This window comes from Zingiber officinale, chromosome 5A (genome assembly GCF_018446385.1).
Source record: "Zingiber officinale cultivar Zhangliang chromosome 5A, Zo_v1.1, whole genome shotgun sequence".
Lineage (NCBI taxonomy): Eukaryota > Viridiplantae > Streptophyta > Magnoliopsida > Zingiberales > Zingiberaceae > Zingiber > Zingiber officinale.
Window position 1 is genome coordinate 127,457,758 of NC_055994.1, and position 70,705 is coordinate 127,528,462.

Sequence of the window (70,705 nt, forward strand, 5' to 3'; positions counted from 1 at the left end):
TTTCCGGGGTGGCTTCTACTTCTAAACCTTCTTCAACCGCCGGGAAAAAGGGGAGTTTGTTCCAACTTAATTTTCTTTTACATTTTAATTCATGTTTAATGTTTAGTCTTTTCTTTAATAAATTCTTTTAGTGTAAAGGTTGATTTTCTTATGGCATTTAGTTATGTTTACAATTGGTAGTTTTCTTATTGCATATGATTTCGATTTTGAATAAGAAATGGCACCCCTAGCAATTTTTCTATAACATGTTAGAAGTAGGGAATGTGAGCTAGATTTGAGAATCTATTTTGGAGCTTAATGTCAATAATGGATTTTTAATTTTCTCAAGGTTTCTACTTAATGATGGACAATTGATTGATAAATTGAATTGATACTTTTTCATGCCTAGTGAGGATGAGCCTTAATTGAGTGATGCTCTTGTGTTATTGCACTCTAGAACTTGCTTTGATTCTTTCAAAACCACAATCTAATGGATTAAATCATGTTATGAAGATAATCTATTTGTTACTCTTACTTCCACACAATGTCTTGCTAATCTTCTTGTTAATCATCATATCATTTCAATTTCTCTTATTTCTTAATCTTTTGGATGTGGATACTTTGTTTGTTATATGATGAATTATTTGGCCAAGTTGGACAAAGAATTAAGTGTGGGGGAGGAGTGAAATGTTTTTGAATGTTTGGATGAAGTTTTTTAAAGACTAGAATTCATATTAAAATTGATGGAGAGTTGAAATGATTCTTGAGCCAATTTTTGAGCTTTGTTCTCAATAGTATTGTTTTCAATGGATGGTTCTTAAGATTGTAGTGCTAAACTTAATCATTTCTTGGGCTTAATCATGTATGAAGCAAACTTAAACAGCTTTGACTGAGAGATGTTGTCTGTTATCATTTCAGCAATTTGGTTTGTAGAATTTTGCTTGTTCGGGATAGTTACAAGGGTCTGAAATCTGAAGTGGAAGAGGTTTATTGAGAAAGGCAGCAATTGTAGATGCAGAAACAAGAATCTGCAGGAAATTGAAGGCTACAGTAACATGGAAATGAAGAGTTTAGTATCAATGTTGTGCCTGAAATCTGGAGTAGCTTTTAAGTCAATGTGAAACTCAAGTTAGAGTTCTGTTTAGTGTTGTAACAAGTGGTATTCTTGCTTCCATGACCTCTACAAATTTTATAACAAAATTTTAGAGGTAGGAATTACTGAAACAATGGAACAAATTCAAAATCGGAATTGAAACAGTGAGCAAATGTAGCTACTGGAATATGATAAAAATAAACCAGAATTCGGAATTCAATTGGTGGGTGTCATTCCACTAATGAAGCACTTCAAGATGGCATCATAAATTCTGATAAGTTGAAGAAAAGGTGGCAATAATTGATACTCAAAACTATGAGGTGAAAAGTTGGAAGACATAATTCAGTTTTGAAGTTTGTATCAAGTTTTTATCAAACTCTTTAGAGCAGTACTTAAATAAATTAGAAGCTTAAGTAAAGATCTGACACCTTCAGAAATAAATGGTGTTTCAATACTATATTGTCTCCTACAATCAGATGAAATTGATTTGTGATTTCTGGAACTCTCAAGTTGTTAAAATGTAGCTGCTGAAATTGTTTGGAGGAAGCTGCTGTTTGGAAATTAAAGTCGATGAATTCTGAACCACACAAATTAAGATCATTTCCCATGTTATATGAAATCAAGTCATTTCTATCTAGTAATTTTAAAATGAAAAATCTTGGTGAAGCAACTTTTATTTTAGGCATACAAATTTGTCGTGATCGTTCAAGAGGGATTTTAGGATTTTCATAATAGATCTATATTAAAAAGATGTTTATTAGATATGGCATGCTGAATTATACACCTGGTGATACACCTATGTCAAGAGGTGACAAGTTTAGCTTGCAACAGTGTGCACGACTTGAACTTGAAATAAAGAATATGGAACAATTCCCATATGCATCAACAATGGGAAATCTCATGTATACACAAGTTTGTATTCGACCAAAGATTGCATTTATAGTGGAGATGTTAGGCAGATATGTTAGTAACCTAGGACTGTCGTATTAGAAAGCGATTAAGAGAGTGATGCGGTATTTATAAAGAACTAAAGAACATATGTTCACATATCGAAGGTTAGATCACTTGGAGGTGATTGGATATTCAAACTTCGATTTTGTTGGATGCTTAGATAGCATGAGGTCCACTTCAAACTATATTTTCATACTTACTGGAGGGGCTATATCTTAGAAGAGTATCAAGTAGATGCTAGTAGAGATGTTAGGCAGATATGTTAGTAACCTAAGACCATCGTACTAGAAAACGGTTAAGAGAGGGATGCAGTATTTGTAAAAAACTAATTAAAGGGCATATGCTCACATATCAAAGGTTAGATCACTTGGAAGTGATTGGATATTCAAACTTCGATTTTGTTGGATGCTTAAATAGCATGAGGTCCACTTCAAACTATATTTTCATACTTGCTGAGGGATTATATCTTGGAAGAGTATCAAGTAGATGCTAGTGGCCACTTTTACTATGGAAATAGAGTTGGTAGCATGTTACAAAGTATCTAATAACTGGATTTGACTAGGAACTTCATCATGATCATTGATGGCATTGATAAGCCAATGAGGATCTAATGTGATAATAAAGTTGTAGAACTTTATATAAAAAATAACCGCAGTTCATCGAAGTCTAAGCACATCGACATCAAATTTCTAGCGGTTAAAGAATGAGTTCATAGTCATTAGATCATGGTAGAGCACATCAGCATGGAGTCCATGTTGGACGATTCACTCACCAAAGGCTTGGTACTTAAAGTGTTTCATGCTCATGTTATGGATATGAGAATCCTTCTTATGGAAGAAGGATCCATCTAATGAGAGTCTGTATTTATTTTATTACTCTATATTTGATAATAAAAATAAACATTTTGTTTTGATATAATACATACTTAAAGTTTAAAATATTCATAAGATTTTATTTGTTTATTGGACACTCTGAAATATAATATCATGATTTACTATTATTGTTTAGCATTTGTTGTTTGTAAATGTAATATAGATTCCTTTTAAAATCATAAAATTTGGATCATAATTTTCTCTTACAATTTAGCATAAGATATTTGTAAATATGAGTCGACCACTTTTGAGATTACCTTAGTATTAGTTGAAAATTGATATGTACTGATCATATTTCATATAATTTCCATCCACACATCCACATCTTGATATATGTCATTAATGAAATTAGAATTATGATCTTGTTATGATCATATACAGTAACTATGACCTCTTTAGTCCTATAGCAATGAAGTTAATGAACTAGATTATTTACAGGAGTATTCTGTATCCATAAAGTATAATATCAACTAAAGTTACATTCGTGTGTTGTCTATAATCATATATAGCCCAAGTAAGAGATTGTTGGATCTAATATCCCTTAAAGTGGGCTCACATGTGATTTAAGACTTGCGATAACCCTTTAAGTGATCTAATTCAAGGTTATTAGATATCTGGTTATTGGATGTGGATCTCATATGTGTAGAACCGCACCCATTATCCGCATCTATTATCATCTATGTGTTAATAATGGATGTGCATATATAATGGGTTGGTTACCAGAGGATTAGGGTAATCTTGACAGATTCCTTGTTCCCCATTGACAAGAGAGTTTTCGGCATCAACTCTAACTCCTCCGAAAGACCTTTCTTCTTTCCACTGCACCTTCTTTCCACTACATCTTCTTCTATAGGGATCAACCCGATGACACTATAGAATAATGATGACTTTGCAATTAGGTTCCTTATCTTTTAGTTTATGTATTACTATGTTATGCCATATTTGATTAATGAAACTAGATCTTCTTGTTCTTGTATTATCTATATGTGAGTTTTGTTGATTATATATATTATTTGTTTATTGCTTTTAGAGTATTTGATCTTTTTCCCTTTTATATTTAGGATTTATGTTTCTTAACTTAACTATATAAGGCTTTATATCATGTATTTCTAATATTCATTTTTTTGGATTCAATAATATGGCTAGCTTTTTTCTCTTCTTAATTTTTACATGGTATCAAAGCAATTCTCTTTCTTTGGCCTAATTTTTCTATCACTCCCTATTATTGCTTCCTGTTGTCACTGTTGCCTCCTACTGCTATTGTCGATTTTGGCGCTGACATCCTTTTCTGTCAATTTTAGTCCTGACATCCTTTTCTACTGATTTTGACTCCAATGCTTTTTTCGGTCGATTTCAGCGCTGACGCCTTATACTGCTAATTTTGATACCGACACTCTTTTCTATCAATTTCAGTGTTGATGTCTTGTGCTGTCGATTTTAGTACCGACATCTTTTCTGTTAATTTCAGTATTTATACCTTATGCTGTCGATTTCTAAGCCGACATCCTTTTCTACCTTGGATTCTTCATGTGACCACGGGTCATCCCGACACCAGTTTTTATGGATCATACAGATGTGTATTTGTATAGTTTGGTTATTCTGAGCATTATTCATTCTGTCATCATGCTGATTATACATGCTTCATGGAAATCTGATACATATATGTTGGAGCAATTTCAACAGTTCCTTGCTTATCAACCTTCTGTCATGTCAGTTTCCTTTCATATAGGTTTGGCGTTGTCTGGTATTTCAGGTATATCTTCATTCTTATGAATTTTGGACTATAGTATTTCCCATCATGTCTTCTAATTTATCATTTTTTTCTCCCAGTTCATATATATCCATTGTGATTGTTGATGATACTCTTATGTCATTAGTAGATGTTAGTTCAATTGTTACATCTTGTTTATATTTTACTAATGTTTATTATATTTTGAGTTTTATTTTAAATCTTATTTCTGTTAGTCAATTATGTGATTTTGGGTACCTCATCTCTTTTTCTTCATCTAATTGTTATGTTTAGGGTCTGCAATCTCAGAGGCTAATTGGAGGACTCTATGTTTTAGATCAACTCAAAATATCAGAAGTTATAGCTTTAAGTGTGGATTTATCATCTTTTCATCTGAGTCATTCATTTTCTGATTTTTATTTGTGGCAATCTTATTTAGGTCATATTTCAGCATTTGGTTTGTAGTTTTTAGCTTATACAGGAGTATTAGGACATTTAAAAGTTTTGATATTTCTGATTCTAGTAGTTGTAAGCTGGCTCGATTTTCTACCTTATCATTTTCTAAAATTTTTTATTTTCCTTTTGCTCTATTTAATCTTATTATTTCTAATGTGTGGCAACCCTCTCCTATTCCTACAAGAAATTATGTTTCATTTATTGATGATTACACTTGTTACTCTTATGTCTATCTTTTGAAATACAGGTATGTTATCTTACCATTTTCAACAACTTTAGAGCTCTCGTGAAAACTCAACATTCTAGTATCATAAAGTATTTTTATTGTGATTTGGGGGGTGAATACACTTTGAATCATTTTTCACATTTACTTGTTTCTAATACTACTATTCATCAAACGTCGTATACAGATACTCCTGAACAGAATGATGTGGTTGAACAAAAACATATGCATCTTGTTGAAACAACCCGTTCATTTGATTGTCTGCCAATATTCCTAGTACTTTTGGGGGGGGGGGGGGGGGGGAAGCAATCCTTACTGTTGCTCACGTAATTAATAGAATTCCAACCTCACATGATTCAGGTTTGTCTTCTTTTGAAAAATTGTATGAGCATGCTCCTATCTATTTTTGTTTGTATCTTTTCGGTTGTACTTGCTTCATCCTTCGTCTACATGTCGAATGTAATAAGTTAGCCTCTCGATATGTTTTTTGTGTCTTTTTGGGCTATGATGTTAGTAAAAAAGAATAACGTTGTTTTGATCCCGTTAGTCAAAAATTGTATGTCTCTTGTCATATTTTGTTTCTTGAGAATATTTTATTCTTTTCTATTCCGACTAGTTCACATAATATGACAAAGTTAGATCTGTTTTATATTGATCCTCTCAATACCGACACTGAGGAAGTTTCATCCATAACTCCTACTGGTAGTTCAACTAAATCTGATACTTTGGTTCTTGAGATATCTGCTCCATATGTTCGTCCTTCTGCCACAACCTAATCATCTCCTGAGGTTGCAGATGATCTTTCTATCCACCGTCGACAATCCACTAGTGTTCGTAAATCTACTAAACTACCTAATTTTGTATATTCTTGTTATTCTCATTCTTTTGCTTCATTTGCTGCATATGTTCATTGTCTTTCTGAGCTTATATCCTATAGAGAAGTTGTTCATAACTCACTTTGGCAGAGTGCTATGACTGAGGAACTAACTACTTTGCATCAGACTCATACATAAGATTTGGTACCTTTTGTTGGGGCAATTTCCCTAGGTCAAGGTTGACCAGTTTGACTAAGCTTGAGTTGAGTCAAGCTTGAGTCGGGATTTGAGTTTTGATGTTTGACAATATATGGAGATTGCTAGGACAATCGTCCGGTTGTGGAGATGGTCAAAGGGTTGACAAGGTTGATGAGAATATAAGTCAAGTAGGTCAGGGATAACAGGAAACTTGACTGGGTAAGTTCTAACTGGAGGTTAGGCGTTTGTAAGTCCTAACTGGAGGTTAGGCGTCTGTAAGTCCTAATTGGAGGTTAGGCGTCTGTAAGTCCTAATTGGAGGTTAGGTGTCTGGAAGTCCTAACTGAAGGTTAGACAGTGGTGAAGTCCTAACTGGAGTTTAGACAGTGGTGGAAGTCCTAACTGGAGGTTAGGCAAAGGAGAAAGTCTTGGTGAGGAGTCAGGCATTTGGAAAGTCCAAGTGTGATCTTGGTAAGGGAGAAAGTCCTGGTGAGGAGCCAGGCAATTGGGAAGTCCAAGTGTGGTCTTGACACAGGTTGTAAGTCCAAGTGTGATCTTGGCAAAGGAGAAAATCCTAGTGACGAGTCAGGCAATTGGAAAATCCAAGTGTGATCTTGGCAAAGGTTGTAAGTCCAAGCATGTGGTCTTGGCAAAATAAGTCCTAGTGTGACTTGGCAAGGAGAACTCGATAACTAGGATGAGGCCGAAGGAAGCTCTTGAAGGTAAGACGTGAAGGATGGAAGATATCCGAGGGGTGCAAGGCTGATGGAGGAGGCTAGAAGGCTAGTTCGAGGTTGGTCGAGTGTGGTGATATAATCCGACAACTAGGATGAGGCCGAAGGAAGCTCCTGAAGGCAAGACGTGAAGGATGGGAGATATCTGAGAGACGCAAGGCTGATGGAGGAGGCTAAAAGTCTAGTTCGAGGTTGGTCGGGTGTGGCCAATTGCTAGGCATGGAGACCCAACAGGTCACGACTGACCAGGAGTTGGGTTTGGGAATTTAGACTTGAGTTTAAGTCAAGTCCAGGCTGGTCAATCGATCGGGCAATCAATTGAACCAGAGTCCAATCGATCAGTGGATCGATTGGAGTGTGCTGCGATTGTGGGAAGGCTCAATCGATCAGTCGATCAATTAGGATGTGAAATCGCGAGCACAAAAGCTTTCGGTCGATCGATTGGGCAGGGGAGTTCTCGCGCGATCGCAATAACACAGAAAGCTTCTGAATCAATCCACCGATCGATTCAGATGTTCCCGATCAATCGGTCAATCGATTGAGATTTGACCGTTGGGCAGGATGCAGGTGATGGACGGCTGCGATGGAGCGGTGCTGACGTGGCAATCAATTGGGGATGGATTGGATCGATTGGGAGCACTGTTTAAAGCCTTGGCGGAGCGTTTTCTTCACAGAACTTTGTGTTCTTCTCCTGCGAGCTCACAGCGATTTTTCAGCGATCTTCTCCGAGCTTCTCCGCTAGTTCTTGAAGGCTCTTGGGGTGCATCTCCAAGGTTCAAGAGGCAACAACAATCAACAGTAAGCAAGAAGAAGAGTGTATTTCAGTTGTATTTTTGTATCTTCTTCTTGTGTGAGTGTTGTTGTGTTGTGTGTGTTTGTATGAGGCTTCTCCGCCTCCGGCTGCGACCGAGAAGGAGTATTTCATAGTGGAGGAGTGAGTCGGTGTGTGGATCCTTGGATTAGTCACCTCTTCTTGAGGTGGATACCAAGTAAACCCTAGGTGTTAGCGTGTTGGTTTGTTGTGCGTTTGTCTTCGAGTGTTCTGCTACATATCAAGACGAAGCAAATCAACACAAGCGCGAAGAAACGCTATTCACCCCCCTCTAGCGGGCACATCGGTCCCAATACCTTTGCCACTAGAAAAATACACTATTAGTTCTCGTTGGATATATAAGATCAAAACCAAATACAATGGATCTATCGAATGATACAAAGCTTATCTTATTGCTAAAGGTTTTTCTCAGGAGTATGCCATGGATTACGAGGAAACATTTACTCCTGTTGTAAAATGATGACTGTTTGTACTCTAATTGTTGTTGCTACTGTTTGTCGATGGAGAATATCTCAAATGGTTGTCAAGAATATATTTTTAAATGGTGATTTTCATGAAGAAGTTTATATGGAACCTCCTCCTAGATTTCACACTAACCTGGTAAAATTTGCAGGCTTCATAAAGCGTTTTATGATCTCAAACAAGCACCACATGGTTAGTTTGAGAAGTTTTCTACTATGATTACTTCGCTTGGTTTTTATCCTAGTAATCATGATTTAAAATTTTTTTGTCAGATGTACGAGTACAAATAGTATTTATTATTATATGTTAATGACATGATTATTACTGGTGATGATTATGATGGAATTGCTTCCTTGAAGTCTGGGTAGACTTATTATTTTGCTATAAATGACTTGAGTATACTACGCTACTTTCTGGGCATTAAGATTGCTTATTCCCCGAAAAGTTATCTTTTATCCCAGTCAAAGTTATATCTGATCTATTTAAGCGTGCTTGTCTTACTGATAATATAGTCATTAATACTCCTATTGAGACTGATGCTTGATATTCTCTATTTGATGATTCACCTTTATTGGATCCTAGTTTGTATAGAATTGTTGTTGGAAGTTTGATTTATCTCACCGTGACTCATTCAGATATTGCATATGTTGTTCATGTGGTTAGTCAATTTATTACTGCACCAACTACAGTTCATTAGGTTGTTGTTCTTCATATTCTTAGGTATCTTCAGGGCACTCAATTTTAAAGTATTTTATTTCCTTCTACTTGATCTCATGAGCTATGTGCATATTTTGATGCTGATTGGACTGGTGATCCTACGGATCGCAAATCTACCACTGACTTTTGAGTTTTTCTTAGTGATTCCCTCATTTTTGGAATAAGAAATAAGATATTATTTCTAGATCTTCCACAGAAGCTGAGTATCATGTCATAACCTCAACTACTTATGAGATAGTTTGGTTGTGTTGGTTGATTGCGAATATATGTATCTCTATTCATCAATCTACTCTGTTATATTGTGATAATCAGAATGCTATTCAAATTATGCGTAATTCAGTTTTTCATGAGCGGGTGAAACATATTAAAATTGATTATCACATTACTCGTCATCATTTTCAGATTGACATCATCACATTACCTTTAGTTCCTTCAAATTTTCAGATTGTTGATATGTTTATCAATGCACATTCCGCTTCACATTTACATTTCTTGTTTGACAAATTCTTAATATTTCTAGCTGTAGCATCGTGAGTTATATATTTTATTTATTTATAGTTTTTAGGACAATTTGATTTTTTTTTCTTTTTTATATTTAAGGTTTAGATTTTTTTAACTTAACTATATACAATTTTATATTCTGTATTTCTAATATTTATTTTTTTTAAATTTAATAATATTACTCATTTTTTTCTCTTCTTAATTTTTGAGTTCTTCTTGTTTTTAGAATGCGGCTATGATTTTCCAAGAACTAACATGGCACACGTGACCTTGGGCGAAGTCGGCTCGTCGATGATCACCTCCGTGCACATGCTCTTGTTCTTGGTCTTGAATAGGCCGCGAGTGGCATGATGCCCAGCCATATCTGCTGGCCGAGAGGGGCTACATATTGGCTTGGCATCATGGCCAAGTGTGCTCGGGATGGGAAGCAGACAGGGAGATTAGCTGAAACTCCGGCATTGCCTTTTCCTCCTCTTCCTTTCATCTCTCTCCCAAGATCACTCAATCTAAGCTTTGCGTGCATTTGGACTAATCCACTGCGGCATGTGCTCATGTGAGAGGAAGACCTAAAAGGGTAAGGAAGGATCTAGGAATGTAAATGAACCAAACGATTCGCGAGTTATTCGGAGCTCGATTCGATAAAAAACTCGTTCGAGTTCGTTCGTTTATCTTATCGAGCCGAGCTCGACAATTTTATCGAGCCGAGCTTGAGCTTAAAGATATTCGGCTCGTGAGCTCGCGAACATATTCGTTTATAGGCTCGAGAGCCAAAAAAATGAGCCTTAAACCGAGTCAAAAAACGAGCTCTAAAACGAGCCAAAAAAATGAACTCTAAAACAAGCCTTAAAATGAGCTTTAAAATGAACAAAAAAAAAAAAAAAAGAGCCAAAAACGAGCTCTAAACGAGTCCGAGCTCGCTTAACGAGTTAGGCTCGTTAACTTTGATAATCGAGCTAATAATGAGCCGAGCTCGAACTGTTCGCGAGCTTGATAATTATAAAACGAGCCAAACTCGAGCTTTGTGATAAAAGCTCGATTCGAGCTCGAGCCGAGCTCGAGTCCGAATATAACTTAAACGAGCCGAGCTCGAGCCTAATACTGTTCAGCTCGGTTCGGCTTATTTACATCCCTAGAAGGATCCAGCTTTGGCCTATTGCTTTACCACATATTTTAGTCTCTTTTAATCTCTTTATGGAAAATGGTTAATCAGGCTGGGTAACGTTGAATCTGGGATGATCAATCCGGTTCCACGGAAAATTTCCACCGGCCCCTAGGATAAATCGGGAAGCGCTCACAGCGGACAGTTCAAGAGTCTAACATCTTTTAATTGTGTGTCTTGTTTAGAAGAAAAAATTTCTACAAATTCATTATAGCTGTCGCTCGAATCGTGATATCTGGATGACATTTATCCCTCTTTTTTTTGGTTGGCCAGCACACGGTTAATGTGGCAAAAGATGATTCGCTCACCCCTCACGCCCCCGCCAACCCGTCCTTAGGCCAATACGGAGGAGGTAAATCACAGGTGGCTACTAGCCATTAGTGCAAATGGCCAAGACATGGAGGAGGTTATGCTCGGTCACGTCGAGTTTCGACTCCAAGTCCTCATATGACAACACCTCATGTATTAATCATCGCACCGTTCCGAGGTGACGACCAGCACGCGGTTAATGCACATTATCTCTCTGAAACTTCTCTAGATTCATGATGTGATGTGCACTAAATACTCTACTTAAGCCCAGCCTCTTCACTGCTCGTGGGTATTTGATTAACTCTGAATTTGGTCCCACATCAACTTATCTTAATACCTCACTTAATATTACAAATAATAACGAATTAAAACTCTAATTAATAATGATATGTTTAATATCTCCATTAGCCCATGTTTGATTGTTAATATATATCACATTTTTAAAAAGTAGGTTTTAACATTTCCCTTTTATTAACATACTTGTATTCATTTTAATAATAATTCTCATCTGTCTGGTTATGCATCTTTTTTTTCTTTATATTCAAATTTTTGTTTTTTTATAAAATCTGCTAATTAACAACATTTAAATAATTGAACGCGGTTAATATATATAGATATTATAATATCTATCCATATTAGTTGTAATACTATTTGAATGTTATAATACTCATATATTATCATTAATTTGGATGCCCTTATATATTTTAATCATAAAGGTGGGTGATTAGAGAATAAGTGTAATTATGAAAGAAGCAATGTACTCGAGAGAGTGGCCCTCTCTCACCATTGTTTTTCCTGGTGTTGATTGATAGATAGCAAGCAGCCAAGCAGGCAGCTTTGTTAAGGAAACTTCTCAGTAGATCCCTTTTTGCACGGAGTTGTTATTGGCTTCCTCTTTCCAGTTCCATAGATCTTCATGTATATTTGAAGCATGAGATTTCTTTCATAAATTAACCTGCCATCTCTGTCTGTATCTGTATCTGTATCAATATGAAAATAATCTTAAGTGCTATAATGAAGCGATTTTATAAAATATATATTAAGGAATAAGGATGTTAGAGCCTGAGTGTGTTGTCACACATTGGGCCTTAGTATGGATTTTTATCTGATATCAAGCCCTAAATTGTTTGCGTCTGCATTTGAATTAATGAGCTCGGAGTCTGCAATCAAATCATTAACAGTTAAATAACTGCTCGATCCACTATCACTTTCAGTTTCTTGGTGACCTGTTTATTAATGGTTTTTCTTTCTTGGTAGCATGCACTTTTGTTGGATCTATGATCGGCTGTTGCTGGGTCGCTTCAATGTGTTGGGAGAAACTGTGTTGGCCACCAATTATGGACCCAAACCGAGGCTTTGTTTATCAGGGTTTTGGCACCAATCATCAGGAGCTTCATGCAGTGGGCAGCCCCTTTACACGCAGGAAATGATCCAAGCATGTTACTGACCCCATGCACTCAGTATCAAGGAGTGCACAGGGCTCGAGTGGACTCCAACTCCTCGACCAACCATACTTTGATTCCCTTTAAGCCTTAGTTGGTGCCTCCCTTTTCTGACCTACCCCAATGGCTCGAGTGCACAAGCCATGCTTTGCTAGTGCTGAGATTCTCCTTCCTTGATCGATGTCTGAGGAGGTACTCACTACAGACTGAGATCTAAAGTGGCCTAACTAACCATGGGCGTGTGTGTCTCTTGGTTCTAAAGCAAGGGCTCAAATCCATCCTCTGAATGACTAAACAATCATCTGTTAAAGCAGCATTGCTTTTCCTGGCATTAATAATTCAACAGCCAGTTCTGTTTTATCTCTTAGAACAAAGCTCCTCAATGAGTCAATCTGTTGGTGGATGCTTTATAATGTCTACTTCATTAGATTATGTGACCATGTGTCTCCTGCAACTGGTCAGGAAGAGGAGAGTATCAATGCTCAAGTGCAACAAAGCTTTAACTATGGAGAAAAATATCTTTGTGCAAATTATGGATCGTGAAGTGGAGACACGCCGTTCATCCATTTAAGGTTTGTTTAGAGTCGGAATCCGTAGCTTTGTAAAATAAGTCCTCTGTTTCGCTATCTTTGATGTTGAAACAATAGAAGTTGATGGACCACTCGAAGACTACTGGAATTCAATAATTGGATCCGTGTTTGAGTGGAGTGGAGTGGAGTGGATCCAATCATGACAATTCTGGTTTAGAACCATTAAGCTTAAAATATATATTAGAAATATGTAAATTAATCGACACGGGGACATTTTAATTAGTATCATCTGGATCTGGTGGATTTTATTGATTCAGCAAGGAACATTATGACAGTAAAACTTTGAAGGGAATTGCACGGAGAGTACTTTGTTTAACCAGACTGTGATTGCGAATCATGTCTTTTGTAATTATTTGGACTTGTTTTTTTTTTACAGTCCAACGGAGCAACCAGCGTAGGATACTTGATGCATATTTTCTATTCTAACGTGATGTTTTAGAAAGCGTAGATTTGTTATAATGGACAAGAGATCATTTTTCAGTCGCGCATGTTTTCGGAAAAAAACTTCTCCCACCTCCTAGTCAATTTGGCACTCCGTTATAAGCTGATCCCGTAATTTCCTTTTTTCTTATAACATGGGATAGACTGTGAGAGATGCAGAGTAATCATCTTTTACTACAATTCATGCATATTTTCCAAATCATGAATTCTAAAACCGTACTAATTCAATTGCAGAAAACATGAGTATTGTCAAAATTACAATAGAAAGTACTTCAATACAGTGAAATCGCCATCGTCTTTGTGTCGCCCTATTAATCTGGTGATCTTCAAAGAAATAGTAGGTGTGAATCTTTTGTAGGGATTTGGACGACTTTCCTCATCAATATATAACAAAGAGATTTTGAATTACCCATTCTTATAAGGACCACACCTTATATATATATATATAGCAATGAACCGCCCCCGCGGGCTGGATCAACCGGTTAAGGCGTGGCATCCTTGCACAATGAGTTGTAGGGTCGAAGGTCCACGGACGCGCACTGGATTTACCCGGGCCAGCATTCACCGCTGATTTACCTCCTCTTAGGATCCCTGTGGGGCCAGGCCTAGGGGGCCGCTGGGCGGCGGGACCCGCCTTTTTTGCACAATATATAGCAATGAACCCAATTTTATTATTAGTCCATCATTAATAGCAGAACTGATTAATGCATTTTACACATGTAAACTCATATTCAATAACACAAAATCCACAATTAACATTAATTAGATGACAATGTATTTGTTCGTAATGAACACAACTTCACATATTACAAATAACATATAAGCTCACCGCGAAATAAAATCTAACAACACTCTTCATTCTCGTAAAAATCAAGATAACAATTGTGATGCGGGAATAACATTTTTATTACTACTTTTAATAGTTTTTGGTTTTAGAGTTCAAGGGTATTTCCATCTTTTGCAATTAAGTAGGATTTTTGGATCTATTAAACACCGATTTAGTTGTTTTGAGTTCGTCGTCTTTTTTGGGAACGACCATTTGTTTTCCTATTTCCCGTCTTCCCGATGGTATTCTTTCTATCTAATTAATAGATTTTAGGAGATTACTTTAGTATTAATGTATGTGTCAATCAATGATTCAATAGCTTTCGCTAGGTCGAATTGTTATTTCATCTTTCAGAATTATACATTTATCTGCTTGCGCGGTGGGAAGAAAGCTGGAGTTGCAGAGCTTTCGAACCCAATAAAAATGGCGAGAAAAGGGAAGAACAAGAGGAGGAATACAGAAAAGGTGGACCTCTTTATGAGGTGCACCTGATCCTAAAAACAAAGATATCATGGAATTGCTGTCTCATTCAGCCCCATCAAGCACATCTTGTAAAAATTTCACAGAGGTGGTGGGTGGGGCAGCTTGTGTCCAATCTCTCTACACCTTCGATCGAGCCTTCGTCTGTCGGCGTTTCCCCTCCACAAGCCGAACCAAGAAGTCCTTAACCTGGAGAAAAAACACATCAAGAATCAGGTTAGCCAATTGAAAGGAAGATATCTCTGTGGCCATCAAGTGGTCCTTGAGCTGTAGTGGACCCTGATGGCAACACCAGGAAGGCAAAGAGAAGGTTCGTCAGCCATGGCACTTGCCTCAGATGGCTCCTGGAGGTAATAAGTGGCATTCGTCTCCTTTGGAAACTTTGAGACAAGGATGCCAATGCCTTGTCCGCTGTCTCTCAGAACCTTGAAGAAGATGAAGATGATAAGTATCAGCTTCATTCGTTATACATCTCATCTACCTTGGTAAAGGGCATAAGGGTTAAATTACCTTGAATGCGTCTTCGTCGGTGCGATCATCGCCGATGTAGATCGGCATTACATCCCTGCAGTTGGCGAATCCTGTAGATCCAAAGAAGAGATTATTCATTAAATGGGCGGCTAGAAATGAAAAGATAATGTCGAACAAACGTTGATGACTTGGCAAAGAATGCCATCGGCCAATCAGAGTGCTGAAAATGACATGATGTGACGCATGTTTGGGCGTTTTCTCAGCTTACCCAGTGACTCTAACAGGAACTCCAATGCCTTCCCCTTATCCCATTTGATAGTTGGACGAATCTCCAGCACCTAAATGTCCAGGCAACAAGTCGCAATCAAGCTCGCTGTAATCAAACAGCAAGTGGTTGTTGGCCAAAAGAAATAAAACAAAGTTTCACCTTTCTTCCCTGCGTGAGCCGCAATTTTGGGTACTCCTTCAACACAGATCGCACCTGCTCGAACAATGCGCCCCAGTTCTGCATGAATTGACACGGAGTGAATCTAACTTAGTTTTCTTCGCAGGATTTTCTTGCCATTTATGGTATAAACCAAGAAGTGAGTTGGTGGTCAATCAATCTGAAGTGAAATCTAACCTTCTCATCCACACATCTGAAGTGGACTGACACGCAAAACTTGTTGTTCTCCACTTTGGCTCCGGGAGTGGACTTGGTTCTGTCTAGTAGTGTTTTATACACCTGAAGAAAGCATGGAAGATCTTTGTTTAGCGACGAGGGGAAGCTTTAGGATTGAGAGAGAGAGAGGAGCTATGAAGAGGAACCAACCGTGCCTATCATGGGCAGGAACTCACTGGCTGGTTGAAAAGAAACTCCGTTGGCAGCCTGAACCACACAAAATAAAGAGAACAGGATAAGCATGCGATTAAGAGGAGAAAAACCGAGGAGGAAAAGGATATATGTCGGAGATGGATTCTGGTCGGGAATCTTCAGAAGGGGAAGGAGTGCCTACTTTGGACTTGGCGTGGCGGGATTTCTCAGGACCTTTGATGTCCATGCCATGGCTTCCAGCGTAGTACAGCTCGGCCAATCGGACGAAGTCAATTACCTGTTCGCCATCAGAACCTCTTGAGTAATGGAAGAAACAGGGGAGGCGGCCGTGGTATCATCGATAAATTAAATATAATGTACCTTGTCGAGGCATCGCCCGCTCACGATCGCCGTGGGGAAGTCCCTCGCCACTTCCCTCACTGCCTTCCTCATCTGGCGACGAGAAACCGATCAAAATCGCATCTTTTGAAGCAGGGGACGAATCGAACGGGGGAGGGGAAAGGCGAGATAAGGGGGAAGGATGACTCACCGCGTTGGTCATGAAGGCCGAGTCGGGGTCGTCCACGATGGGGGAAAGAGTTCCGTCGTAGTCCAGGAACATCACGATCTGCTTTCCATTGGAAGAGCTCACGATTTGATCGAACTTGCTCAAAGCCGACGGACGCCGCATCTGCTCGATAAGGCCGAAGAGGGGAAAATAAACAAAATTAAAACCAAAAGGAAGCGAACTTTACACGAGCCGAAACAGAACTTACAGTCAAATCGGAAAGATCGTCGAGGACAGCGTCGACGATAGGTCCGGCGGCGGTGGCGGCGGCAGTCGCCTTGGCATGGGTGGGCGAGGAGGCCCTCATGGAGTCGAGCCACCAAGAGCCCGCCTTCCCGCCTTCGAGCTCAATTTGGGGAAGGAACTTTTTTCGGAGCGCGAGCGGTGGCGTGTAGGGGAACAAGGGGGAAGATCTCGCCACAGTGATGGCGGCGACGGCCTCGACCGGCGCGACATTCTGCTTCGTCATGGGAAGAGGGATTTGGAAGAATCCTCGGAGAAAGGACGAGACGGGAATGGACCCTGACGAGAAGATGATGCTGAGTGCTGCCACGGTGGTGACAACGACGGTGGACGGTGGAGGTGGCGAGGAGAAGAGTCGGAGGGAGTGGTGGCTTTATAGGTTGGAAGAGAGAGGCGGAACCACCCGCCGTCGATTCCACACGTGCAGTCAGTCGCACGGGACCCACTGACACGTGTAGCCAGCACGGTGCAGTAAAAAACCAAACCGCCAATGGCCCATCTAGACCGTTAGCGCCGTAGATTTAGATCTTTGTCAATAGACTAAAAAATAGTGGCTCTAAAAATATTTTTATTTTAAAAAAATAAAAATAGTAAATATCTAGAAATCTTAGTCCAGTGGATTCGAGTTTGCTTTAAATACTAAATAATTTAAAGAGATTCAGTTAGCATCTAAAAGAATCTAAATTTGACTTGGTGTTGGTGCTATCTATCCATAAATACTGATTCACAAAAAATCAATGTTCGATTACTTTGTTTTCAAAATAAATATATTAAAAAAATGGGAAAACAGATTAATTAATAGCATTTTTAGGTGTTTTCATTTTCTCTAAATGATTGTAGGATGCATAATTTGTAAACTCATTGAATTATAATTAGTTTTTTTATTCAAAATATGTGAATTATAAATGAATACTCATCCATTCATTCACGTATTGCTTGCTTCTCGATTGCCTTTCAAGAGAATTGGTTGGTTCATCCATCTAATTCAATTAGTAATCATATCCGTGATGAATAATTAATTAGCTTAGCTATGCGTTCCGTTGATCACACGCAACATACTCCTCTTTATGAGTCCAACGGTTGATTAATATTGTTGGGAAATTTGACTTTTTCAACTCTCTATCTATGTCAACGATATTATACAACGGTGGCAAATATTTTAGGAGAAATATATCAAGAAATATCATTTTCCATTTTCAAGTTAATTGCACACACAATCAATTAACATATTAATTATACATAAACTTTGTTTATTATCATAAAGATATGCACCTTTTGACTTGAGTACTTCAACTCTCCAATTAGATAGTCAGCAGTTGAATCTTGCACCTGTCAAAATTTTCGACCCAGCAATAAAATAAATTTATTTCATCGACAACTTTTATGAAATTTTAACTTGTGCCGTAATTATAAGTCAACGCAAGGTCAAAACTCAGTCAACTCCTGTTCTTTCCATGCACTATGTAATTAGTAGGTCAGCGGTCGTCGCGTGCCGGGTTCTTAGACCAATAATATGTATTTTTCATCGAAATACATTTAATAAATTATATAATTGGGTCGGTTTATATTTTATAGATATTGATATTAATGGGGACTGTTTTGTTTTCAATTAACAGTCTAAATCTTAGAATTGGGGACCAGGTTTGGATTGGTAATGTGGTCCAATTTGCGTCGACGACCTTATGGTTTGATCATAGTTCATGGCCCGATTTGTCTCGGTTTCAATTAGTTTCAATCAACAAGTGGGGGTCGATATCAACTGGTTCATTCACGTATCCCTGTCATCCGATTCATTCACGTATGTCTCTTGCTAAATTTCGAATCTCCAGAGTTTTTTCGATATAAATAATTCACCAATTGATTTATATTATGATAAATCGATCCGACCAAATCGGGTGTAACAAAATGATGAGGAAAGTTAAGGAAATGAACATGACATCGATCGTGTCTCTTTCATTCAACACCTTGCTCTACTTCTCGTCTCATCCCACTCTATTAAATATAAAACTATTCTCTATTTGATCATAAGCAATAATATAATATTAACTTTTTTAAAAAAAAAAAGAAATTGAGCTTCTAAAGTGGACATCCGATCGACGAAAATAAAGATGCGAATATGAATGATAAGTCACTTGCATTCGATCGATCGAGTTTATGCCTCAAGAAAAGATCTCGAGTGAGGGATAATCTTAACTGTATATATTTCACCTCAAGAAAACTATAAAGATGCAAAGATAAAATTGTCTGAGTCACAAACATGTGGAATAGCACAAGAACAACTTGGACTTCCACTTTGAACCCCAAGCAAACCAAATCTATATATCTCTTCAATGGATGAACTGTACTCATCATCTTTTCTATCTTCCACTTTGCTATATTTTAATTGGATAAGTTAAAAAAATATCAGTTTTATTGAGATAATAAAAGGGATATTATTCATCCGTTATTACAGGAATATATGTACAGTGAAGGTAGCCAATTAATATCTTGGTCCTTTTTTAATAAAAAAGGTACATGTAAAGCATGATATCTTTGTGTATTTTAAATGAGCAATTAGCTAATTATTTATTAATACTGATCCTGTCCGAACCAAGAGTCAGCGGACGCTGGGCACGTGGCGCTCTCTGCTAGATCCTCGAGTACTCCGTCGAACCTGCAACAAAACCGAGCCGGGAGGGGTGTCCCGGCGACGGTCCTCCGACGCTCAAGTCAGGCGAGGAATGACAAGAAGGTAGCCTCAAGATGAAGACGTGCATACCTCCGGTGAAGAAATGGAGGCCTTATATAGACCCCTCGAAGAAGCCTGGGCGCGCCAATCAAAGCAGCCACCTGCATTTGACCATGCCCAGGCATGGGTCTGTCAGAAGGGCCATGCCCAGATATGGACCCGTCAGAAAAGGCGTCCATGAGGCCATACTGCTACTGTATCAACCTTTCCATGATGTGACGGCAAGATCCTCCATCGTGCGATCTTATGTACGGCCTAATCATCAGACATGCTTCTGCCGATATTCCATATCCCGAGCCGAGCGCATAGGCCGCTCGGCCACCTTCTTCTCCCCTCGCCCTTATTTTGTCCGGGCGGGTTGCCCGCTCGGCTCTTTGGCCCCTGACGTTCGGGCTCCCGGTCGGCCCTTCGATCCTCCTGCCTTGGCGTCGGAAACCCAAACCCATGGATGGGTTATCTAACTCCGCTCGGACATACCCGGATGATCGGCTCGGCCATTAACCGCTTAGTCAGCCCTTCATCGGTTCTCAAGCTGAGACCCTTCAGGAAGTGGGTTCCCCATTCTTACTGCCGGATCACTTGCCTTCCCTTCAAGTCTAGTCGAAGGAGGCCATGAGTCCGACTGACTGGACTATATGTGTCCGAGCGGGCGGTCATCGCCTTACCGTCGCCTATAATATTCTTTGAGCCGTTCGGCCCTTATGGCGGATTCAGCCGCTCGGCTCTTCGTTTTGAATGCCTCGTCGGTCAATGTGGATGCTTGCTTGTCTAAATCTTCTCGAAAATTGCGCAAATCCTTCCCATTAAGTCGCAACACGCGCGGTATGACGGGCATTAATTGCGCCTAGTGGCAAGGCGCCACGTGGCTCTTCCCACGTGGCGGCGATGCTTAGTACGATGGGACGCGATTGCTTTGAAATGGACGGGCGGATGTTGGCCTCGCCTTTCGTGACCTGCATCCGACGGCGGAGGCCGACCAGCCTCGGCAGTATAAAATCTTCTTCTCCTCCCTTCGCCGCATGCTTGCTTGCGCGTTGCCTTCTGCTTCGTTCTGTTGCTGCGGCCTCCGGCGATCTAGCGTCTGTTTTTAGGCGGCGATCACCTCATTGGTGATTCTTTTCACCCGTTTCCTTCCCAGTGAGTCTTCTTCCTTCACTTACTAGGTCTTCTCTGCTCATTTCGCCCCTTTCGTTTCCCTGCCTTTGATTTCTTGCTATTCTCTTGCCTCTCTGAGATGGCAAGTTCCTCTGAACCCGTCACTCACGTTCACGGTCCCTGGTATATGACCATGGAGAGTCGGTTTGATGAGGAGGGTGCCCGGCGCCTCGTTCGGACGTATGAGATCCCTGATGACCACGAAATAATTATAGCCAGCCCGTCCGATCGGCCCCATAACCCGCCGATCGGCACCATTTGCTTTTTTCTAGACCAATTCCAGGGCGGCCTTAGATTTCCTACCCATCCATTCATTTTGGAGGTTTGTAATTATTTCCGCATCCCGCTCGGCCAGCTTGTACCGAACTCCTTTAGGTTGCTGAGCGGGGTGGTTGTCCTCTTTAAGCTGCATAGTATCCCACTTGACCCCAAAATATTCCACTTCTTCTTCTACCCCAAACAATCCGAGTTGGGCACTTTCATTTTCCAGAGTAGAATAGGCTTTAAATTTTTTGATAATATGCCGACCTCCAACAAGCACTGGAAGGAATTTTTCTTCTACATCCGACTTCCCGAGCGGCCGGCATTTCGAACCAAATGGCAGACCGCTGTGCCGACTCAGCCGGAGCTCGGCAAGTTCAGAAGCAATCCAGCCTATCTTCATGCAGCGAACTGGTTGTCTGGTCAGCGATACAAGATCGACCAGTTGCTGCTCAAGGGGGTGTTATATATTTTTGGGTTATCTCCCGTTCGGGCCAATCTTCCCTACCGTATGGGTAAGAGACTCTTTACTCCCTTTACCTTTTTTATCTAATTGATTTTAATTTCTCCTATTGCAGCTGAAGTCATGTGGCGCTCCAAAGCTACCGCTCATCTGAAACTGAAGGCCGTGGAGATCGAGGCGGCCACCAAAAAGGAGCTCGCCGAGCGGGGTCTCATCCCCAGCCGCCCGGCAGATGCGGGAGAGGGGGGGGCGCAGTCCGCCCCTGAAACAGATGCTGCCCCATCCGCTTCAACGGAGGTTGAGGCGGATCCTGTTTCCTCGGCTCCCGCCGAGCTGGGAATTCCCCCGTCCGGGGATCCACCGCTAGAACTTCGGCGAAAACGTCGAAGAGACTCCGGTCCTCCGCCACCCCAAGAGGGGGAACCACACGAGCCGATCGGCGTTACTTCGTCCGATCGCACGCCGTCGCAGATCGGGACTCCTGTGACATCGCCTCCTGCGCAGCCCACCGACTCTCCTCCCCGGACTCGTCGCCGCTTACATCGGTTGGGCGAAACTTCCACCATAGGGGAGTCCTCTGGCCAGGCGACTGCAACTGAAGAAGCGCCGACCGGCCACCCAACCATCAAGACCACCCTCCGATTCCCATCGGAGGAATATTTACTGTCCGCCGATCGGCCCTCAAGTCCCGTTCACGAAATAACCTTGACGGGTCCGCTTGCCAAGCTTTTTGAGGACGCGCAGATTCAAGCGGCCCTCATGACGCCCAAGCAGCTCGGCGACAACAACATGCAACAGGCCACTCAGGTATTCATTTTTCTTCCTGTTCCATGCCACTATTTGATTCCTGATTTCGTTATTTCCTTTACAGCGCTGGGCTGAGCAAATCGCCACTAGCCGTCGGCTAGCCGAGCTGGAGGGTCTCCTGGAAAAACTTCAATTGTCGGGGGGTCCGTCGGCCGAGCGGGGGAAACAAACCCTCGAGGCCGAACAGAAGAAGGCTGCCGATCTGGCTGCGGAGGTGGCCCGACTCGAAGACTTGGTGAAGAAACGGGACGGGGACGTGAAGCGCGCCAGTGGCCGGAAGAGGCGAGCGATTGCTGATCTGGATAAAATGAAAGTCGAAGTCCGGGCCCTAGATCAGCAATCTAAGAAACTAGAGGCCGAGCTGAATGCCGAGCGGGAGATCCGTTCGGCAGAGCGCACAAAGGCCGAGGTGGACTTGAAGGCTGTACAAGACACCTTAACCGCTTCCCGAGCGGCCCTCAGAAAATATAAAGAGGGAGAGCCGAGTCGCCTAGCTGCAGCGCGCCAAGAATACCTCCACTCGGAGAGGTTCGGCGTAAAATTCGGTGACAACGTCTCTTCCACCTTCGCCGAAGCGGTCAAAGTCACGATGACATACTTGAAGAAAGGGGGCCACCTTCCCGAGGGAATGCATATTCCCGCCTCCGACCTGGCGGCCATGATTGATGATATTCCGGACGCCTTCTTCAACTTTGAAGACCCTGAGTGAGGCGGGTTATTTCAAGTACCTTCTGTATTTCATCCGCTCGGCGGATGTAAAATTTTTGTACCTGCCGTTCGGCATAATTCTTCTAATGAAACTGTTCCTTTGCTTGTTTTCCTACTAATCGTCCCTGATGCTCTTTGGTTTACTTATCGTTGATACTTAGAGTCAGTCCTGCTCGTAAGAGTTCTCCTTCACGCGTCCGATCGGCTTGGCATATTGCATAGAGCCCGAGCGAGGTGGCCTACTCTCTTTGCATGCATCCTGCCTTTGTGAAGTCCACAAACGCCGAGTATCGAAGGACTAACTCCCAATCGGGCCTGAACGTTTTAATATTTGTAGTTTCCACGATTTCTTACTCTGGCATTCATTATTCCGCTCGGGATGTTTATAGCCGATCGGCGCGGCTCTCGATTTTTGACGGTGCTCGTCGGCACGGATATTTATAGCCGGTCGGCGCGGCTCTCGATCTTTAACGACGGTGCTCGTCGGCGCGGATATTTATAGCCGGTCGGCGCGGCTCTCGATCTTTAACGACGGTGCTCGTCGGCGCGGATATTTATAGCCGGTCGGCGCGGCTCTCGATCTTTAACGACGGTGCTCGTCGGCACGGATATTTATAGCCGGTCGGCGCGGCTCTCGATCTTTAACGACGGTGCTCGTCGGTCTTCCGCTCGGAGGGTTTATAGATGCCGGCTCGTCTCTTGATCTTTAACGACGGAGCTCGTCGGCGCGGATATTTATAGCCGGTCGGCGCGGATCTTTAACGACGGTGCTCGTCGCGCCGGCGGCCGGTCGGCACGGCTCTCGATCTTTAACGACGGTGCTCGTCGGTCTTCCGCTCGGAGGGTTTATAGACGCCGGCTCGTCTCTTGATCTTTAACGACGGTGCTCGTCGGCGCGGATATTTATAGCCGGTCGGCGCGGCTCTCGATCTTTAACGACGGTGCTCGTCGGCGCGGATATTTATAGCCGGTCGGCGCGGCTCTCGATCTTTAACGACGGTGCTCGTCGGTCTTCCGACCGGGGGGTTGATGTTCGGCGGCACGCCTCTTGATCTTTAACGACGGAGCTCGTCGGCGCGGATATTTATAGCCGGTCGGCGCGGCTCTCGATCTTTAACGACGGTGCTCGTCGGCGCGGATATTTATAGCCGGTCGGCGCGGCTCTCGATCTTTAACGACGGTGCTCGTCGGCGCGGATATTTATAGCCGGTCGGGGCGGCTCTCGATCTTTAACGACGGTGCTCGTCGGTCTTCCGCTCGGAGGGTTTATAGACGCCGGCTCGTCTCTTGATCTTTAACGACGGAGCTCGTCGGCGCGGATATTTATAGCCGGTCGGCGCGGCTCTACGGTTTAACGTCTGGGCTAGACGGCCGTTAAGGCTAATTTTGACACTTCCGTTCGGCGTAGCTCTTTGCCTTTCACCCAGCTTGGATAATGCCCTCCTGGCCGAACGGCTCAGGATCTACTTCGTCGAGTATTTTGGCTCGGATAATATACCTCCGTCCGAATGGTACGGGGCCTTCGATTCTCGAGCGCTTGGCTCGACCCATTTACCTCCGACCGAACGGCGCGGGGCCTTCGTTCCTCGAGCGCTTGGCTAGACCAATTTACTTCCGGCCGAACGGCACGGGTTATTTGCTTACAAGTCTTAACCATATAAACCTCCCGACCGATCGGCTCGGGGGCCTTCGCGCTACGATGATACTGCCTTATATTCGCTCCTTTGACTTTTCATCTCTGCATTTCAAGTATTTAGTCGAAAAATGGAATACACAGGGTGATTTACAGTGATACACCTTTCACCCCGCCTGGTAAGGCTGGAGGTGGTTCGCCCCGCCGCCGTCCGTCCGTCCTCATCCTCCGATAATACGCGCCCGAGCGGAGCTTTTCGATGATTTTGAAAGGGCCCGCCCATGGCGCTTCAAGCTTGCCGACGTCGACCGGCTTGACTTTCTTCCGCAAGATCGCCGACTTGGAACGATCTGGGAATACGTCGGTTGTAGTTTTGCTTCATCCACGACGGTATGCCATCAACCGAACGGACGCCTTTGCCCTCTCCTCTTCTACCAAGTCCAGCTCCATGTTTCTTCGTTCGGTGTTGTCATCATCATAGCTCGGATCCCGGCCGACTCAACGCCGACTTCGACCGGTATGACAACCTCACCGCCATATACCAAATGGAACGGTGTGACTCCGTCCCTTCTTTTGGCGCCGTTTGGATAGCCCACAAGACGCTCGGCACTTCATCCGGCCAACTCCTCCCAAATGGTCGAGCCGAGTGCGAAGAATCTCAGCTTGACCGTTGCTTCGAGGATAGGCTACGGACGTGAAATGTTGCTCAATGCCGTAGCTTTGCACCAATCCTCTAACATCTTCCCTCAGAACTGCCGCCCGTTGTCGGACACTAGTCGGCGAGGGATGCCGAACCGACAAATGATGTGTTGCCAAATGAATTTTTAACCATCTGTTCAGCTTGCGACTCGGCCTCCACCCACTTGGAGAAATAATCTACCGCCACTAGTAAAATTTCCTCCCCTGTCGCCATCGGAAATGGACCCACAATATCCATTCCCATTGATCGAACGGACATGAGATGGTTGATGCCTTCATCTCCTCTCACGGTGGGAGAAGTTGTGATACTTCGCATGAAAGGCATGTAGATACTGTCTGAGCGGCATCTGTTTGTAAAGTCGGCCAAAAGTATCCGGCCAAGAGGATCTTCTTGGCCAATGAGCGTCCGCCCGGATGACCCCCGCATGATCCTTGATGTACTTCCTGGAGGATGTAAGCTGAGTCCTCCGAGCTTACACATTTCAGCAAAGGGCGCGAGAAAGCTTTCTTGTAAAGCTGATCTCCGATGAGTGTGAACCGACCGGCTCTTCTTCTGAGGAGCCGGGCTGCATATTCATCGGATGGTGTGGTGCCCGAACGGAGGAATTCTATAATGGGTGTCCTCCAGTCACTTGGAAATGTGAGGCCTTGCATCCGATCGACATGCGCCACCGGTAGCGTTTTTTCAATTGGTTGCTGAACGGCGACCGACGTTATTGAGCTCGCTAGTTTGGCTAACTCATCGGCTGCCTGGTTCTCCGTTCGGGGGATCTTCTGAATAAGCACCTCTTGGAAAGTAGCTTTGAGTTTTTCACAGGCCTCAGCGTAGAGTTTGAGCCGAACACAGTTGATTTCAAAGGTGCCGGAAAGTTGCTGAGCGGCCAACTGTGAATCAGAATAGAGTGTCACCCGAGCTGCTCCCACATGCCGTGCTGCCTGCAATCCGGCTATGAGGGCCTCATACTCTGCTTCGTTGTTAGTAGCTTTGTAATCTAGCCGGACGGATAGGTGCATCTTTTCTTCCTGAGGTGAGAGTAGTAATATTCCGATCTCACTTCCAAGCCGAGTGGAGGATCCATCCACATATATTCTCCACATAGCTTCAGGCTCTGGCCTTTGCACTTCGGTCACAAAATCAGCCAAGGATTGGGCTTTAATCGCCGAGCGGGGCTGATATTGGATGTCAAATTCACTCAATTCTGTCGTCCACTTGATAAGCCGTCCAGACGCTTCCGGATTCAACAGCACTCTTCCAAGTGGACTGTTCGTCCGGACAATAATGGTATGGGCCAAGAAATACGGTCGCAGGCGCCGAGCGACAAGAACCAAAGCGAAAGCCAACTTCTCGAGCCCGGTGTAACGAGATTCGGCGTCTTTTAAAATATGGCTTAGAAAATACACCGGCTGCTCTTCGCCGTTCGCCCTCACAAGTGCTGAGCCAACAGCATGCTCAGTTGACGACAGATACATATAAAGTGACTCACCTCCGATCGGCTTGGCTAACACTGGCAGAGAATTAAGATATATCTTCAACTCTTCAAATGCTCGGTCACATTCTTCATCCCACTGGAACTTAGCAGCCTTGCGCAGAACCTTGAAGAATGGAAGGCTCCGGTCGGTGGTTCTGGAGATGAATCTGGATAAAGCAGTTATCCGACCGGTCAACCTCTGCACTTCTCTAGTATTTCTAGGGGACGGCATGTCTTGCAGTGCTTTCACCTTGCTGGGATTTGCTTCGATTCCCCGCTCGGTCACTATGTACCCCAAGAAACGCCCTCCTTTAGCTCCGAACAGGCACTTCTGTGGATTTAGCTTGACTCCATATTTGCGCAGTGTTCGGAAGGTTTCTTCCATATCCTTGAAAAGATCGGCCGCTCGGACGGATTTGATAAGAATGTCGTCAACATAAACTTCCAGATTCCGCCCGATCTGCTCCTTGAAAACCTTGTTCATCAAGCGTTGATAGGTGGCTCCGGCATTCTTCAATCCGAACGGCATCACATTGTAACAATATGTGCCGTCAGCCGTTACGAAGCTTACTTTTTCTTGGTCTTCCCGGGCGAGCGGTACTTGATGATATCCTTGGTAAGCATCAAGCATGCAAATTAGTTCGCAGCCGGCTGTGGAGTCCACCAACTGATCTATCCGGGGCAGAGGATAAAAATCCTTGGGGCATGCCTTGTTTAAATCTCGAAAGTCGATGCAGACCCTCCACTTGCCGCCCGGCTTGGAGACCAAGACTACGTTGGCCAGCCAGCTCGGGAACTGCACCTCGCGTATGTGGCCGGCCTTCAGAAGTTTTTCTACTTCCGTCCGGATGATGGCATTCTGCTCGGCGCTGAAGTCCCTTTTTCTCTGCTTCACTGGCCGAGCGTCCGGTCGGACATGCAATTCATGTTGCGCTAGGCTCGGCGAAATCCCAGGTAACTCATGTGTCGACCAGACGAAGACATCATGATTTCGTTGGAGGCATTGGATCAGCTTCTCCTTCTGTTCTTCCGCCAGATCAGAGGCGATAAAAGTCGTGGCCTCCGATCGGGTCGGATGGATCTGGACTTCCTCCTTTTCATCATAAATTAAAGCAGGAGGTTTCTCGGTTATGGCATGTACCTCAATTCGGGGAGCCTTCCGAGCGGAACAAGCCTCTGCTCGGATCATCTCTATATAGCACCGCCGAGCTGCTAGCTGATCTCCCCGCACTTCTCCTACTTTGTCCTCCACGGGGAACTTTATCTTCTGATGGAAGGTTGAGACAACTGCTCGAAATTCTCCGAGCGCCGGTCGTCCCAAAATGACGTTGTAGGATGAGGGAGAGTCGACCACCACGAAGTTAACTGTCCTGGTCCTCCCGAGATGTGGCCAGCCGGATTTGTCCGACCGGCTGAACTTCGTTACCCGTAAACCCGTAGAGCGGGGTTGTCATGGGCAGCAGCTCGGCTCGATCAATTTGTAACTGATCGAACGCCTTCTTGAATATGATGTTGACCGAACTTCCTGTGTCAACAAATACGCGGTGAATGGTGTAATTTGCTATTACCGCTTTAATGAGCAGCGCGTCGTCGTGGGGCACTTCTACTCCTTCTAAGTCCTCGGGTCCGAAAGTGATTTCCGGTCCACTCGCCCGCTCCTGGCTGCAACCGACCGCGTGGATCTGAAGTTGCCGGACGCCCGCCTTTCTGGCTCGGTTGGAGTCTCCTCCGGTCGGCCCGCCAGCAATAACGTTGATCTCGCCCCGGGAAGTATTGCTCCTATTTTCCTCCTCCCGAGCGGACGGTCGTGACCGTTCTCTGGACGCCCGGCGATTCTCCTGCCTCGGGGATCGGTGCCGATCGGGTGTCTGCTGATGTCGCCTCTCGGTGCGGGTTCGGTCAGCTTCATGAGTCCTAAGTCTCCTGTCGGTGGGAGGAGACCGTCGCTCGGCTTTCCTGGGAACAGGATTGGACACAAAGGGAAGGCTTCGGCAATCCCTCGTGTTATGCGTATCCGTCTGGTGGTAGGAGCAGAACATAGGGGTCCACCTCTTCTTTGGCTTGGGCCGAGTGGCAGCCACCTCTTGTACGTGAGATCTGGCGTGTGGGGATCGGATTGCTTCGGCCCTCGGTCCTCTAGGCGGCTGCTGAGCGGCTTGCTGTTTCCGCTCGGCATGAATAGGTGCCCGCTCGGCTGGAGCTTCCTTTTTCCGAGCGGCTTGCGCTTCTTCCACATTTATGTATTCGTTGGCCCGATGCAGCATGTGATCATAATCTCGGGGCGGCTTTCGGATGAGCGATCGGAAGAAGTCCCCATCCACAAGGCCTTGCGTGAAGGCATTCATCATTGTCTCCGATGTGGCCGTTGGGATATCCATCGCCACTTGGTTGAACCGCTGAATGTAAGCTCGAAGCGATTCTCTCGGCTCTTGCTTGATGGCAAACAAGCTGACACTTGTCTTCTGGTAACGCCGACTGCTGGCGAAGTGGTGGAGGAAGGCCGTTCGGAATTCCTTGAAGCTCGTGATGGATCCGTCCGGCAACCTTCGAAACCACCGTTGAGCCGATCCAGAGAGGGTGGTAAGGAAAACTCTACACTTTACTCCATCGTGTATTGATGGAGGGTGGCATGTTATCGAACTTACCCGGATGATCATCCGGGTCCGTTGTTCCATTGTATTCGCCGATCGTCGGAGGCACGTAGTGCTTGGGCAGAGGGTCTCGTAGGATAACCTCCGAAAATTGACGATTGATCCGCTCGGGGGAGGAGTCCGCTCGGGGAGCTTTTCCCTTCCTGTCATCCCGCCTTGGCATTTCATCTGAGGAAGATCCTCTATCTCTTCGGGCTGGTATGGCTTCAGGGGTGCGAAACAAGGCCCGATGGAATGCGACGGTGGTTGGAGGTGCTTCCGCTCGGCCATGAGACGCAGATGTTGCTTGCTGCTCCGCCCGCTCGGCGGATGCTTTTTGTTTTTGCTCCATGAGTTTGGCGGCCCTTATCTCGACCAGGGCGTCGAGTTCCTCTGTTGAAAGCGCCACCGTGTGTTGTCGCCCAGCCGTCCATTGTCTCCGATCGGATGCAGGGTGCCCACAGACGGCGCCAATTTGATCCTGTCCGAATCAAGAGTCAGCGGACGGGCGCTCCCTCGCTAGATCCTCGAGTACTCGGCGAACCTCAACAAAACCGAGCCGAGGTGTCCCGACGGTCCTCCGACGCCAAGTCGGCGAGGAATGACAAGAAGGTAGCCTCAAGATGAAGACGTGCATACCTCGGTGAAGAAATGGAGGCCTTATAGACCCTCGAAGAAGCTCGGCGCGTCAATCAAAGCGACCACTGATTTGACCATGCCTGTGCATGGGTCTGTCGGAAGGGCCATGCCAGATATGGACCCGTCAGAAAAGGCGTCCATGAGGCCATACTGTTACTGTATCAACCTTTCCATGATGTGACGGCAAGATCCTCCATCGTGCGATCTTATGTACGGCCTAATCATCAGACATGCTTATGCCGATATTCCATATCCCGAGCCGAGCGCATAGGCCGCTCGGCCACCTTCTTCTCCCCTCGCCCTTATTTTGTCCGGGCGGGTTGCCCGCTCGGCTCTTTGGCTCCTGACGTTCGGGCTCCCGGTCGGCCCTTCGATCCTCCTGCCTTGGCGTCGGAAACCCAAACCCATGGATGGGTTATCTAACTCCGCTCGGACATACCTGGATGATCGGCTCGGCCATTAACCGCTTAGTCAGCCCTTCATCGGTTCTCAAGCTGAGACCCTTCAGGAAGTGGGTTCCCCATTTTTACTGCCGGATCAAATACTATTCATGAATCGCATGGAATAATATCGATCCATGGATGCATTATATGATCAAGCTAAGAAGCTTCCTTTGTAATTCACAAGGAACTAATGTCATCATATGAGCTCATTAATTAATTAATATAAATGATTAGTCTTCATTAATAATTGAAGATATAATACATGTAGTGTGAGGTCCTAGCTAGTGCCCGTTGGTTTTAAATCAATTAATAGGTCCAATTAATATTCCAAACAAATCAAAGAGCATTTGTCATGTACGTAGATTCCAATTAGACAAATCGATGGAAAGTCTTTCTCTAGAGACGATATGTTAAATGGTTGGAATATGAACCCTAACTCTAAGGTCGCCTTTAATCGGATATATAGAAAAAAAAGAAAAGAAAAAGGAAAAAAAAATTGAAAATGAATGATGATTTACCTTACGTGCATTATTGACGAAGATGAATTAACTTTCGGTTACTTTAATATTAATTGTCAAACTTAAAAAAAAATCTTAATTTCAATACAATTAGCAAATGGCACGCCAAAGGCGAAGTCTTCTGGTTTTCTTTTTCAATTATGGCGCAGGGATTTTTTGACTTGACCTGATGGCTCCCATGCAGTTACGTAAGTCCCCATGCATGCATTCATAAATATTTTAACACGTGTTTGCCTACTAGAATCCAATGGTGTATTTATCCTTGAAATTAATTAGAGTCTAATCTAATGTTTTGCTACTTTGAGCATCCATATTTACCACCTAATTAAATAAATTAGTTAGTTGATAACTAATGTTGCTAATAATTGGGGTTTCTATGAATTTGTAGAGTCCAGACCAATGGGCCCTGTTCCACATCGATCCATGCCGTTAAAAGTACCCATGAACGATTTGAACATTTAGATAATATAGTTTTCATGAAGCAAACAAGACATGTACACAAGTAGTCAGAGTTGTATATTTCCTACGTGAAAATTTCAGGAGTTTTATGTGCTATGGCATGGCTTACGCAGTTAGAGTACCTTCACCATCTGCAAATTCCAGGCTTCTCTGTTCGACACAAATCCACGATCTCATCGTATTTGGAAGCATAGACAAAAGCCCACAACTGCAAAGATATAATTTCCATAGTAAGATTGTGGCAACAGACTTTATTTTTTACAACACGAGAGAGGGTAAAAAGAAAGGAAAATGAAGATCGCTCACCTCGACCTCCTTCACTTCAAAATCTTCAGTGTGTGCAAGACACGAGTTTCCAAAAGTTTCTGAAGAAGAACTTGATCCGTTCAACCTTGAAAAATACAAATTAGAACAGAGATTGTCAAAACAAGTATGCTAGTGCCAGATAATTTTCAAAGGACTAGATGGATTTTAAGAATGAGTTCAAATAAGCACAGCTTACAGATCTCCATCCAAATACAATGCAAAGTGACCGCCCCCTCCCAATGCTAAGAATTCAGATGAGCACAAAGTGAAGTAGTGATTTGTACCTAAATAGCTCAAACAATTAATGATTTTGCTTCTATCAAGTTATAGTCAGTAAAATTTACAGGCAACAGAGTGCAAAGTTACTGTCGTGTGATATTCAGGCTACCTGTAGGCCGAAAGATAACAGGAGTTCCAGATACATCAGAGAAAACAAAGCTGATGTTTGTTCCCTGAAATACCCAAAACAAATCAAAGTAATTGAAAACGTACTAACAAAAACAATATCAATAAACATCACTAGAAGGTGAACTATGAAAGTATTAGTACTGCAGTTTATAGACCTGATACTTTCTCCTACTGGTTGGTTGCAATGGTGCTTCAACTAAGCCACCAAAAACAGCACCCTTCTGATCCCCAACGACCTGAAAGAAAATATAGGAGTAAACTAATGGGTGAAATAGAAAGTTTATTCTTTTCATGAAGCATATTAATATAGGGATAAAACATATTTCTGATTTTGTCTTGGTCAAATTTAAGCAAGCTTGCCGAGGGTCTTTTAAGTTAGGGATCTCTTTGTATTCAAGTATATTTTAAGACCTCTCATTTTGGGATGCGGGACTAAAAGCAAAGTTTTATCCTAACATGCCTCCTCAAGCCCAACATCCTTTTTTTGAAGTCAACCTGGAACTAAAGGATGGATTTTTATCCTTTCCTCTCACATCCTATTTGTTTTAACAAATAGAACCCTAGAAGAGACATGATCCTATTTAAGCAGTAATGTTCTATAGATGGATATAACTTGCCCTCAAGACTGATAGTGATAGCATAGAGATAGAATCCTAGTAATAGCAATCAATAGATCATGAAAATAAAAATAGCATGGAGAACATTAAACTAAATTAGATTCACTAACAATTCTTGTATATTGGTTTAAAAAAAAACAGTAGACTATCTGAAGAGCAAATCCACATGCTTTCTATTTTAACTGCTCTCACATGTTTCTGCAACTTAGTATTAAGAAAAAAAGTCAAAATACAGTAGTGCAAATATTTAGTACAGCAGTAGCTGATGCCAGGAGCATTGGAAATGACTACAAACAAGTTAAATGCACTAAATTATGATCTGCCAATTTTTCAATTTGTTTCTAGACTGTTATGTGAACCGATAGTGGTTGTAGGTTTATAACTTTTTAAATTGGAATCCTGCTGGGCTTAGCTGCAAAATACATGGAACTGAACTAACCAAGCCAGTGGTTTCACACTTGTCTTAACGGCTAGCATTAATATCCAAGCAATGTTCCTTCACTTTTTTTAAAAAAAGATGTAAACATACAAGTTTTTTTTTTCTCTTCCATTTAACTAAGTTCACTACTCACTAGGTGAATAATTGAGTGGCACAAAAAACAAGAGTGCGTCAATTGAGAACTACATTAGATAATGAGAAAAAAAATACATACCAAGAGTGAGTAACCAGGGCAAATTGTACTTCTTCTGTAAAGAGTTGATAGAGATATACCATGTCTCCAAGTGCTGCATCAAAACTGTCAGTGAATAAAAGTACAGCACTGAAGATGGTAATCATGCAAATTTATGCATAATAGATCATAGAAATATGTTTCCAGAACCTATAAAGCAGGAGCCAGTTCCGCCCTTTAACTAATGTTGGCAGTGAAAAGTACAGAGCAGCACGCGTATTGTGTGAGAGAAGTAATGAGGGTTCAGACATCTCTGGTAGGTCAAATAGAGTTGCATCATTCTTTGTGACTTTAACTGGACTCAATTCATGTCTCTTCAACTCCGATTCTTTTAGAATGTTACAATCAACTTCAGGCACCGAGTTATGTCTAAATCCACTCATTTTAGCTGCCTTGTGAATAACTTTCCCAAGTTTTTTCTTCCCTCTTGCAAGTATGCCTTTTCTTCCACTATTTTCATTAGGTACAGACTTTGAAATTCTCTCTTCTTCTTCAGCATGATGCTCCTGTAGGTCTTCAGGAGGATGATTACTTGAGTTTGACGATGACAAAAGAGAGATCATAAATGCAGTGAAAGAGGTGGTGTCTGGAACATTTGGAGATTTAGAACCTCCTTGTAAGTCTGCATCATCCAGGCTCTTTGCCTCCAAATTCTCTTCCTGAACAAGAAAAGATAGTCACAAACTATCAGGAAAAAAAACTTGGCCTCACAAAGAAAATATTGCACATGTTCAATGGATTACATTCCTGAAAACATAACTTCTTTCATCTCACAAAAACTTGTGGGATCAAAAATTTCAAAACTCCAACCGGCATTGGAATCATCTCTATGAAAATTCAGGACAAATAATAAAAGACAGATGCAAGATAGAGGGATTCTTTGTGAACTTATGCTTCAATTTTACAAAAAAAAAGTACTAACATGTAAAGGATGGAAGAGAATGTACAACAGACATATTTCTGTGCCTCATCATCTTTTTTTGACCAACTGTTTCTTATATCATGAGGTTGATTTCATTTACTTTGTAAAGTAAATTATGGTAAGAAATATCCACAGTTATCAGTAGAATTAAGGACATAGTAGGATTTGTTGGTCCCTTAGAGGCCGGCAAGAGGGGAGTAAATTGCCTGTATAACAATTGCAAACCTTTCTCGACTTCCAATTCTAATTAGTAGTACAGTTATAACAACAAATTAAATGAACAACTTTAAAAAGAAAGAGGCAAAAGAGTTACCGGTTATAACATAGTTGTTAATCCAAGACAAAAGAAAACACTAACAATCTCCTTCGTTGAAGGCAGAGAAGCCTCTTATACTCTTTGAACATTCAGAAATAAGCTAGGAAATGAATACTTGAGTTGTTGAATATTTCCTAAGTCTATGGGTCTTTTTATAGCCCCTGGAAAATCTTATCCGAGGTTGGAAAATGCCTCCACTAAGGTGGAAGGTGCCTCAGCGAGGCAAGCGAAGATAAGGTTTTATCTCCGCTAACAGTTAATTTTACCACGTCCAAGGAGTATTGAAGGCGCCTTCCATGGGCGGCTGAAGGCGCCTTCAACCTTGTTGAAGGCGCCTTCCCACAGAAAGGCGCGGAGGCGCCTCGAACCACATTGAGGGTGACTCCAGCAGCTCCGTAGCTCCCCATTGGCTTTTCCGTTGCACCGATCGCCTAGGTGATTTCGTCCATCCGGAATTGGGCTCACCCGAACCATCTTCCGGCTTTCTTCTCGAGCAAGCTTCCGCTCCGGCTTCTCGTCCCTTGGAAACACCCGCGCTCCCTTCTCGTCCGCTAGTGTACTCTTTCGTAGCACCTCGTCCCTTAGACACACCGTGCCCGTCGACTCTCTCCCGTGCCGTCCTTCTCGCTAGCTGCGTCCTTCTGTCGACTTCCTATGCTCCTGCACACTTAGACACAGGGCATCAAAACATAACAGGACCTAACCTGACTTGGTTGATCATATCAAAACTACCACGGGATATTTACAGAATTGCATGTGGACGAATGAAGAATTTCAATATGAAACATTTTTTTATTATTTTTTTCTTCAATCACTCTGAAGACCTAAATATTGCACCCTAAAATTTGTCACCATTTTATCATTTCATTGAACCAAGTCCTAAGAAATTGGAAAATAGTCAACAGTAACTTAATCCAAGAAAGTATGTGGAACTACTGAAAGTAGGGAGATGATAGATCCTTATATTTATTTATCTGTCCATTTTTTTACCAATTTAAAATAACAAGAGGCAAGAAGATAAGCAATACAACAACAATAAGTCATGAGTCTCAATTAGCTAAGGTCGGCCACAAGAATCCCATCCTTCCATTGTCAACTCGTTTTATCATTAGTTTCACAAGAATAAAGAGGCAATCACATGGTGAGGTGCATCTAGAATTATGTGTAGTCCTATGAAGTATCATGACCAAGGTCAACTTATTTAGTAGCTCTAAAGCAACACATCAGTTCAGGAAATCACAGCAAAAACAGAGAACTACAAACTACACGGAATCTCAGTTTTGGACAGTAGAAGGCTCAATTTTACTCGGTTAAACTTGACAGGATAACCGAGATTAGCGTGCACCTAAAACTTCAAGCCATAGACTTAACATAAATGAGAAAGGGCATACCAATCGTTATTCATTTTCAATCAATTGCACATAGCGCTATAACAGGATGATGCATCCAATTTCCATGATATTTGGTTGCCTAGTGACACTTGAACCATGAAATTTATAATCCACAAAAATGGCGAAACATTTTGTATCAGATTCTTGCCTTCTTTCAACCAATTACCCTATTCAAATAGATCTCGATCTGCTCTAATCCATTTTACAGCTATTACACAAGTTCAAAGAAATCCAAGTAAAACCATGATCTAGTGAATTAATGAAGTTCGTAATCGCTTCAGCATCTATACTAGAAAGACAGTGAAAGAAACTTAACCTGAAAAAAAAACAACTAAATTAAAGGATAAATAGAAAGTTTAGAAAAAAGACCCCAGCTTCCGGCCTTCAAACTTCGATCAATCAAACCAGAAGATGAAAAGGAAAAGTGAACAAAATCACTTACAGAGTGGTCAGCAGGTTCATCGGAGATGGGACTTAGGTAGGCGGAGGTGATGCCGGAGACGAGGTGCACCGCCTTGCTGCCGAGTGACGGTAGGTAGCCCATCGATGCGGCCCAGGAGAGGTTACTCTTCAATGCCTTTGTTATTCCGTCATCGATGGTTTAAGATATTTGATAAAGGGAGGTCTCGTTTAAATTTTCAATAGTATCTGTACTATGATGTAATTTTATATATAAATAATTAGTTTAGATTAAAATTTTCAATTATTTTCATAATCGGGTTTTAATTTGGGCCAAGTTTGTTAGAATTGGGCCGAAAGGCTAGAAACCGAGAAGCCTGTAATTCCAAGATTCCATACTCCGTAGGAACGTTATCTGCCCAATCCTACCCACAACGCAGTCACCGGAGAGAGAGCAACGAAGCGACGGAGATGATGGCTCTCGGAATCTCATCGCCGACGTCCTCCTCATCTCATCAAATCCTTGCTTCCTTCTCGTTTCTCAGGGTTTCGCCTCCAGTTCTTTCCTCAAGGGCTTCGTCCTTCAGCGGAATCGGACTTGGGGCCGCAGTTCGAGTTCCGACGCTGTGCTACAGTGCCCGCGGAGGAAGGCTGGTGGTGAGGATGGCGAAGAGGGAAGAGGAGATGAAGGAGATACGTACGAAGACGACGGAGGAGATCAACGAGGAGGTAATCGACCTTAAGGGGGAGCTCTTCATGCTCCGGCTCCAGAAATCTGCGCGGAATGAGTTCAAATCTAGTGAGTTCAGACGGATGCACAAAAGGGTACACACTACCTGTTCTCCTCTTTCTTACATGCTTGTTGCTTGATGGCTCAAAATTGGAGTATTCTGCTTGTGGTCTAAGGTTCAGAGAAAAAATCCATCTACTTATTCTATGTTCTAAGAACTGTTTCTTCCATGTGAAATGGTTGCTTCATAGTTATACATTAAAAAAAAAAATGAAGGAATTTGTTTTGTTGTTATTGCCATTTTTTTTTATACTAAGGGTAGTGGAGACTGACTATATTGGCAGTTCAGGTAGTGCGGATAATGACACAAATAGCTAATTGGAATTCTAGTAACAAGGACATGTAACTATGTGTGCTTATTGTTAAATACGGACACTTCAGCGTAAGGGTCATTAGTAATGAAGCATTATGCATAAGTTTGATGTGGTTCTTGTTGGATCGCGGCGGCCGGCTAGAAGGGGGGTTGAATAGCCTGTAAATAAATCAAAAACACAACCCTTTCTCGAACTTTCAACAATACACTTGCATAAAATCGAAAGCAATAAATTAAAACCGAAAAGACGAGGTACAGAAAGATTTACTTGGTTACAACCGGGGAGGTTGTTAATCCAAGGAAGATATCGCACTAGAATATTTCCTTCAGGCGGAGAAGCCTGTTACAGCAATGAAAGCGCAAAACGAAAGAAGTTAATCTAGAGATTGAGCGTACAAGTGTTGGAATTACAATTTCTGAGTAGTTGAAAAGCTTTTGGACTAAGGCTGTATTTATAGCTTTGGTCGGAGCGCTCTGAAGGGATTCCAAGCGCCCGGGGGATAAAATTTTATCCCTGAACGTTCAGATCGTGATTGATGCGATCTGGTCAAAAAGTCAACTCCGGGTGCCCGGAAGGTTCCGGGCGCCCCGACTAGGAAAGTCAACCTTGTTGACTTTTTTCAGTCCGGGTCTGCTCCGGCTCCGTTCGCCTTAGACCGAGTTTTCCGCTCGCTTGGGTGATCTCTGCCATCCGGAATAGGGCTCACCCGAACCCAACTTCCGGTCTTCTCGAGCAGACTTCCGCTCCAGCTTCTCGTCACCCAGAATCGCCGCATGCTTCTTTCTCGTCCGCCAGCGTACTCATCCGCAGTCTTCGTCCCTCGGTCGCACCCCGTGTTGACTTTCTCGCTAATTGCGTCTCTTGCTCCTCGAGCAGTCTTCCGCTCCGACTTCTCGTCCCTCGGAACCACCGCACGCTTCTTTCTCGTCCGCCGATGTACTCTTCCGCAGCGCCTCGTCCCTCGGACGCACTGCGTGCCATCCTTCTCGCTAGCTGTGTCTTCCGCTCGACTACCTATGCTCCTAAACTCCTGCACACTTAGACACAAGGTTAAAAACACACAGGACCTAACTTAACTTGTTGATCACACCAAAACAACCTTGGGGTTCCAACAGTTCTAACATATCTCTATGCATAAGCTTGCTAATAATAGTCAAATCTCTCAAAGAATTTTAGTTACATTAAATAGAGTTTTCTTTAATCTTGTTGTTTCCCTTACAATACTCTAACTTATTCATCTTGTCTAATGGTAGAATCTGTGTTATTTTTGGATATGCTCATACTATCTTAATTTATTTTCACTCATTTTATCATCCGTTAGAACTACACTTAATTGATTCAAGTAGCAGCATTTTCTATTTTATTCTTTGCTGCCGTGTGACCTTGTGGTCATGGGTTCGAGTTGTGAAAACAACTTCTTGCAATATAAGACAAGAGGTCTTACCCTCCCCCAGACCTCATATTGGTGGGAACTTCATATACCAGACTCTCTTTTTATACTTTTTAGTTAGTCTTGTACACATCCGTCTTAGTATTTCCTTCTCTGCTATATTAATTTTTTATGTGATTTTCGGATGGTGATCCATTAAATATGATGGCACACCCAACAATCATTCTAAACATGGGAAGCTCATCTCCCTATTAATCTCTCACCCTATGTTACTATTATGTGTGTATGTGATATAATTGTCAATTTTTCTGAGTTCAAAAAAAGTTTGCTTTCATGGAGTCTTTTGATGGAAGTGGCAAGGATGAGCTTTATATTGATTTTGTATTATTGTTTTCAGTAAAAAAAAAACAAGCTTCAGGTCTGTTAAAGTGTATTATTCTTTACTTGTTTGTAGATGTGTTATCAAATAAATAGGCTGCAATAAAGTGTAGTCATTTTGCCAGAAATTTAGTATGAGTGCAATTGTATCGTCACAAATGGCCATGACTCTGGATTCAGCTAATTAAACTGAAATGAGCAAATTGGAGTAATATAGGAAATTTGATATTGTAAGTGAAGGATTAAAAGTCAAATATGCAATATAAGGTTGTTTCTACATCAAGGTAATACATAAGAATGCTTAAGACTCTCATAATAGCAACTTAAGGATATAATATCGTGCAGTATATGCTTGGTGTTGGCTCATATGCTATGGATCTATGAAATTGATTAAGATGAACATGCAAATACAAGGATGCTTTGCTGAGAGATCATACTTTTGGTTCGTATTTACATTAGTATAGTTTGACAAATATTCTTTGTTGGTAAATGGTAATGTTTAGTCCCTTAAGAATGAAATTTCACATGGATAACAAGACAAATATCTTACTAATATTGTCTTATCACATTTTGATCTTAATTTTGCATTAGACCTTTAGTGTTCATTATTTCATAAGGCAAATTACCATCTGGCAAACATCTTAACTTATGAGGCTTGGGAAAAACCTTTGTGCTTTTCTTTGTAGATTCCAGTTCTATATCTGTTCTAATAAGCATCCCCAGGACTCCAAGTTTTAGTGACCAAACCAGTTGCTAAACTCGAATACACGTATGGATCCACATTTTTTGTGTTAGCATCTTAATAGAATCATTAGGATGCTTTTGGAAATGCTAATGTTGTTCACAAAGATTCATTATACTTTGTAGATTATGCAGATATTATTACTTGTTTTGATAATCTCTTGTAGATTGCTCGAATGCTAACAGTAAAAAGGGAGAGGGAGATTGAGGAGGGAATAAACAAAAGATTGTCCAGGAAACTCGACAAGAAATGGAAGAGAAGTATCGTTGTTCGGCCACCTCCATCTCTAAGGAAGAAGCAAGAGGAACAAAAGGCTGCAGAAGCAGAGAAGTCATCGTAGGCCAACATCACATTCACAGACGAGTAAAACTAGCGCCATGTTCACGTCTCTTGCTGTATTACTCGTTAGATTGTGGAATTTGTCTTGTTACTGTGCTACCTGCAACCGAGTTCTGTTGATTAACAGATGGTGGTGAATATTTTGATTTGATTGGGAAATGGTAGTCGAATTCATCTTTGTAAGATGTGTCCTATACGTTTTCTCGGTTTTTTTGCCAGTTATTCAGAGACTAATAATTTTCCTCGATTACTTCTTGTATGATATGGACGAGTTGTTAATTTTTGCGAACATATTGCGTGGCCCCTTTGACACGTGTCGCTTGTCGGCTGCGATCAATTGTTTTTTCCCTCATAAGTCTTTAGTTCGCGTATATTATCTATAAGATAAATCGTTAAGTACACGGACATACTCGCCTTCACCTCGCTTCCTGATGGTTGGCTGTAGGTGGGGTCCATCCTATCGTAAGGCAGGTACGGCAATGTCGTCTTCGTGAAATGGTAATTGTGAAGAAAAGGCAAACCCAAAAGTTTCTATTTATATTCAAGTCGCGCCTCCCGTTCGAAATTGTTCACTCTTGAAAGCCTTTGAATTTATTTATTTTTCCAGTAAAGCCTTTGAATTTATTTATTTTTCCAGTGACTCTAACTTTTCATGTATTCCTTGGTTGCATTGTAGCTGATATAGGCATGGCAACATTTTTGATATGCAGATATGTGGTAGAGAGAATCTCAAACAGACAAATTGTTCAGAGGTGACCAAGAACCAATCAGAGGATTCACCAGCAGAAATACTGTTCCATCTTGACCAATGCTATTCTGCAGATGACCTCGATTCTACTCTCAAGTAGGTACGATGTTTCATGAATATGCTGTTTCTTTGTCAGTCATTAAGCATTATCATGGACTTACATGATAAACTCACTAAAAGTGTGTTTCAAATATGATTACTTTGAAATTCTACTGTTTTCTTTTGTTCTTTGAAAGTTCTTCAGTTTTTTATGGGACTCAAGTTAAGATATTTGTTTTTTTTATGTAGTTTATTATATCACTATACTCTCTCATGGAATGCTAGAGATTGTTTCACAAGGATATTCCTTTTGTCTTCTTTGTTCGTATGAAGTTTCACATCTGCCTCTTTTAGTATTACTCGTTTACTCGATGAAGATTCTTCTGGTTCAACTTGGTCAATTGGCGACCAGATTCAACAACAAACCATAAGTCCAAGCTACTTGGCACTGGTTAGTCCATCCTATGCTGCCATTGAATCTTATAGCACTACAACTGCCCAAATTTGTTAAATCATTTTTTAATTATCTTGAACAAGAGTTTTCTTCAGCCTTCCTCTATCCTTCCTAAGCAAGTCTAGTCATCTTACTACAAAATGTAATTATCAACTTTGTACGTCATTTTTTTCTATTATCTATGAATTTTTATCTTTTCTTGGGGTTCTCATCTTTACCATATCAACTTTATAAATGTTATTTCCTAGTTCCCAACATTGACCATAAAACATGGCTAATTTTGTGCCATTTTCTTAATGTCCTTTAAACCAATGGTTAGGAATCCACTCCGGAAACCCGGCCTCTTCCTTTTGACCATCCAATTTTTGTTCGTATATCTTCATCAGCATTTCCTTTTTCTTGCTGAATAATAGACTGGCGAACTGAGGATGGTGTTGAGATCTCTCTCTCTGTCTCTCTTCAATGTCTCTACTGGTTCACTTGCCTAAGATGTTAACATTTTCTAGGGTTCTATGTATGACCTTTTCATTGAACGAAGACAATTGACCACAATTATAAAACACCTGTTGGTTTACTGATTCTTCAATGCAGAAGCAACTATGTATTGGAAACCTTTTGGCTGGATCCTATTAATTGAACATAAACAGTTTATTTCATCTGTTTTAATACTGGTAGGTAAGATCTGTCCCTGAAACAGCTACGTTTTGTGTAGGAGAATTATTTAAGAGAACGTAGTTACATTTCAATGAGCTACTCTATGCTCTTACTACATTTCTATTTCTGCCCACAACAATTTCAATGAGACGATACTCGCTATTATTTCAATATGCTTTTCTATGTTTTCAAGCATTGTATCAGCAAGTTACTTCTCATGATATTTAACCCTTAGTGAGTCTTTCTTTTCTCAAGTGTCTTTCATCATATTTAACTGAGCTAAGAATCATTTACTGAAGTCGCTCACTTCCACACTCTCGACTTCGATTAATGTACAGTTTGTGCATTACAAGGATTGCAGATTTGCAGTTAAGTTAGTTGGCACACATCGAACTGTTGCTTCTTAATTCTCAGTTCAATGCGATTCCTGCATCATTCTTTATACTCGGTCATTTTCTGTTATTTTGCATATGAACTTTTACTGGCAATTATTTATGTTGAAACTAACAGATAATCTTGGGAACTTGCAGAGTTCGTGGCCATTGAAAAACTTTACACAAAGTGCAGGAGTGTGGCGATCTCATCCATCAAACATTCTCCTTGTTCTTGAGATATTTCAGCTAACCACAACATGTTTGGCGTTTTGCAATGCAGAGATAAGTGTGTGCTTTGGATTTTCCATCTGCTAGTGAACAATTTGTTATATAAACGCTAACTAAACGATCTTATTCATATAAACGTCTCGTATTTATAAATTGCGCAGCTGGTGTAGTGGTATCATAGTACCCTCCCACGGTACTGACCGGGGTTCGATTCCCCGGATGCGCATGCAAAATGTTTTTTTTTTTAACAACCAGCTTTGATAGATCATAGATCCACTCCGCTCAATAATATCAATTTACATAATGAAACAGATTAATTGTGTTGAACAAGTTGTTTATTTTTCTAATTTAATGGTGTTCAAATTAAATGCTACGCAAAGATCTCTTATAAAATAATAATTCCATTCAACCTACCATTTAAATCTTCTATATTATTTATCGTGAAGATAAGAGTAATACAGATCGACTCATTTAATGAAAACTAGGCAGGTTCCAAATCTAATTCTGCAATTCATAACTAATGCAACTAAATTAGACATTTTCCAACTCACCCTAACCAAACCAACAATGCCACATTTTGCTATTGCCTCTTATTTTGTTAAACTTTTCACTCGAAAATTCATTAGTGTTCATGATTTGGACGTTACATCCGTTTATTTAGCATGCGATTTAATTAATTAGCACGTTGTTAATTTATTGGATGAGTTAGGATTTTGCTTAATTAGTGTGATAAATATAAATGAAGATAATAATTGCACAGTCGATGGAACCGAGGCGGACCCAATTCGGAGTCGTCGATAGCTGTGCGTCCACGTCGACATGGCCCCGCAAAATCAATGTGATGTAGAGGCTCATCTATCGCTTGGTTTCGACATGACATAATTGATCATTAATTGTGATGAAACGAGCATCATAAGGACTCTTGAATTTTTGTTTAGTAATCCAGTTATCTAATTCATTCTTCGAATTGATTCGTCGCTCGGTAGTTAACATTTTAAAATTATCTTCTGGAAACAATTTAATAACGCGCCCCAGTAAAAAATTAATTCGGGGATATTTGATTAATTATGAGAGAGCTTCACCATTATATATTTTTTTCTTCTCATTTTCTATATTAACTACGGCCGTTATGTATATTGTCTTTTTCTTTATCTTTTTTTACACTTGAATTGTCCTTAGAGCAGACACAGTGCGGCACACTGTTGTTATCTCGTGGCGGATAGGAAAAAGACAATTTTTTTACGTGGCTCGTAAATTAATTTCTGGAGAATTTATTTGAAATTTAAGTTTCTATCTCTTCTGCGCTTGCGTGCCAATTTAGCCTTTGCATTAAATGCCTCCTTTGCATTCCTGGGAAAGCAAAGCATTTCCTTAGCTTTTATAAACTGAACTGTTTCAAAAGCCATTAATGCCATTCCATCTTCCCTCTCCTTTGGCCGCCGCCTCCTCCTCCTCCTCCTCCTCTTCGGTTGCAGAGAAAAAGAATGAGGCAGCTTTACACCCGAAATGGAAGGCTCAAACGCCTGCTCTCCGCCATCCGAATAAGGAGCAACGAACCAGAGTGCCGGGAGGATGCCTCTGCCGCCACTGCCCCTGTTCCTGAGGTGCTCGACGAGAAACCGCCGGTGAAACCGAGCTGGAGGTGCTTCTGCTACAAAGAAATCCACAAGGCCACTGACGGTTTTCACAAAGGTCAGTCTTTTAGAGGACTCTGGCCGCGCTCCGATCCTCGTTGCTCCGCAAAATCTGATCTTGGTTCGTGTCTGGGGCTCCGCAGATAACCTGGTGGGCGTCGGTGGGCACGCGGAGGTGTATCGGGGCGTGATGGTGGACGGGCAGGTGATCGCCGTGAAGAGGCTGATGAGGGCTTCGTCGGACGAGCAGAGGGAGAAGGATTTCCTTACCGAGCTCGGCACCGTCGGCCACGTCCGCCACCCCAACGTCTCTGCCCTCCTCGGCTGCTGCATCGACCGCGACCTCCACTTGATCTTCGAGTTCTCTTCTCGCGGCTCTGTCTCCTCCAATCTCCACGGTAACATCGACAAAACCTAACAATTCGCTCGTACCATGACGATCGACGATGGATCAAAACTGTGGTTTCGATGTATTTGCAGACGAGAATTCACCGCCTATGGCTTGGAAACTGAGGCACGACATAGCGTTGGGAACCGCCAGGGGACTCCATTACCTGCACAAGCAATGCCAGAGGAGGATCATCCACAGGGACATCAAGACCTCCAACATCCTCCTCACTGCAAACTTCGAAGCCCAGGTAGTAATTAACCACTGTCTTCCTTGCTGCTAAACCATCGTGTTCTTGAACCCAAACCAAAGATCTCCATCTCAGATTTCAGATTTCGGCCTCGCCAAGTGGCTCCCATCCCAGTGGATTTACCGCGCCGTCGGACCAATCGAAGGCACTTTCGGGTACAAATCTGCCACTTTCAGGCGAAATACAAGGTCAAACTAGCGATTCTGTTAATGGATTTCATGCTTTGAATTAGATGCTTGGCGCCGGAGTACTTCATGCACGGCATCGTGGACGAGAAGACCGACGTCTTCTCATTTGGTGTTTTCCTGTTGGAGATCATATCGGGAAGGAAACCTGTCGATGGTTCTCACAAAAGCTTGCTCAGCTGGGTGAGTATCACCTTTCGCCATTGATCCATCCAGAGAAAGTATTAACTGCCAAGAACGTTTTTGATTAACCAGCAGCTTTGCAGGCGAGGCCTCTTCTGAATGATGATTCCGCAATTCAAATGCTGGTCGATCCGAGATTAGGAAGTGATTACGACATGGGGCAGCTTAAAAGGCTCACCTTTTCGGCCTGTCTTTGTATCAGAGCGACTGCAGCTTTGCGACCTTCAATGACTGAGGTAAAAATGCTGTTGCCAATTGTTACAGTGAGTTTATACACGCTAAATTAAGTAGGAAAGCTTCCTGTTGTCATTCATGGCTTGATTACTGAGTCTAATTTAATTGTGTTGGTTTTGGCAGGTAATGGAGATCCTGGAAGGCGGTGAGATTTCACAAGATCGATGGAATGTGCCTGAGGAGGAAGAGGAAGAGGCATTTTGGGTCTTCGATGATCTCGACGATGATGACAGTGATGATGGTAATTGCAGTACTCCATCAGTGTAAAGTTCCCAAAACCAATTTTAGTAGCACATTTGCAGAGCATTAGTACTGATGCATATAACCGTAGTTAGTAAGGTTGACATTTGTGAGGCTGGTGATGCATTATCTTAAATTGGTAGGTCAAGGGCTTCACCCCTAAATTCATATCTGACTGCTGTAGAGATAGGGACATTGAGGAAGAACAGTTGTTAGATTTGGCCAACTTTGAGCCAACTGGAATAGGATTTTTTTTTCTCTCTTTTGAATAGGAAAATGGAGCAGTTCCGAGCAGGTGGCAGGTTGTCTTGACCTGAAATGACAGATCGGATAAATGATACTTAAAATGAAGGCTAAATGGTATTTTGATTAGTGGTGTATAGCTTTAGGCAGCCTACTGTCTGATTTTCTGAAGAGCAAAAAAAAGAGTTTACATAGGTTTAGAAGACATGTCATCTAGTAATATATTTTAGCTGGGTTGGGAATTGTATGATCAATGCCATGCATGCTGCTAAAGTTCACACGGCAAGCAACATATTGAAACAGGACGATCAACATAGTGGCTGATCATGCTTCTGTGGTTTTCACTAAGGTTATTGCAATAGTTTGGCTTTCATTTTACTGATATTTAAAGTGAATTTTGAGGTCCTGAGATCAGAGGACGTTGTGGTTGTACAAGTACAACTATTAGTTTGTCTCAGAATTATACAAAAGGACCATAAATTTTCAATCGTGTTATACTGACCTCTTCAATTTGTTAAAATATAAGCTATAGGACCTGGAAATCACTAGAAACAAAAATTTAGGAACACGGAAAACAATGCGAACTTAAAAAATTCACAAACAGAAGGCCAGTTTATATATTTGCTTTTGAATGTCATTGTCAAGACTTGACAAATATAAACAGAAGTGGAAAAAAAAACCTTATCTACATAATTGTTATCCACAATCACGTTGTACAATCCTTTATAATGACCTTTATCTACGAGAGGGAACCACAAGTATTCACCGGGAAGAATGTCATTTGCTATAACCATTATATTCACAGAAGAATGTAGAGGACGAGAAATATATACCAGCAAGAAAGAATTCAGATCTACTGCAAATGGTATATATCATGCAGAAGGATAGATGTTCTGCTGCTACTGCTGCACATTCCTGATGCTCAATGATCATAGATGCGTGATCCGTGTCTACCGTATCTGTCCAAATTTTGAGAGAAACATTTTGGTAATTGATAAATTGAGAGATTAAGATTTACACAATCTGAAATTGATTCATTGTTTCATGTACTATAATACTGTATTGATGATAAGCAATAAATAAAAGTCTACGAGTAATCAAATTTTATTGTGCAACTGGCGGTCACCATTTGTTCACCGTAGAACATTAGAGAAAGGAGCGAATACTATTCTTCCATGGATGAGGTGACTAGTCTAATTGTTCTTGTTTGCGTTTAGAAATGTTTATGAATGCTATGCATAATTCTGATTAATATGCAAACCTTTAAAGTTGTTTGGCAGGGTATTCCCAGAATTGAATTTCTCTTTCCTCCCCAAGAAGATGGGAACATAACAATATTAAACTAAGATTATCAATGACATTCTCGAAATAGCACAAGCCAAATGAACAAGTCCAACCTGTGGTGAGCAGGAATAACCAGTGATGCCGGGGCATTGACTGCTGGTCTTGCAAATCCATCATCGGCTTCACCAAATCTATACTCTACAATATCAACAGATCTCAAGGAATCTCCATGATATAAACCATAAGGACTTGATCCATGACTGCTTCTTGGTACAGCTTCCGTGGATCTCCTCCGATTTCTTAAACACCTAAAGTTTGGAAACGGTTTACAAGATATGCATGAGGTCCACCAGTTGCCCCTGCTCCGATAAAAACTTTCATAGTCATCTGTAGCTTCTGCATCTTCATACTCAATGACATAGTCACCCAACACCACTGCACGGGGTACTTGTGCTTGTATCGTGCTTAATACATCTATGATCTCTGATGTCTGCTGGAGATATTCCCAGTTTAGCTGCTGTGCAGGATCAATCTTGGAAGGGTGAGAATGTGGATGTTTTAGATGAACATGTTTCTGGAGTTCATAAAAGTTTCCAACAAAAGTGCAGTATTTCTCTTCACAAAATCGTTTCTTCATATTGAAACAGACACGGGCGTCGTTGATGATGAGCCATCCAGTTACACCTCCCCTACAGAGTGGACACAGTGGTCGGTTGTTTGGGCTTGAAGAAATATCCCCTACCAATGAAACACTATTTGTAGATGATGTGACTTTCACAACAGCAGGGAAGTCATATGCACTTCTAAATCTGTCCAGACAATTTGAGTGCTTCTGATCAGTATCACACATGAATGGTCTGCACCCCTTTCCATAGGAAGTGCACAATAACATGACAGCATTGTGTGGAAAATCCAAACAGATAGAGCAAGTCACATCCTCCAAATCGAAGTCTAGTTTTATGCTCTCCAAGTCCAATGGGTAGGAGTCCTGCTTGAATGTCTTCTTCTCAGAAGTGCATGCCGCCATCACAATCTTTTCAACATAAATACCATCATAATCGTTCATCAAATTTAAAGAAAAAAAATCAGGAAAAATATGGATAACTGTCTTGTTTAAGAAATTGACTATTGTAGAGCGTTTGTTAAGAGAAACAAAAAGAGAATAAATAACAAAGAGAACTCTGGAAGAAGAAACTAAAAGACAATGGTGACGTTGCACAAGATGATTAAACCACAACAAGAAGCATCACTAGCTACCATTCAGCATTTACATTACATTCTTCACCTTTCAGCATAAGATGACCAAGGTTCTCTTCTCCAAATTACCAAAATACATTCCTCCCTGTACAGCCCATGCTAGTTATTTTTCTTTGATACACAAACAATGTCTTTTAAACTGGGTTACAGCAGAACTGAAAATTCGTACATTATTGCATCTAAGAATTTCCATTAGAAAGACACCGTCGAAAATTTTGTTAGATTTCTTATGACCTATTCCACTTTCACTCCAAATCCCTTAATATTCAGAGAGCAGACTCCAAAACAAGGACAACTGTTTGACCACTTTATTCAGAAAATGGTGCTGTTCTATATCTTAACCTTCCAATATAAGAAAACTGCAACAACTCAGCCCCACATAACTATGGTTTCAAGTTATACTCGATTCCCCCAACACCTATATCCAGTGTCTGAAATTACAATCAATGGCAATCAAACCCTAAGATGCACAACGAGCTGTCACTCTATAACTAAGGCGTACACAAACAACCATTGGATCTATAGAATATATAGTTTCTTGTTATACACACACACACACACCAGTATGGTCAAATATGTTCTTTATTTCAGCTGTTGAAAACACTTCTTTTCACGATAATCTATGACTCAAATAATCCATTTTATGGCACTAATACGATAAGTCAATCCTTCTAGCTACTTCTTCGAAGATTTTTTGCCAACTAGTAGAGCATCCACTACTGTTGCCATCAAGGGAAAGACGATTGAACAAACTTGTTGCAAGGATCAAAGAAAAATCCTCAGCTAAGAAAAGATTGGTTTCGCGTCATCTAAAAATTCAACGCCAAATTAAACACCCAACAAATTATTCGACAAAAACTGTCAGCATTCAAATCCGACTTGAGGATACAAAACTGTCATAATAAATCATCCAGACGGAGAATATTTTTATAGTCTAACGTCTAATCCACCAAAGTAAACGATCTCCATCTGGATCATCAAAATCAAGTCTTTGCTATCAAACCGAGGCGAAACCTTGATCGAAATGAAGCCCACTAGTTACCTGAATCCAAGGAAGAAGGCGAGAGCTTCACTTCACCAAGCTTCACCCCAATGAAGGAATCTCCTCCAATTTCCCAAAGAAGCCAAAAGCCCTAACCCAATATCTCCGATTGCCGTGCCGAAAAAGGCTAGAAAAGGGTAATTAAGGAAGCCCCGCCATGGGATCGGAAGAAGGAGATGCCATAAATAGTCTTGTGTACAAATAAGACTTTTAGCCCTCTAACTTCTACAAATTATTCTACACTTCTCCCTCTATTTTTTTTTTTCTCTGTCACGTACACATAAGAACTAAGAAGGATGGCGTGTCAGTGGTAGAGAATTGAAGTTGTACGATTTGTTTCTCCTGTCAATTGCGTGGATGAGACTCCAAAAACACTTTGAAAAATTGATTAAGACAAATAAATATATGCAAATTATTTGATGCAAGCTAATTAAAGATGACTCGGATGATGTACACATCACATATATATATATTTTTTCTAAAAGGTTAGAAATGCACGATGAAAATCCACCTTACATGAGCTACATCTACATCTAATTAAGAAGGTGAGAAAACAAGCAACAACATTTAGATAATAGGTAGTTCTATCAACCAATAAAGCTTTTTGGTTGGTGATGGATTCCAAGAATGCAAGAGAAATGTTTCGATTTGGCCACTGTGATGTCGCTAGGGATTAGGCAATGACACCAACTGAAGAATATATGGTGCCAACGGTGCCACATGAGTAAGTAGTCTTGAGAGGAATGTCATCGATGGAAGATTTTGTAGGCCAAGGCCATGAGACATGAGCTGATAACATTTGGCTTAAAGTCATGATGGTCATTGATCCCGTCCGAAAGTAGAGTCGGATGGAGATCGGTCGCGTTATCGTCGATGTTGACAGAAAGTCGCTGAGAAGCCGGATCGATCTGGCACCAGCCGGAAAAGCTTACACGAGTGGATGACGGGGGTGGTGACAGAGCAAGGGTCCTGCGCACACTCATATGAGCCCACGAGTCGTTAGAGACCAGAAACCAGGGAAAAAGTCCCCGGGTCAGACCCTCCGACGCTCAAGTCAGATATTTTTTCCCCATAAAACACAGAGAAAGGACGGAAAGTAAGAGACGCGTATGAAATGACAAGTGAGTGTACCTCCGTAAGGGACAAAGCATCTCATTTTATACCGCAATGGGTGCTTCTGGAGTCTGACAGGTGTCAGAAAATGTCGGATGTCAGGCTTTGTCTGACGGTGAATGACACGTGGCTTCCTCCTATAGGTCTAGGAGAAATCAGCTAGTAGTGAGCCCCAGACCGTTAGCATATTCTCTGGCAGACAGTGGTTATTCCCTGACAGGTTGTTACGATTCCCTGATTTGCTTCTCGTGTAGTGCATGCCTGCCTCGATCTTTCCTGGTATGCGTTTGTCGCTTCCCCACTCCATACCTGTGTGTCTATCCCTATCCTGCGTGTCGTGTTCTCTTAACTCCTAACCTTTATACCTTTCAAGTCGTGACCTGTGAGCCTTCGTCTGGTTCCGCTTATCCTGAGTCCCGACCTATACTCCTCGGTTTGATTCAGGCTGTCTTGACCTATACACCTTAGTCAAATTCTGTATGTCCCGACTTGTACACCTTAGTCTGATTCCAGATGTCCCGATCTATCTGCCAGAGTCTGATATTGTCTGCCTTGATTTGTATGCCATAGTCTGATTCTGTCTGTCCTGACCTGTATACTTGGTTGGCACATCCCGACATGTACGCTTGAGTCTCCATTCTGTGTCGCAAGGCTATAAGTCCTGACCTGTATCCTTGGTTGGTACATCCCGACCTGTACGCTTTAGTCTCCATTCTGTGCCGCAAGACTATAAGTCCTGATCTGTATCCTTGGTTGGAACATCCCAACCTGTACGCCTTAGTCTCTATTCTGTGCCGCAAGGCTATAAGTCATGACCTGTATCCTTGGTTGGCACATCCCGACCTGTACGCTTTAGTCTCCATTCTGTGCCGCAAGGCTATAAGTCCTGACCTGTATCCTTGGTAAGCATATCCCGACCTGTACGCTTTAGTCTCCATTCTGTGTCGCAAGGCTATAGGTCCTGACCTATATCCTTGGTTGGCTCATCCCGACCTGTACGCTTTAGTCTCCATTGTCATGCCCCGGGGAAGTCCCTGTCTGAAGAAATTTCGACAGCACCTCCCCTGTACGGGTGACAATCTGAAACATTTCTACAGACACAATATACATCAGCCACAGGCGGCTGGAATATATACAAAACCACGCAGTTATATAGGCAGCCTACTCGGCTAATACCACAAAAATACAACCACGCGGTTATATATAAATCTAACAGCCCACTCGGCTGTACCAAAACCAAACACAGCGGAAATCCAATAGACAACATATACAACTATAAACAAAGACTGTTAGCCGGCTAGGCTTACACCACACAACAAAACAACACTCCAGGAACAAAGCCGGAACACAAAGCTAAATACACAAATTCATATATAAAAATACAAAAAAAAACAAAAATGGAGACAGATCTTCTGATGTGGCGTGGGGACCGGCAGGTAGGATACTCCAAGCGACTCCATAAACAACCTGGTACCTGAAAAGATAGTGTCCACCGGGGTGAGTTCAACAACTTAGCGGGTGACAACTGATATGCATAATAAAGAAAATAACAACCAGCACTAATCATGCGTACAGTCTCCTGATACAAGAAAGGTAAATGCAACTGAAATAAGTAAGAGAAAACTGTACTAACCAGGACCAGGGTATAAGTACAACAGGGTCGTCAGACCGAGAGTGTCACAAATCCTGTATACATGTCAATCATATGCATCCAAATAAATGCAGCAAGTAAATGCAGCAAACACAAGCAATAAATGCATCATGCATATGATGCAAATGTCATGGTCACCCTTGACGCCAATCAGCCATCTCACACATAATGGTGAGACCGAGTGGGTAGGGCTGTGACAACCGTGCACTCTGCCATCACTACTCCTGATGAGTGATCGAGTGGACGGGATGCTGTCGGAATACACCTATCCTCCTACCCCAAATTATAAATGGGGGAGCTCAATGCTCTCATCTCCCGGTACACGATGACGGGGAGGAATCTCTGCCGGCTATCACGCTGCGTCACCAGACCAACGGAGCCAAACAGCAGAACTATCACACACCTGTCTGATATACCACTAACCCTACCACGCTGAGTCACCAGACCAACGGAGCCAAACAGCAGAACTGTCACACACTTGTCTGATATACCACTAACCCATGAGTGGTGGTGTGTACAGATACATGTAACTGGTGATGTGCTCGACAATAATGGAGCAGACTATCGCATAGCATGCAATCATGCGAGATGATGCATGACACTAAACATGGCAATATCCTGAACCGTATAGCAATATCCATATATAAATATAAAATGTGTACCATAGGACAATGAATCAAATCAAAGGTACACATATCAGATAAGGTATCAAAAATCCTAGGTCCTGAACATAATATATAACATGATTGTGTCACTACCCCTATAAGCATGTATAATCAGATAAGTACTAACATGATGTGCATAACAAATAAACAAACAAGCATGTAACAGATCGGGTAGTGATCAATCGAAGTAGATAAGAAAACACAATCATTGCTATTTGTTAAAGACATTACTATGCATATCAAATGACATAAAGTCAAAGTACCCGCCTCCAATAGAAACGTCAAATAGATCCAAATCCGATCAAAACTAACGTCGAGATACTCGTCTCGCATCGAAGTCCTATAATAAATCAGTTTTAACCCGAAACCCGGATCAATTCTAAACAACCACCAAATTCAACTTAAACAAGAATCACGTTTCCATCTTCGTACCTTATCACAAGATCTCCTCTGTAGACCAACTGCCAAGAGGTGTGACGGCCGGAAATATGCTAGGGATTCGTGGCTAAAGCTGCAAAAGCTGCTACCCCTACATTCTATATCCCAATCATCATGAATTTCCAAATTTATCTCCAATTGATCATTGTTAAAAATTCTAATTTCACAAAATACTACTACCCTACTAAAATACCTTCTCTATTCACCCACAACCAGGGAGAGCGCTGCTGAAATTGCTAGCCGTGCAGATCGACAACAGTAGGCTGGATCATGGAAGGAAACAGGTGCCAACAAGTTGTCCCTCAGATGGTGCTCAGCGGTGATCAGGCATCAGCCATGGTGGTCAGCGACAGCACGGAGGGAAGGGGGGGGGGGGGGGGGGGCCGATGACTCCAATCTAGGGCATGGTAGCATCAGGGGGTCAATGGCGAGGCTAGAGTCGGAAGCTAGGGCATCGGCCTTAGGGTGGCGCTCGGGTGGCTGACGGCTAGGGCACAAGGAAGGGGGTCAGCGCTAGGGCACACTGCTAGCCACCATCAACGTCGGCGACTGGTGCCGAACCTGGTGGTCGGGTCTCGGCCTCATCTCGTCACTGCAACTTGTCTCGAGTAGAAGGCGGCGGTGTGCAGCGGTGAAGAGAGGGAGTCGGCACCAATCGGAGTCAAGGAAGATGAAGAATGACTGCTTGCGACAGTGAGTAGAGAAGAGAAATAAAGGAGAGGAGGAGAAGAAATGGTCGTGCGACGTCGGTTGGGGGAGCAGTTAGGGCAGGGAGTCGGCGGGGGAAGAAGACTCGGGCACGAGTTCGGGGAAGGAAACGAAGGAGAATAGAAAATAAAAAAGAAAAGGAATTAATAAAAATAAACATTTCCTCGTTTAAAGGGGTAGCCTAAACAGGCTTTCCCGGGCTCAATTTTCATCCCCGTAAACTCCTCCATACGGTCTCCGAAAAATTTTAGAAAAAATTCTAAAAATTCTGAAAATTTTCCTTATCATTATTCACTATTTTTCGGTATTTTACATCCATTCTGTGCCGCAAGGCTATAAGTCCTGACCTATATCCTTGGTTGGCACATCCCCACCTGTACGCTTTAGTCTCCATTCTGTGTCGCAAGGCTATAAGTCCTGACCTGTATCCTTGGTTGGCATATCCTGACATGTACGCTTTAGTCTCCATTCTGTGCCGCAAGGCTATAAGTCCTGACCTGTATCATTAGTTGGCCCTGTTGGTTGCTACTCGGAAAACCTAATGGTTCCATTGTATAAAAATTTTGTACAAAGGTCTGAACCTTTTCCTAGCTACCATGTGTTCTTTTAAATTAAACTTGGATCGCCTGCGGAACTTAACACGTTTGATCCAAAGTTTAATCTATTTGTTCTTTTAGGTTTAGACTCGGATCTCCTGCGGAACTTAACACGTTCGATCCAAATCACCTAAGTTATTAATTTCATTAAATATTAGTTTCCAAAATTGGCTTCCAAGACTGCATGGCGAGGCACATGGCCTTCTTGGATATGGGAACAACCACCACCGCCTAGACAAAGCCTTTTAAGGAAAGTTAATATTTAATTTCCTTAAATAACTTTAGGTCAACTGAAAAGAACAATCAAATCACAAGGAAAAGAAAAACAAAAGAACACAACATCGAAAACAAATTCGAAATACTAGAATCGCATGCCTCTTGTATTTGGTATTATTTCCAAAAATAACTAGTATGATGCGGAAAAGAAATATTACTAGTTATACCTTTTAGAAAGACCTCTTGATCTTCTACCGTATTCCTCTTCTAACCTCGGACGTTGTGTGAGCAACGATCTTCCAAGATGAGGACCACCTAGCACCTTCTTCTTCTTCCTTCAAGTTTCGGCCAAGCACCAAAATCCAAGGATGAAGAACTTTTTCTACCAACTAAGCTCCAAGGGATGCAAGCTTTCTCTCTTTCTTCTTCTTCTTCTCCAAGTAGTATCCGGCCGCCAAAAAAGCTCCAAGCAAGGAAGAGTTTCGGCCACCACAAAGAGGAAGAGAGGGAGAGATGATGGCCGGCCACAACACCAAGGAAAAAGAGGGAGAGAATAATAGAGGTTGTGTCTCATGAAGGCACCCCAACCCCCTCTTTTATATTCCTTAGCTTTGGCAAATAAGGAAATTTAATTACAATAAAATTTCCTTAACTTTCCTTGACAACAATTAATTAAGAAAAATTAAATAAAATTTCCTAATCAATTATATCATGGCCGGCCACCTCAATAAGAGCAAACAAGACAATTTCAATCAACAATTAAAATTCCTTATTTGTCTTCGAAAATTTTAAAATAAAATTTCCCTTTAAAATCCCTTCATGGTTGATAAAAGAAATTTCTATAATTTTAATTTTTCTACATGTGAATAATTTATAAAGAAGAAAAATAAAATATCTTTCCAATCTACAAATAAGGAAAGAGATCTAATCTCTTTCTTTAATCTTTTGTAGATCCTTTTAAAAGAGATATTTTAATTTTTAATCTCTCCAATAAATTATATCTTTCATATAAGAAAATTTTAAAATTAAAATTCTTTTAAATTTAATGGGGGTCGGCCACCTAAGCTTGAGTTCAAGCTAGGGCAGGCCACCCATGAACCAAGGCTTGGCCGGCCCTAGCTTGAACCACAAGCTAGCTTGGTCGGCCCCTACATCATTGGTACGAAGGTGGGTATAGGTGGGTATAGTACTCTATAAATAAGAGGCTACGATAGGGACTGAGAGGAGATATTGGTTTTGGTCTCCCGATAAAATTAAGCATCCAGTGTTCGCCCCGAACACACAACTTAATTTTATCAATAATAATTCATTCCACTAGAGAACTATTATTGAACTACCGCACCAATCCCAAATTATATTTTTGGGCTCCTTCTTATTATGAGTGTGTTAGTCTCCCTGTGTTTAAGATGTCGAATGTCCACTAATTAAGTGAGTTATTGACAACTCATTTAATTAATATCTCAATCCAAGAATAGTACCACTCAACCTTATCATCATGTCGGACTGAGTCCACCTGCAGGATTTAACATGACAATCCTTATGAGCTTATCTTGGGGACATTATCAACCTAGATTTCTAGGACACAGTTTCTTTCTATAATCAACAACACACACTATAAGTGATATCATTCCCCAACTTATCGGGCTTATTGATTTATCGAACTAAATCTCACCCATTGATAAATTAAAGAAATAAATATCAAATATATGTGCTTGTTATTATATTAGGATTAAGAGCACACACTTTCATAATAACTGAGGTCTTTATTCCTCTATAAAGTCAGTATAAAAGAAACAACCTCTAATGGTCTTACTCAATACACTCTAAGTGTACTAGTGTAATTATATAGTCAAGATAAACTAATTCCTAATTACACTACGACCTTCCAATGGTTTGTTCCTTTCCATTTTGGTCGTGAGATATTGTTTATAATTTATAAGGTACTGATAACATCATCTTCTGTATGTGGCACCACATACTATGTTATCTATAATATAAATTAATTGAACAACTACAACTAAATGTAGACAATTTGACCAAATGTGATTCTTTATTTAAAATAAATGTTTACAAAATCTTAGGCTTTCAGTATACACTCTAACAGGCCCATCCCGACCTGTACGTTTTAGTTTCCATTCTGTGCCGCAAGACTATAAGTCCTGACCTGTATCCTTGGTTGGCACATCTCGACCTGTACGCTTTAATCTCCATTCTGTGTCGCAAGGCTATAAGTTTTGACCTGTATCCTTGGTTGGCACATCCCGACCTGTACGCTTTAGTCTCCATTCTGTGCCGCAAGGCTATAAGTCCTAACCTGTATCCTTGGTTGGCACATCCCGACCTGTACGCTTTAGTCTCCATTCTGTGCTGCAAGGCTATAAATCCTGACTTGTATCCTTATGTGGCACATCCCGACTTGCACGCTTTAGTCTCCATTCTGTGCCGCAAGTCTATAAGTCCTGACCTGTATCCTTGGTTGACACATCCCGACCTGTACGCTTTAGTCTCCATTTTGTGCCGCAAGGTTATAAGTCCTGACCTGTATCATTGGTTCCGAGTTCCCACTCGATGTGTATGCTTAACCTCGAATTAGCACTTACGCTTAACCAGGACCCTCTTATAACCCGACCCTTCGATTTCCACTTAGGCCGGATTATTGACCTCCCTGTAGGCCAGACTATTGACCATCATGTAGGCTTGACTTTTGACTGCCCCATGAGCTTGACCTCTGACCGCCACGCGAGCTTGACTTCTGACTATCCCAAGGGCTTGGCTTCCAACCACATCATCTCCTTGACCCCCCGATCATGCACTGTATCACAAGTCTCCCCCTCAAGTCTAATCGAAGGAAGGTCTAGTCCGACTGACTAGACCCCCGTCCCGTTGTTGTCTGACCTGATTTTTGCCCCTCTGGATGACCCTTTTCCCGCTATCTTCAGAATTTCTTGCCCTCCTAAAAGATGGGCGGGACATAACTGTATGCATGTAAATTTTTCGATTTCCGATTGTACCATTTTCTTATAAATGCCACACTATTCCCCAAACGTCGCCTCAGGTTCCAAGGCAATCCCTTTACCTTCTTTTCCCTTATAAAAGGATCACGTATACTGCCACCTTCCCTTCCTCAAGCTATCTTCTCATACTCAAGCCTCCATTGCACCTATAATGGACTCTGGCGAACCCTCTTCTTTACATCTATCGATTGCCCAACTGGCCGAATTATTGGCCCATAAAGATGAAGCCTTATAGGAGATGACTGAAAGCAGAGATCTTCAAGCTTCCCTTACTCGTAAAATGGAAAGCCTCTGGCTGGCTGCTAAATCCCAAACTTGGGCTGAAATTACTCTCAAGCTTAAGGCTCAGTCGGACTTTCAGAGCCAGATCTATTATATTGTTTATTTGCAGTTGAGACACGAGGACGAGGTGGCCCTTCTGAAAGAGGAAAACCGGATAAAGGATGAAACCATTGGCCAACTGAAGAGCACCATCAAACTTATTAAGGAAGAACTAGCTTAAACTCAGGCTCATTTGGCAAAGAGGAATCAAGCCTCAGGATCTGGATCTTGTAATGCTAATGTGAACTGAAAGAGTGTTTCTCAACTTTGCTTAAATAATATTCCTTGTATCCATTTATTTCAAGGTTGTGGGTCTGTATTCCAACTTTTTATTAAATAATATTCCTTACACTGTTTGCCTTTAAAGTTGCACATTTGTATGTCCATGTTTCTTGTATCATTGTAGTTGGTGCAGCGGAGGCCGGCAAGAGGGGGGTGAATTGCCTGAAAAAAATAAAGTATACCCTCCTCGTGCTTTCAACTCAAAAATGCAATAGTAAAATAATAACAGATAAATTAACAGAAACAAAAAAGGGACTCAGCTATTTACATGGTTACAACCAAGAAGGTTGTTAATCCAAGGCAGTAAGAAAAAGCGCACTGAAGAATCTCCTTCTCTGAAGACGGAGAAGTCTTTTACACTTTGGAAGCTTAGAACTATTGCTAGGAAAGACTACACAGTTGATTGCTTGAGTTGTTGGTTATTTCCTAGCTCCAGGGGCCTTTATATAGCTCCTGGAAAGTCTATCTCGAGGGTCCAAAACGCCTCCAACAAGGTTCAAGGCGCCTCCAACTCAGTGTAGCGGATAGAACTCTATCCGCTGCGAATGGTCAAATTTGACCAGGCTGAAGGCGCCTCAAAGCAAGTCTGAGGCGCCTCAGTTCTTGAGGCGCCTCAGACTAAGGCTCGACGCGCCTCAGCTTGTGGCGCCTTCAACATTGGTTGAAGGCACCTCGAGCAGTCTTTTCAGCTCCGTTTCTTCTTTGCTATGACTTCCGAGGCTCCGTTTGTTTGGATGATTGTGGCCAGCCGAAATAGGGCTCACCCGAACCCAATTTTCGGCCTTCTCCTCGAGTAGCCTTCCTCCCCAGCTTAACGTTCCTCGAACGTCGTGCACGTTCTTCTCGCCCACCGGTGTACTCTTCTGCAGCTCTCTCGTCCTTCAGACGCACTGAGCCCGTCGGCTCCCTTCCCATGCCGTCCTTCTCGCTAGCTGCGTCTTCCTCTCGACTTCCTGCGCTCCTAAGCTCATACACACTCAGACACAAGGATCAAACACAAAGCAAGACCTAACCAACTTGGTTGATCACATCAAAACATCACGGGGTCCAACAATCTCCCACTTTTGATGTGCATCAACCCAAGCTCAAGTTAGGGTAAAATAGACAAATAGTAATTTGTAAATAAAATTACTAAACTAAGATGTTAAGCATAAGTTTGCAAAAAATTGCAACTACTTAATTAAGAGTTAACCAGAATTTTTTAAAAATATTTTTAATTTAAAAAAATTCTCTCCCCCTAAACTTGTACTTCTCTCTCCCCCTTTGATCACAGCAAAAACGGGGTAATAATAAGAGAATATGATTTAAAAAAATATTTAGCAAATTATAAGTTAGAAAAAATTACTGAGCGAGATGAATTTTTTAAAAAAATCTAAGCAAAAATGAATTTTTTAGAATTTTCAAAAAATTTCTATGTAAACTGAATTTTTAGAATTTTTCAAAATAATTTCTAAGTCAAAATTAATAATAATAATAATAATAATATTATTATTATTATTATTATTTTGAAATTTTCAAAAAAAAAAAATTCTAAGTAAAACTTTCAAGAAACATTTTTCTAGATAATTAAGAAAAATTTAAAGAATTTCTAAGGAAATGTTTAAAGACTTTTCAAAATATTATTTAATTATAATTTGAATGCTTTTATTAGAAGGTTAATTAAGCATTTTTATTTCGATATTTCGGCTTCCAGGTTGTGGCGAGGCACTATGCCTTCTTGGTTATTGGAGCAACAACCACTTCCTTAGACAAAGCTTTCATAAAGAAACTCAATGTTTAATTTTCTCACTGTCAGCTTTTAACTAAAAGAGAAATTTAAACTAGCAAAGATTTTGGAACCCAATAAAAGTTCCTTCCTACAGGGTTGGTCAAAAACTTAGGGGGTATATATCATTTAGGTATTTTCTAAGTTGGTCCTGATGTTTTCTTATATACCAGTTCAATTTTTCATAAATTCTTAATTTTGATTTTGGAAATTTATTTAAGCATGCATCATTATCTTTCAATTTCTCAATTTCAACTTTTAATTTTTAATTTTTAATTTTCTAATTTTATATTATCATATATTTCTGTTGGACATGCTTTTGCTAGGTTCAATTTCAATTCAGCATTTTCTTTTTCTAATTTGAATAAGTCTTTAGAAAGAGACTTAATAAAGCGAAAAGACTGAGTCGGGATTAGATTACGTACCTTACTTACCTGACTTAGTGAGGCTCCCCCTTCACTGCAGCTTTCCTCTTTTGATGTTCCTCCCCCTTCATCTATACTTATCTCTGAGCTTGACTATTCTTCCATCTGATGGTTAGCCATTAGCGTTAACCCCGAGAAGGCTTCGACGTTTGATTTGGAAGACGACGAATCTAACCAAGTGACCTTCAGGTTCTTGTGCTTGGAGGATTCTGACTTCTTGTACTTGACGTTTTCCTTTTCTTTCTGCTTGCTCTTTAATTTCGGGCAGTCATCCTTGATGTGCCCTTCTTCGTTGCAGTTATAGCAACGAACCGTTCTTCTTTTTCGCTCATGCTTCTGCGATCTAAATTTGTTAGATTTAAAAAACTTATTAAATCGTCTTACCATTAATGCAGCTTCGGATTCGTCGATCGAGGCTTCGGAGTCTAAATTGTTTGTTCTTGCCTTCAAGGCAATGTTCTGACTTGCTTTCTCCACTTTAATGGGCTCTGCAATCCGAGATTCGTGAAGTTCAAATGTAGAAAACAAATTTTCTAAAGTACTTACCTCGAAGTCCTTAGAGATGTAGTACGCATCTACTAAGGAGACCCATTCTGGAGTTCTGGGGAAGGTGTTGAGCGCGTACCGGATTGAGTCCCGGTTCGTTACTTCTTCTCCAAGGTTGCTTAGTTGAGTTATTAACTCCTTAATCCTTGCTTGGAGTTGCGCTACCTTCTCGCCGTTGTTCATCCGAAGGTTCATTAACTGGGTCCGGAGGATGTCGTGCCTCGCTAGCTTAGCTTCCGAGGTACCTTCGTGAAGCTCCAGGAATTTTTCCCAGTGGTCTTTCGCGGAGTCGTAGCTTCCGATTCGACTTACCTCTTGTGGTGGCAGCACGCTAAGCAGGTGGAACTCTGCCTTTCCGTTGGCGACAAAATCAGTTTACTCCTTCTTGCTCCACGTGTTTTCTTCTTTATCTTTTGGAACTGTATAGCCATATTTCATAATTAAGCAAATGTCAAATTCTGTCTTGAAAAATACCTCAATCCGACGTTTCCATGTCACGAAGTCTCCGTCGAACTTCGAGGGATGAATATTCGCTCCGGCCATCGTCTTGATCGTTGTGCTTCAGTCGGCGGTTAGTCCTTCTGAGGTGGTCTGACTCTGATACTAATTGTTGGTGTAGCGGAGGCCGGCAAGAGGGGAGTGAATTGCCTAAAAAAAATAAAGTATACCCTCCTCGTGCTTTCAACTCAAAAATGCAATAGTAAAATAATAACAGATAAATTAACAGAAATGAAAAAGGGACAGCTATTCACTTGGTTACAACCAAGAAGGTTGTTAATCCAAGGCAGTAAGAAAAAGCGCACTGAAGAATCTCCTTCTCTGAAGGCGGAGAAGCCTTTTACACTTTGGAAGCTTAGAACTATTGCTAGGAAAGACTACACAGTTGATTGCTTGAGTTGTTGGTTATTTCCTAGCTCTAGGGGCCTTTATATAGCTCCTGGAAAGTCTATCCCGAGGGTCTAAGGCGCCTCCAACAAGGTTCAAGGCGCCTCCAACTCGGTGTAGCGGATAGAACTCTATCCGCTGCGAATGGTTAAATTTGACCAGGCTGAAGGCGCCTCAAAGCAAGTCTGAGGCTCGACGCGCCTCAGCTTGAGGCACCTTCAACATTGGTTGAAGGCGCCTCAAGCAGTCTTCTTAGCTCTGTTTCTTCTTTGCTTTGACTTCCGAGGGTCCGTTTGTTTAGGTGATTGTGGTCAACCGAAATAGGGCTCACCCGAACCCAATTTTCGACCTTCTCCTCGAGCAACCTTCCTCTCCGGCTTAACGTCCCTCGAACGCCGCGCACGCTCTTCTCGCCCACCGGTGTACTCTTCCGCAGCTCTCTCGTCCTTCGGACGTACCGAGCCCATTGACTCCCTTCCCGTGTCGTCCTTCTTGCTAGCTGCGTCTTCTGCTCGACTTCCTGCACTCCTAAGCTCCTGCACACTCAGACACAAGGATCAAACACAAAGCAGGACCTAACCAACTTGGTTGATCACATCAAAACACCACGGGGTCCAACAATTGTGTTCCATAGACCTTTTCTCACAGCATTGTGTTACATAGACCTGCCACTCCAAGGAAATTTGCTAGAAAAGAAAACTTAGAAAAGATAATCTACTCACCATACCTTTTTATTCGAAGAAAGGGCGGGAAAGTAATGGTTTGTATGGACTTGCCTGTTCGTACCCTCGTATTGGCCATAGAAGTACGATTGCCGATCTGTTGAGCATGAAAGTAGACCATGCAAATTTGTATTGAGGCGAAAGGAATAGATACTGACCAAGAGATTCGCTAATCGTGAGGGCAGGCTCACTTATAACTCGCCCTGGGCGAGAGTCTGGGACACCGACCTGGATGGTCGTTGGGTGTGAGAGCATGCTCACTTACAACTTGCACTGGGGCGAGAGTCTGGGACACCGACCTGAACGGTCGTTAGGCGTGAGAGCATGCTCACTTATAACTCACATTGGGGCGAGAGTCTTGGACACCGACTTGGACGGTCATTGGGCGTGAGAGCATGCTCACTTATAACTCGCACTGGGGCGAGAGTCTTGGACACCGACCTGAACGGCCTAACTCACACTGGGGTGAGAGTCTGGGACACCGACCTGGACGGTCGTTGGGTGTGAGAGCATGCTCACTTATAACTCGCACTAGGGTGAGAGTCTGGGATATCGACCTGAACGGTCGTTGGGTGTGAGAGCATGCTCACTTATAACTCGCACTAGGATGAGAGTCTGGGGCACCGACCTGGACGGTCGTTGGGCGTGAGAGCATGCTCACTTATAACTCGCGCTAGGACGAGAGTCTAGGACATCGACCTGAACGGTCGTTGGGCGTGAGAGAATGCTCACATATAACTCGCACTGGGGGTGAGAGTCTGGGACACCGACCTGGACGGTCATTGGGTGTGAGAGCATGCTCACTTATAACTCGCACTGGGCGAGAGTCTGGGACACCGACCTGAACGGTCGTTGGGCGTGAGAGCATGCTCACTTATAACTCGCATCGGGGCGAGAGTCTGGGACACTGACCTGGACGGTCGTTGGGCGTGAGAGCATGCTCACTTATACCTCACATTGGGACGAGAGTCTGGGACACTGACCTGAATGGTCGTTGGGCGTAAGAGCATGCTCACTTATAACTCGCACTGGGGCAAGAGTCTGGGAGACCAACCTGGACGGTCGTTGGGCGTGAGAGCATGCTCACTTATAACTCGCACTAGTGCGAGAGTTTGGGACACCGACCTGGACGGTCGTTGGGCGTGAGAGCATGCTCACTTATAACTCGCACTAGGGTGAGAGTCTGGGACACCGACCTAGACGGTCATTGGTTTTGAGAACATGCTCACTTATAACTCACAGTGGAATGAGAGTCTGGGACACAGACCTGGATGGTCGTTGGGCGTGAGAGCATGCTCACTTATAACTCGCACTGGGGCGAGAGTCTGGGACACCGACCTGTACGGTCGTTGGGCGTGAGAGCATGCTCACTTATAACTCGCACTGAGGCGAGAGTCTGGGACATCAACCTGGACGGTCATTGGGCGTTAGAGCATTCTCACTTATAACTCGCACTAGGGCGAGAGTCTGGGACACTGACCTGGACGCTCATTGGGCGTGAGAGCATGCTCACTTATAACTCGCACTGGACAAGAGTATGGTACACTGACATGGACGGTCGTTGGGCGTAAGAGCATGCTCACTTATAACTCGCACCGGGGCGAGAGTCTGGGACACCGACCTGGACGGTCGTTGGACGTGAGAGCATGCTCACTTATAACTCGCACTGGGGCGAGAGTCTGGAACATCGACCTGGACGGTTGTTGGGCGTGAGAGCATGCTCACTTAGAACTCGCACTGGAGCGAGAGTCTGGGACACCGACCTGGACGGTCGTTGGGCGTGAGAGCATGCTCACTTATAACTCGCACTGGGGTGAGAGTCTGGGACACCGACCTGGACGGTCGTTGGGCGTGAGAGCATGCTCACTTATAACTCGTACTGGGGCAAGAGTCTGGGACACCGACCTGGACGGTCGTTGGGCGTAAGAGCATGCTCACTTATAACTTGCACTGGGGCGAGAGTCTGGGACACCGACCTGAACGGTCGTTGGGTGTGAGAGCATGCTCACTTATAACTCGCACTGGGACGAAAGTCTGGGACACCGACCTGGACGACCTGAATAAACTCTTCTTGGCAGGTCCAGGGGTTAGATTAATAGTTGCAGACTGACCTGGAGATCATTTCTGAAATTCTCGCCCGGGTGTTGTACTGTAGATGCCTAGCCAGCTGCATGGTACTTGGAATATTTCCTTAAGGAGCGCCAAATTCAAATTCTTGCGTCCCTTCGTTTTCTCTTCTCTTTCCCAAGTTGGCGTCACAATCATGACGTGTGGCCTTGCTTTTCCCGAGGTAACCACATGGTTGCCTCTCCTGATGATAGTCTTCACGCCGGAATGTAGCCATACGAAAATCTCTCTTCATGATTTCCTTGTCACATCCATCATTAAGACCTTTTTAATGCCTTTCCTAGGGAAATGACACATGTCCCACGAACCTTACCGCCACTGTTGCTGATCAGCGTCTTTTAGCATGCGACCCTAGATCCGACGTCTCACAGCATCATTCCTTTCTTCTTTTGGAGATTCCCTAGGGTTTTGGCTTTATAAATCCTAAAGGCTGTCCGTCATCGCCTTCTCACCTTAACATCCATTTTCTACTCTGTCGCTTCCTCTTGCTCTATCTCTTAAGTTCTTTGATTGTTATTTGCAAACGCTTCTTCTCTTCGTCTTCCTCCTTACTCTCCAATGGCGAAAGGTAATGTGTTGCCGTGGTATTCGTATTACATTTCTGACTTGGATGATAGTGACCTAGCCTAAATTCAGGAAAGTATGCACCTTACGATTGATTACTAACTGCGTGCCCCCAGACTGACTAAGCACTCTTCTTCCCCTCCCAAGGGCTTTGTAACCTTCTTTAAGGACCAACTCTTGGGTGGTCTTCGCTTTCCTCTTCATCCCATTTTCTCTTCTTTGAGTCAGTACTTTAAGATCCCTCTTTTGCAGTTCGCGCCGAACGTTATTCGTGTCATCTGTGTCATGGTCATTCTCTGTAGGGTGTACCAGATTCCTATGACCGCAAACCTTTTCCATCATTTCTATTCGCTGAAACTCTCCGAGCCTGGCGTGTTCATGGTGCAGTCCAGGGTCGGATGTAAATTTTTCACCGATATGTCTTCCTCCAACAAAGGTTGGAAGTCTCATTTTTTCTTTATCCGGCTACCCAAGTTGCCGACCTGGCGAATCCAATGGTGTTCCTCTCTTCCCTCCCCCTTCGAGTTGTGCGACCATACCCATCATCCTACCTGTCATGCTGCCTCTGAGAAAATACAAGGAGTCCAACTTCTCCTCTCTGTGATATTGCGAAAAGGTTTTCTGCACTTCTTCGGACTCAGCCCGATCCCGACAAATATAGGAGCTCCTTTTGGTAAGATGTTGCTCTTTCTTCCGCCGGTCTTCACTAACTGAAATATTTCCTGTTTGCTTTGTAGAGGCTGCTATGTTCCGGGCTTACTCAAAGGGCTCAGCTCGAATGCCCAGTGATCTTCTACAAGCTGTGGGTGATGAGGTTGTAAAGGGCCTGGCTGCCCCTTCGGCAACTCCCTCACATGAAACCTCGGGGGAACCTTCAGAGTCCTCCACCCCCCTGCTTCTGCCGGCAACCCCTCTTGAGGCTAGCCCCGCAGCTCTGGAGCCCATTGAGGAAGAGCGGGCTCCTTCTCCTCCCCCGGACAAACGCTTGCGGCTCCAGCGCAAACGTAAAAGAGTCGCGCCTTCGGTCCAGGCTTCTCCGCTTCACCCGCCCGAACGGGCTTCTTCTAAGCCTCCCAAAGTCCAAGTGCCAACACCTAGAGTTCCTGCTTAGGAGTCCCCCCGGGTGGTGGAAGTCTCGACCCCTACTCTCGTCCGGGCTTTTGCTCCGGATCAGGCCGGTCCTTCTGCTGGAGACCAACCTGGGAGCTTTGCGACCCCTTGCTCTCTTCCGACTGCCCCTTCCCCTTCATCCACACGCACCAGGGGACGACCTCAGAGGAACGAACGGGATTTCACTACCTCCTGGCGCCTACCCTCCGAGGCTGAATCGGATCCGATAGCAACTTCCGTCGGGGCAGATGACCCTCCAATCCATGGCAGAATCCATCTACAAGGTGAACTAGCCGTCCTTTGGCGATCAGCCAATGAGCAATTCTGTGAAGGTTCTCGATGGGAGAGTCTGGATCTAGCGTCCCGACACATCCTAGCGGTGGGTTTTCTTTCTCTCAACTTAATTCTAACATTATTGTTGATTTTCTTCTTTTTGTCGGGCAGGCCTATTCCAGTCGCCTGTGCTTGACTCACTTTGCCGTTAACCTACTCCGAGAAATCAAGTCGCTGAAGGCTCGCATTCAAGAATCGGAGTTGTTGTTGACTCCCCGTGACCCGTTTGACCCTTTGGACTCCTATCTTTACGCGGCCGAGGAGTCCACCTAGTCTACTCGGGAACTGGTCCAGGAGTCCATTGAAAAAATAAAAGAGTTGCAAGCGACCTTATAGACCAGTGACTCCAAGCTAAATTCGGAGGGTCAACGTCGTCGTTAGTTGGCGGACAAGTTGAAGGAGAAAGACTCCAACCTGGCCGCTCTTACTGCAGACTTGAAGGCACTCCAGGAATATAACAAGATCATACAAAAAGACCTGGAAGTTGCTCGAGCGGACTTGGTAATCTTGGCAACGTAAGTCCAAGTGTCACTTGGCAATGGACGAAGTCCCGGAGGTGTGACCTCTTGGCAAAGAAGACCCGACAATAATGACAAGGCCGATGGAAGCTCCAGAAGGCAAGATGTGAAGGATGAGAAGGCATCCGAGGGACGCAAGACTGATGGAGGAGGCTAGAAGACTAGGTCTAGGTTGGTCGGGCGAGAACGAGTGCTGAGTGAATGTACTCAGGGTAAAATCCTAGAATTAGGATTTACTGTAGCAACACTATAGCGTTACTATAACAGTACTGTAGCGTTACTGTAGCAGTACTATAGCAGTCGACTGGTGGTTTCATCAGTCGACTGGTGCAGTCGACTGGGAGTAAACAGAGGGCTGGTATCAAGCCATTGGGCTGCAACGGTCGAATTTCCACGAAGGGCAGTCGACTGTATGTTTTGGCAGTCGACTGGTAGACGGGATTTTCCAACCCATGGCCTATATAACCAAGCATTGGAAGCTTGGTTAAAGTTGACAAAATTAGTGGTGGTTAACCTTAATTAGAGTCTCCTAGTGCCCAAGTGATCTAGCGTACTTGTACAAGATTGTGGCAATGTTTCTCCACCCACAAGGAGCTACACGAGCTAGCCGGAGGTTTTCCGAGGAGTCATCCACCGACAGATCAGGATCGTCCACCTTACGGACAACCATGGAGTAAGGACTTCATCTCCGAACCACATTACACAATGTGTCATTGGGTTTGCCTCTTGTTTATTGTTTTCTAGGGTTAGCTTTCCTTTTGTTTGTTAGTATTTTTGTTTCCGCTGTGCACTAACAAGCGTAGGAAGCGACGATTTGGGTGAGACGTTATTCACCCCCCCTCTAGTAAACGTTAAGGTCCCAACACCCCTTACCACGGATCGAGTATTTGTTTGATCAGCTCAGAGGTACATCAGTATATTCTAAGATTGATCTACGATCCGGATATTATCAGCTGAGAGTTAAATAAATTGATATTCAGAAGATAGTATTCCGTACCAAATACGGATATTATGAATTTTTGGTAATGCCATTTGGGATTACTAATGCTCCAACGATGTTTATGGATTTGATGAACCACATCTTTTTGGAGTATTTAGATCAGTTCGTTGTCGTCTTCATCGATGGCATTTTGATCTACTCTCGTTCCGAGGAGGAACATGCACAGCATCTTCGCATAGTCTTGGAGATTCTTCGACGATATCGTTTATACGCGAAGTTCAGAAAGTGTGCTCTTTGGCTATCTACAGTTGGTTTTATGGGACACGTGGTGTCTAGCCGAGGCATTTTAGTAGACCCTCAGAAGATCGAGGTTGTCACCAGTTGGGAGCAGCCGAAATCAGTTCTGGAGATCCGGAGTTTCTTGGGATTGGCCGGATATTACAAACGTTTCATTGAGGGTTTCTCGCGTATTCTCTATGCCGCTGACACGCCTGATCAGGAAAGGTGTGAAGTTCACGTGATCCAAGGCTTCAGAGACCAGTTTTCAAGAGTTGAAGCAGAGATTAGTGTCGACACCAGTTTTGGTTTTACCTTCTGGAGAGGACGGATTCGTACTCTACACCGACGCTTCTCTTCAGGGGTTGGGCGCTGTTTTGATGCAGTATGGTAGGGTAGTCTCTTATACTTCTCGTCAGTTGAAGGAGCATGAGAAGAACTACCCAGTACATGATTTGGAGCTAGCTGCCATTATATTTGCTTTGAAGATTTGGCGGCATCACCTTTATGGTATTTCATTTGATATTCTCACTAATCATAAGAGTCTTAAATATTTTTTCACTCAGAAGGAACTTAATCTCTGACAGAGGAGATAAATGGAGTTCCTGAAGGATTACGACTGTACTATTTGCTACCATTCATGGAAAGCTAATGTGGCTGCCGATGCGCTTAGCAGGAAGTCCAGAGGGACTTTAGCTTGCCACTGAGTTGTGGTCACGGACTTGATTCAGGGTTTCTTCGAGTTGGGCCTTGAGGAGCAGGGACGGACAGAGCAGGGTATTCTGGTTACCATGGTTGCTCAGTCATCGATCAGGACGAGGATCTGAGAGGCACAGGCCAGTGATTAACATTTACAGTCCATTGGTAGCCAGATAGCTTCCGGGCAGCAGACAGAGTTCACACGAGATGATGAGGGTATTATATATTTCCGAGGTCAATTATGTGTACCTCCATCTTACTCGATCAGGGAGGAGTTACTTTAGGAGGCTCATCGCTCTCGATTTGCTATCCACTAAAGCAGGACCCATATGTATCGAGACTTGAGGCGTTCCTATTGGTGGAACGACATGAAGAAAGACATCATGTAATTTGTAGCTAGATGTCTTGTCTGTCAGCAGGTGAAGGCTGAGCACCAGAGACTTGTCGGATTACTTCAGAGGATTCCGATTCTAGAGTGGAAATGGGAGCACATCACTATGGATTTTGTGGTGGGATTGCCTAGGACACGACGAGGCCACGACGCGATTTAGGTAGTCGTTGACTGATTAACCAAATCGGCACACTTCTTAGCGATCCAGAAGACCGATTCTATGGATCGATTGGCAAAGCTATATTGTCGGGAGATCATCTGATTGCATGGAGTTCCATTGAGTATTATATCAGATAGAGACCCACGGTTCACGTCCCGGTTCTGGCAGAGTCTGTAGCAGGCCTTGGGCAGTCAACTCCGTTTCAATGCAACTTTCCATCCGCAGACAGATGGACAGTCAGAGCGGACCATTTAGACTTTAGAGGACTTGCTGAGGTCTTGTGTTATGGATTTTGAAGACAGTTGGTAGGACCACTTGCCATTAG

At 42.7% G+C, this 70,705-nt stretch overlaps 5 protein-coding genes and 1 non-coding gene across 6 annotated transcripts; 3 read left to right on the plus strand and 3 right to left on the minus strand.

Annotated features, from left to right (window-relative positions):
• Positions 1–14,635: 14,635 nt before the first annotated feature.
• Positions 14,636–17,224, minus strand: LOC121981678 (probable trehalose-phosphate phosphatase 6). Its single transcript, XM_042534320.1, has 11 exons — positions 16,849–17,224; positions 16,623–16,763; positions 16,454–16,525; positions 16,275–16,370; positions 16,091–16,147; positions 15,902–16,003; positions 15,707–15,784; positions 15,548–15,617; positions 15,319–15,389; positions 15,141–15,233; positions 14,636–14,997 (listed from the first exon to the last, which is right to left on the minus strand). The coding sequence occupies exons 1-11, from the start codon at positions 17,107–17,109 to the stop codon at positions 14,929–14,931; spliced, it is 1,110 nt and encodes a 369-aa protein (XP_042390254.1). The 5' UTR covers positions 17,110–17,224; the 3' UTR covers positions 14,636–14,928.
• A 14,266-nt stretch (positions 17,225–31,490) lies between these two features.
• Positions 31,491–36,753, minus strand: LOC121981679 (oxidation resistance protein 1-like). Its single transcript, XM_042534321.1, has 8 exons — positions 36,569–36,753; positions 33,648–34,156; positions 33,480–33,552; positions 32,365–32,445; positions 32,190–32,253; positions 31,998–32,085; positions 31,802–31,886; positions 31,491–31,703 (listed from the first exon to the last, which is right to left on the minus strand). Exons 1-8 carry the CDS (start codon positions 36,668–36,670, stop codon positions 31,620–31,622), a joined length of 1,086 nt encoding a protein of 361 aa, XP_042390255.1. The 5' UTR covers positions 36,671–36,753; the 3' UTR covers positions 31,491–31,619.
• Positions 36,754–36,925: 172 nt separating this feature from the next.
• LOC121981680 (50S ribosomal protein L29, chloroplastic-like) lies at positions 36,926–40,656 on the plus strand. The gene is made up of 2 exons (XM_042534322.1): positions 36,926–37,350; positions 40,306–40,656. Exons 1-2 carry the CDS (start codon positions 36,997–36,999, stop codon positions 40,477–40,479), a joined length of 528 nt encoding a protein of 175 aa, XP_042390256.1. The 5' UTR covers positions 36,926–36,996; the 3' UTR covers positions 40,480–40,656.
• Positions 40,657–43,130: 2,474 nt separating this feature from the next.
• Positions 43,131–43,201, plus strand: TRNAG-CCC. Its single transcript has one exon. It is a non-coding gene; the product is annotated as a tRNA-Gly (tRNA).
• Positions 43,202–44,264: 1,063 nt separating this feature from the next.
• LOC121981681 (probable receptor-like serine/threonine-protein kinase At5g57670) lies at positions 44,265–46,827 on the plus strand. The gene is made up of 7 exons (XM_042534324.1): positions 44,265–44,667; positions 44,753–45,007; positions 45,090–45,247; positions 45,323–45,402; positions 45,480–45,615; positions 45,699–45,851; positions 45,973–46,827. Exons 1-7 carry the CDS (start codon positions 44,460–44,462, stop codon positions 46,114–46,116), a joined length of 1,134 nt encoding a protein of 377 aa, XP_042390258.1. The 5' UTR covers positions 44,265–44,459; the 3' UTR covers positions 46,117–46,827.
• A 98-nt stretch (positions 46,828–46,925) lies between these two features.
• LOC121981682 lies at positions 46,926–50,118 on the minus strand. The gene is made up of 3 exons (XM_042534325.1): positions 49,916–50,118; positions 47,730–48,649; positions 46,926–47,291 (listed from the first exon to the last, which is right to left on the minus strand). Exons 2-3 carry the CDS (start codon positions 48,641–48,643, stop codon positions 47,255–47,257), a joined length of 951 nt encoding a protein of 316 aa, XP_042390259.1. The 5' UTR covers positions 48,644–48,649; positions 49,916–50,118; the 3' UTR covers positions 46,926–47,254.
• Between the last annotated feature and the right edge of the window lie 20,587 nt (positions 50,119–70,705).

Coding starts and splice junctions, on each gene's coding strand:
- LOC121981680 (XM_042534322.1), top strand. CDS start 36,997: ATGATGGCTCTCGGAATCTCATCGCCGACGTCCTCCTCATCTCATCAA. Junction 37,351..40,305: donor TCAGACGGATGCACAAAAGG/GTACACACTACC, acceptor AATCTCTTGTAG/ATTGCTCGAATGCTAACAGT.
- LOC121981681 (XM_042534324.1), top strand. CDS start 44,460: ATGAGGCAGCTTTACACCCGAAATGGAAGGCTCAAACGCCTGCTCTCC. Junction 44,668..44,752: donor CACTGACGGTTTTCACAAAG/GTCAGTCTTTTA, acceptor GGGGCTCCGCAG/ATAACCTGGTGGGCGTCGGT. Junction 45,008..45,089: donor TGTCTCCTCCAATCTCCACG/GTAACATCGACA, acceptor ATGTATTTGCAG/ACGAGAATTCACCGCCTATG.
- LOC121981679 (XM_042534321.1), bottom strand. CDS start 36,670: ATGGGCTACCTACCGTCACTCGGCAGCAAGGCGGTGCACCTCGTCTCC. Junction 32,254..32,364: donor CCAGTAGGAGAAAGTATCAG/GTCTATAAACTG, acceptor TGGGTATTTCAG/GGAACAAACATCAGCTTTGT. Junction 31,704..31,801: donor TTGAAGTGAAGGAGGTCGAG/GTGAGCGATCTT, acceptor ATATCTTTGCAG/TTGTGGGCTTTTGTCTATGC.
- LOC121981678 (XM_042534320.1), bottom strand. CDS start 17,109: ATGACGAAGCAGAATGTCGCGCCGGTCGAGGCCGTCGCCGCCATCACT. Junction 16,371..16,453: donor GCGGGCGATGCCTCGACAAG/GTACATTATATT, acceptor GATGGCGAACAG/GTAATTGACTTCGTCCGATT. Junction 15,234..15,318: donor CCGACGAAGACGCATTCAAG/GTAATTTAACCC, acceptor ATCTTCTTCAAG/GTTCTGAGAGACAGCGGACA.
- LOC121981682 (XM_042534325.1), bottom strand. CDS start 48,643: ATGGCGGCATGCACTTCTGAGAAGAAGACATTCAAGCAGGACTCCTAC. Junction 47,292..47,729: donor GTTATTCCTGCTCACCACAG/GTTGGACTTGTT, acceptor AAATTTGGACAG/ATACGGTAGACACGGATCAC.